This window comes from Pleurodeles waltl, chromosome 2_2 (genome assembly GCF_031143425.1).
Source record: "Pleurodeles waltl isolate 20211129_DDA chromosome 2_2, aPleWal1.hap1.20221129, whole genome shotgun sequence".
Lineage (NCBI taxonomy): Eukaryota > Metazoa > Chordata > Amphibia > Caudata > Salamandridae > Pleurodeles > Pleurodeles waltl.
Window position 1 is genome coordinate 673,535,781 of NC_090439.1, and position 72,089 is coordinate 673,607,869.

Below are 72,089 nucleotides of genomic sequence, written 5' to 3' on the forward strand. Positions count from 1 at the left end.
ACCCACTGGAGAGACTTGAGAGACTGTGTCTTTGCACTCCCCAGGATAAAGCAGTGGGCATGGAGCCCCATCGTGGAGCAGTGGCGTCGTCTGTTCATCCGGCTGAGGTGCCCCCTCTGCACTCTCCCTGAGGTGCTTGTTTATTTTCGATCTGATGCCCCAGCAGTGTTCTCTCTATTTCGAGTCAGGTATCATGTGTTGGCTTCGCCCATGCATTTTGGGACCACTGGACCACTGGTCCACGAACAATGGTTGCATTACTATCCGGACTTGTGTAGTTGGTATACATATTTGTATATACTGATGATTAAAATGTTGGCCTCTCTGATTTTTCGATAATTACACTTGTTACAATCATTTCATTTTGACCTTGCATTCTTCCCGAGGGTGATGGGGTGTAAATGTCAAGTTGCTGCATGTGTTTGTGTGTATGTTGTTGTGGATGAGGGTGGGGGTGGGGGTGTTGCGTGTTGCGTGTGTGTTTCACTCTCTTTTTCCTCCCCCCTCCCTGTGTGCTAGGTGCAGTACTCACGTGGTCATCGCGGGCGTCTCTGCTGCTCCTTGTAGAAGAGGAGGTAAACCAACATGGGCAGGACCTGTAACTCGGGCTTCATGGCGTCCTGGTTCCTCGTTGGATGTCGAGAGGTGAGTGGTTTCCGTTCCAAAGACTGTTTCCACCGTGCTTTTGATGGCGTTGGTACCGCCGCGGAAAAGGTGGCGGATTGGTGCTTTGCAATACAGTGGGCGGTACATTGTCTTCCGCCTGTCTGTTGGTAGTTACCGCCACGATGTTTGTTTCTTCCGCCGTGGCGGTCGGAGTGTTAAAGTGGCTGTCTATGTTGGCAGTTACCACCATGGTTGTGATTCCATTTTTTGACAGCTTGCCTGTTGGCGGTCTTACCGCCGCTTTAACACCGACCACCAGGGTTGTAATGAGGGACATAGTGAAAGAAAAAGTTAAGGAGAAGAGTAAGAAGTAGGCAAACTATTTCACCTAACTTTTTAGAGGAAGAGAATACCTTTTCAGAACTCTGTAAAACTTTTAGGAAGTTTGAAGGAACTTTTTGAAAGTGATAAATGACTGCTAGATAAAATTGTATATAGCTCTAAGTATTGGAGTACACTTTTCTTGTGAAAAAAAAGTGGTAAAGTAAGTACTTATCACACTTCTACACCACCAATGTAGGAGGCTGGCCTGGTTTGTAATGGGTACCTAAGTTACTTACACCTTATACCAGGTCCAGCTATCCCTTATTAGTGAAATGTAGGCAGTGTTCTAGCAATATCACATCTACTGGTCCATGCATTTGCTATCCAGTGTACCCACCATTCACAATGTCTATGTATACTTTGTCTTGGACAGGTAAGTCTGGTACTTCAGCTGTCATTGGTGAGGTCCTGTAGTTACAATTTTGGGAACTGTGACACATTGGATAACAGGCACAATTGGAACTATATCCTGTAACACTGATAGGTGGCCATCATTGCGCACAAATGAGTTGTTCTGGGAGTCCCAGCTGGCTATATTGCCATTGACTTGGTTCTCAGCCATACCTGCGTGTATAAAAATTAAATGATATATGTATACATTTTTGTTTTTATACTCAGTAAATTGTTTGTATCAGACAACACCATCATACATCCTTCTCATGTTGGGATCCTTGTGTATAGCTTAGTGTACCACAGTCCTGTACTCATGTACAGTTATTCTTTAATCATTGACATGGATTCACACAATTCAATCTTTTAGCTGAGAAGATGGATGACAGAAAACGTAGACATGCTAAATGTGTACAAGGTGCTTCTATACAGGTGGAAGTGTGAATGTGAATTATTTACAATGTCCATGTCTGAGACACCATTAGTGAAATCTCATCACAATCAGAGACCAGGGTTGAGGGACATGTCATGAGATATGCTTAGGAGTAGTGTCCATTAGTGAGGAGGAACAAATTGGTATGTCAGAGACAATAGCAGTAATAGCAGACAAGTCAATAGTGGGTGGGTGAAGAGAGCACATTTTCTACTGTCACAACACTGGCATGATCCTAAGGCCAGAACTGAGGAGAATTGTCTATGTGGCACAGATTGGTGGTACCGGGTACTCTTCCTACTGAAAGTTATTTCTTCCACACCTTCATCCTCTGATGTTTTTAGTGCCTCTTGTGCTATTGGTGGTGCTGTTGTAGAGGTACAGGGGGCCACACAAACTAACGGGATAAAGATGTGGAGTAAAAGTGTTGTGTAGCCATTTTAGTTATAGCTCCATGCACGTCATTTTAATACACTAGGCCTGCCACTGTGCACTTTAACCTAGATATATTTTATTCAGATTTGTTTATTATTTTAACAATAGCCATATTTGCGGTCTTGTTTTATTTCTCTCTATCTAGCTGTTCTTTACCTAGGCCAGCACTTGTTCTTAAACAAAACATTTCTTTCACTCTGTGCTTCCTAACGTTTGGTTAGGCTCTAATTTTCGGGTCCTCCTGAGTATCTCTGTCTCCCTACATACAAAGACACCTCAGTACTATATACGGAGACGTCCGTGGTATTGAGGATTTCTTCCTCAGCTAGGGAGTGCGTAACTAATGCTGTAGGTTGTTCACACTTGAACTCTAAAAGGATGATTTCCATTTGGTGTGCTTATCTCTGAACAAACTTACCATTCATTATGGCAAATCCACAACACGTAGCAATTGCAGTCAATATGAGAACACCCCTTACTGCACATTTATTTGCACATGGCGTAACGGCCTAGGGGGTTCCAGTCACATTTGTTGTTGAGGCTCATGCAGCCTATAGAACAGAACTTTTTTATTCTTTGGTCACATTTCCAGCAGTTGATGGGAACACAAATACATTTAATCATTATACACCTGCAAACATATCTGCACAATACAGAGCATATGCATATTTAGAAATACTTCTATCTTATCAAGAACATAATAATTGGCTTGATGGCGCCCTACCCCAAACAATTTTACACATTAGGTTAGGTCCTCTAAGTTATGATGGTCCTACCAGGCCTTTATTGTCCACTTATACACCTCACCCTGCTGCACCAAACTTAACTGCAGCTGAAGTCCGTCGCTTATCTGCTGATATGCTGATCTGACGGCAATATACAGATGATTAGTGCAGTTTGTAATGCAAACATTAAACATAAACCCAGTAAGCACTGCACCAGCGCTACCACATGCAGTAACGTGAGGCATTAGCCCTGCAACTGTACATTCAATTATGGGTAAAGTACCCGCCAAAGGAGAAGAAATTCTGATTTGGCTAGCTCAAAAAATAAACGCACTGGAAGAGTATTTCCCCATACAGGATCTCAGGACAAACATAGAATATTAACTATGTGCTTGCCATTTGGGATGGTTCCCACAGTAGATAACTGTAATACATGGGGCATGGGGCATGCAACTGTAATACATAGGACAGCCCCTTTTTCAATCCTATTAATATTCTGCAGTTTCCATGTAGCACTCTTAGAGGGCAGCACATGAACACAAATCCACAGAGAGGCTTTAAAAGTGCTTGCTGAACTACCTCTTGTTGTTTTTTTGTGAACCTATAGATTGGAGGACTGGAATGACTGAGGGAATGAGTATTGAGAAATGATTGGCCCGTTTTATTGATAAAAGGGGGGCCGCGCTCTATACTACTGCACACGGTACTCCAACACTTGCCAATTTACCTAAAGTGTAGAAACAAAATTCAAGATGAATACGGGGCTGCCCTGGCTCTGGACTTGGGGATGCAACTAATGGGCAATTTTGCCACAGTGTCCTCAATTACATTAAGTAACCTTAAAGGGGAAGCGGTCGCACTATCAGAGAGCATGCGGCTCCGGGATGTTCCGCCACAGGTTCAAGAACGCAAACTGCCAAAGATTATCACGAGACCTACTTTAGCACTGGTCAAGATAGTCTGGGGGCCAGAACCAACAAAACCACAATTTCAAGGTAAATCTAAAAAAGATTCTGCCAAGTAAGCTCCTGAGGGTTCGAAGAAACGCTGGGATAAAAAACAACAAACACCTAAGAAAGAAAGGAGAGAATCTCCGCAAATGGAGACCCCACAGAATAGATGCAATCTGAGAAATAGAGCTAATATAAAAACGCAATACAGATATCAATATACTGATACATGCCAATCTCGTTCTTTTCAGGACTCATCAGAAGAAGGCAGTGAGAGAGGTGGGCAGTCAGAGTGGAGAACTGAGTACGTGAAACCGAGATAGGAATCACAACGCTCAACAGAAGTTTCTGTTAACAAGGAAGAGAAACTTCTCCAACAAAAACCTCAATTCCAAAAGAAACCGTGGCAGCGGTTGCAGTTCGACATGCTACTCAAGAAGAGGGCTCTCTTGAAGAACAAGAAGTGGGCACTAGCGGTATCAGACAGCGCAGCAGAGGTCACAATAGTTCACTGGAATATTCTAGAGCATCTGAAGGTTAAAGCAACTCATGACTTCCTACAAGTAGAAACTGCAGACAAGCATGTCTCCACTCCTGATAGGGTGTACAAAGTAACGTTACAGTTAGAAGGAAACATTGAGTGCACAATAGATGCAATGTTTTGGGATTGCGTCGTCAACATATATGATATTTTGCTGGCCGAACAGGATTGGCCATCTGATTTTGTCCGTACTTGCCCATCTCAGAAAATGTAATTAAACCTTCTTTCTCATCCCTTGTTCCCGAGGAGTTCACAGAATCCTACGCCATTGATTGGGCATTGGCACAGACACCCGCGTTATATCGCAACTACGTAGGAGGGTACAAAGATTCCCCCAACCATGTAATCCTATTAAAAATCAACCCCAACCTCAACCCCAGTATCCAATAAAACATGATGCTAAAGCACCTGTGAGGGAAATCCTCACACAATTGGAGTACCAGGGCATAATAGAACCATGTGTCTCACCTATGAATAATCCCTTATTCCCAGTAGCTAAACTGGACCATTCTTACAGAATAGTCATATAGTCTTAGAAACAGTCATACACGCACATATGCTATGCAAAACTCACATAGCACAGAACTCATGAATAACATAGAGCGCAAAACAAAAAAACAACACTGGACATTTCCAATGGTTTCCTCTGCCAAAATATAGCACCTGCGAGTAAAGACTTAACAAGTTTCAGCGCACTAGGCTCCCAGAAAAATGTCTGTAGTTTACCCCACGGGTATAAGAACAGTCCAGGACTGTTCGCGGCTCGTGTGACTTCAATATTGCACAACATTGACCCTGAAGCATTGTCCTATGTAGATTATATCTGTCTCACGGATGATGAATACTGCAACATTTAAGACGGGTAGCCCGCATTGTTGTAGGATTTGCCGAGTTCGGCTACAAATTCAATTAAACAAAATAGAAAATATCCTTCCTTAGCGTCCTGTTTCTGGGATATGAGCTATCAAGTGAAGGAAAAAGACTAGCACCACAATTCTTGGAAAAATGCGCACAGTTACAACCTCCAAATACCATAAAAAAAACTCCAATCTCTATTGGTTTTCCTAAATTTTGGAAGAACTTGCATTCCTGATTATGCATCACACATAAAACCTTTATATGATTTAATATGTCCTGACTTTTCAAGTAAATTTTGGACAGTCAAACACACATGCATACTCAGAGCTTTGCCAACAGACATGCTTGCAGCACAACACTTACACACGAGGGACAACAAAACACATCTGGTCATCAGAGTAATTGCTGGTGCCATTGGTTTCACCTATGTAAGTTTCAATGAGGGTGAGACTGTCCCGATAGCATACAAATCACATTTGTACTCAGCAGCAGAACAACACTTTGGGCCAGATGTATGAAAAAAGCCTTTTGCGATTCGGAAATAGCAATTTTTACGAAATCTCTATTTCTGAGTCACAAAATGCTATGTATCATATTTGCGATTTGGTAATAGCGATTTCTTAAAAATCGCAAATGCTATTACCGAATCGCAAATTGCAATACAGCCCCCATGCGCACCTATGGGCCTGTCGACCCATAGGTGCAAATTTTTGCATTTCTCAAATTGCGAATTCCTAACTGGAATTCGCTATTTGGGAAATGCACACTCCAGGGTGCTGGGTGCCTAAGGCCCCCTCTGCTGCACCCCAAAACAATTTTGGAAGACATGTAATGTGCACACATGCCAAAAGGGCATGTGTGCATTACATATCAATTTTTAAAATGCATTTGTAATGCATTTTTACAATTTGCACATGGTTACCACCAAGGTCAACTTGGTGGTAATAGCAATTCCTTAATGCCCGATTCGTATTAAGGAATTGCTTTATACATTTGGTTAAGGAATCGCAAATAAGGATTCCTTATTTGCGATACCGCATTTAGAGAATCGCAAATTGCGATTCCCTAAATGGGGTCACAATTTTAAGGAATCACTATTTTAGCGATTCCTTTAAATTGCGTTCAGAATGCCTTTCATACATTCTGAAAGGCCTTTTTGCATTCGCAAACAGGCATTCGCACCGTCTGCGACTGCAAAAAAGCTTCATACATCTGGCCCTTTGTTCCCACTGAGAACATTATCACTACTGTTCAGATGGCAGCCATTAAATAAAGACCTCTAGCCCAGGGCAAACGCATTATTGTTGTTTCTCCAATTCCAGTTCTTGAGGCTGTTACCAAAGCCAGCTTTCCAAAATGCTAAAGCATTACATCCACTTTGGATTCAATGGGCAACGTCTTTGACAGCCACAGATGTAGACTATATTTTTGACACAAAATTACAAATTCAAGAGTTTTCGCAATATGAACTAGAATACCCAGTTCAAACAAACGCACTGCCTATTGATCAATATCAAAGAGTCATGTACACCGATGGCTCAGCACAACCTGTAGTAAGCACAAAACATCAATACTCCGCTGCTTGTGCAGTCGTAAGTGGCTACATGGAGGATAATACATTTTGTCCCCAGCATACATTCATGCAAACCCTAGGGGATTGCACAGCACAATTAGAAGAGCTAAAGGCTCTGGTGATGGCACAGGAACATACGGACATGGCACAGCTAACACTGATTGTCTGTGATTCGTACTACAGTGTCTAGTCCTTCAATGAATACCTGCACTACTGGTGCCAGAATGGGTTCAGAGAATCTAAAGGCAACACCATTAAACACAGACTTGGGTGGGGGAAAGTAGCGGATCTGAAGGAAACCCTTCCAAACGTCCATGTTGTACATACACTTGGACTCCGGCGCAATGGAATACACTTTGCTGGAAATACACTGGCTGATGAAGCCGCAAAATCAGCAGTAGCTACGGCCACTGTTGCTGCAGTAACCCACTCAGGAGCCAAACCACACAATGACATATGGGCTGCTGTGAAAGCTACAGCTGAAGGTACGCCCTATCCAAAAGCATTTCCTGCTAAATATTTCTCCCAAATGGGAGGCTGCCTAGACTCTGAAGTAAAAATACCCGGTGTAGGGGTTTGAGTGATTCCCAACAAAGACATAAGATCAGAGTTAATTAAAGCAGCGCATGAGGAGGTAGCACCTGCCCATGCTGGTGTGGCGGCTACAATATCATTGTTGCAAGCATGTTCTTGATGGCCAGGTCTATAAAAACAGGCCAAACAGTATGTCCTTTGTTGTGACATCTGCCAACAAATTAAGGTTCCACTGCTAAACGCCCACCGCAGACACCCCTCCTAATTTCCAACAAACCATTACAATGTGTGTACTTGGACCATTGTGGTCTCTTAACACCGGATAGTGCATACAAATACATTATAGTCACTGTTAACTCTTGCTCCAGATTTCTATGGGTGTGACCACAATGCTCGGCTGACGCTCGGACTGTTATTAAAGATTTGCGAGTCTTTATCAGTGCTTTCCACTCAGACCAGGGCCCTGCTTTTGCCTCAAGGGCTTTCAGGGATGCCATGGCTTTGTTATGGGTCCAACTCCATTACTCGTCTCCATTTTATTGCGAGGGAAATAGTGTCATGGACCAACTAAACCATGATTTAAAGCAGTCCTTAGCAGCCAGAGTCTTGGGTACGGGTTGTAGTTGGCTTAACCACCTGTATGGAGTCCAGACAGCACTTAACAATCTGCCTAGAAGATCCCTGGAGGGTCGCACTTCAGATGAGTGCCTGTTCAGAACTCAAATCTATGTTCCAGATCTTGATGGTCCTGGCGTGGAGGCGGCAGAAACACCCTTTGACATAAATTAATGTGTCACTATCTTACAGGAATTACAACAGTTCAGTGACGACAACACTTCTGCCAGTGCTGCCTCCACAGGAATTAGGGATGTACCAGTAACACCTACTGGCTGGATTCCTAAAGTTGGGGATCAAGTATGTGAAAAGGTCGCTGTGAAAAAGGAGTTCGGTCCTTCTTACCGTGCACCGGTCCCAGTCTTGGGAATACACAGTACCAGAATTGTCATTCTACCACCGTTGTCTGATGCTAAAGAAAATCGCTTTGTATCTATCGACAATGTCAAGTTAAACCATGTGGCGATCCTGCACAGCAGGCCAAGAGGAACAGCCAGTAGTCCTCGAATCCCTTTCACTACTGGTCAAGAAGTCCCTCTACTAGTTGTGAGTAGCAACACTGACACCTCCCCGAGCTTGGGGAGGGTGGAAAATGATCTTGCATTAGTTCCACTAACATCTGTTTCAACAAACAATACAGAAATACCTGATCGATTTGACACAACTTCAACACAGATGGATGGCGTCATTTATTCTGAACCACCACGGGAAACACCCATTGGTTCACCACCTACAGACATTGCTCCAGCTTTTGCCCAAACTGCTTCTGGATACTTTACCGACGTCAACGACACCTTTTCAGACTCATTCGCCTCTTCTACATGTGAACTGTCAAGACCACATAATCTGAGAAACTAGCTTAAAACAAATTACTTCACAAATGGCACAAACATTCAAATTCAACTGAAGATCAGCTCGATGAATGGGTCCAGAATGGCACAGTTAATGCTTTACTGTCACGCCCTGGCGGGTGGTTATTGTGGCCAATAGATACCAATGGGTGTCACAAACATTTTATAAACTCCATTGGGGTTTTAGAACTAGTAGGCTGGACCCACGCTATGTATCATCCGAACATGCAGGTATAATAACAACATACAGTGTAGGGAAACTATGCCAGCAATGGTTGAAGAGTTCCTTACTAGATGCAGGTAAGAAACACCTCAGTCTCCCGTCTAATAACACTGATTTACAGGACTTCCTGTTAGGCCCCAGAAAACAACGCAGCAAGTGCTTCTTATCTGAGGTATAAAAGGAAATTCAGAAGCTTTCCCAACAAGAAGCTGCTGCCCGGTTAAGGCAAATAGATCAGGAAAACTTACAGAAGGCATTAGCTGTTGTAGACAATGGGATTAATACCCTGTCCGGCTGAACATACACCTCAAATGACATTGGCACTCATTACAACATTGGCGGTAAAAGCCGCTTACCGCCGTGCAGAAGACCGCCAACACACCGCTGCGGCAGCGGAATTCCGCCACAGCTATTATGACCCACATCTCGGAATCCGCCAAAATTCAGACACCCACACAAGTCCGCCACACCAAAGGTCAGTGATAAACTGGCGAAAACAAAACCTCCACCGTCACGCCAACAGAAATACGCCCACACTATCACGACACACGAATCCACGCGGCGGTCTTTCAACCGCGGTATTCCATTGGCGGTACACACCACCGTGCTCACAATACACACACTTTTACAAAACACAGCCACATTGGACAATTCAAAATACACACAACTGAGACACATACACACACCACTCCCACACACCCATTACAATATAAAACACACACCCACATCACCCACAAACCCCTACGACTAAAAATACAGAAAGAAGGCCAGAGAGAGACACCACCAGCAAGTACAACAGCATCCACAGGCACATAACACCATCACCCACACAACTTGCACACACCTCACGCAACACACCACTACATATCACCACACTTATCACCACACACTCCACCCCACACATCACCTACACCACCCCATGTCACCGCAAAGACACCCCGGGTTCTCAGAGGAGGTGCTCAGGGTCATAGTGGAGGAAATCGTTCGGGTAGAGCGACAGCTATTCGGATCACAGGTGCAGCACACCTGAATTGCAAGGAAGATGGAGCTATGGCGAAGAATAGTCAACAGGGTCAACACAGTGGGACAGCACCCAAGAAATCATGAGGACATCAGGAAAAGGTGGAATGACCTACGGAGGAAGGTGCGTTCTGTGGTCTCAAGACACCACCTGGCGGTTCAGCGGACTGGCGGCGGACCCCCATCTCCTCCCCCACAACTAACAACATGGGAGGAGCAGGTCTTGCAATTCTGCATCCTGAGGGCCTCGCAGGAGTAGGTGGAGGAATGGACTCTGGTAAGTCAAAGCTTTACTAATATATCCCCAACCCTACCTGCATGCTATCACATACCCACACCCTCACCCCATCACACCAACTCCTCACAAATGTCCCAATATCACAACCCACCCATCCCAACTCCAAGCCCTGCATGCAACTACAAAGCATGGACACCCATCACTAAAGCATGCACACTGCACATAGCCATACACCCCCCTAAACCATCATCACACAAGCTCCCACACAGGAATGCCAGCACTGGGGTACACGGTCACCCACCCATTGCACACCATGCCACACACAGATGCAATAATCATGCTTTCCACCCCTGCAGGACCCCTACCCAACGTCACCAGACAGGAGGGTCCAGACATGTCCACTCCACCCCCAGAAGAGGCCCACAGTGATGACAGCAGCTCTGTCCAACTGGATCTAGATGACCAGCCCGGACCATCGGGGACCTCTGGACAGTCGGTTCCCCTCACACAGGCACAGGTCACCACAGACCTTCCCCCCTCTGGAAACACCAGCACAGCACCCACCCAGCGGGCCCATACCTCCGTCCCCAGGACACATCAATCAGCTGTGTGTCCACCACGACAGGGAACCCAGGATAACCCTCCACCCCAACAACAACAGGGACCTGGGAGCAGTGGCAGTGGGCACACGGTCCAGGGGACGGAGGCCCAGGAACACAGGGGAACTGGGAAGGCTGCCGTGCGACAAGGGGCGGACAGACCAAGGGAACCCACTCTCCACGATGCCCTCTCCTCCATCATGGGAGCATACCACCACTCCCAGGAGATGATGGCAACGGTACTGGCCACGTTTCAGGAGACCCAGCGCATGCAGGAGGAACAGTATTTGGGCTTCAGGGAGGAACTCAGAACCATCAGCTCCACCCTGGGCACCATCGTAGGGGTGCTGAAGGAAGTACTCAACACCAGGAGGGACACTGTGGCACAACAAGGGGCCCCTGACACTAGCATGGATGATGAACTGCCCACCACCTCCACCGGCGCTAGTGGACAGGACGCCCCACCACAGGACCACCACACCAGCACCCCACCCCCTGCAGAGGGAGAACCACCCCGCAAATGGTCCCTGAGATCCAGGAACAAGACAGAGAACAATGCCCCACCAAGAAATGAGACCACCCTGATTGTCATCCTACTGTCCCACTTTGTCACCCTGTCCATAATTAAACTGACCCAGCTCCACTTCCTATGCCCATATGGGCAATGCACCTGTGAGACTAATAGACTGGACTCTGCCATGGACACTCCTCTGCCATCACCCTTCACCAATGAACTTCCCCCTCCAATATTTTGCATTGAAATAAACACACCTAAAGCACAAAATGATCTGGAGTCTGTCTGTGATTTCGAAATAGTGTATTAGCAATTACAGTGACAAAATGTGTTTGAAATAGTAATGTCAACATACCTATGTCACACAGCTCTAGTCCATGAGGAATGTAAGCAGATGACACACAGTGGGATCCACATCTCTGAAACCGTAAGGGAAAGTGACAACTCAGTGACCCTACACTGGGTGAAAACGACAGATAGGATAGAGGTAGTAGTGTAAAAGTACAGGTAGTAGGCAGGATTGTATTCTCACCTGTGTGTCACTGGAAATATTGCTGGATCACTGAGTCCCTGTTCTGCAGGTCTCTTCCTCTGCTTCATCCTCATTACTGTCCACAGGCTCCACAGCTGCCACAACACCGCCATCTGGACCATTCTCCTGCAGAAAAGGCACCTATCGTCGCAAAGACAAGTTGTGAAGCATACAGCAGGCCACAATGATCTGGCACACCTTCTTTGGTGAGTCGAATAGGGATCCACCTGTCATGTGGAGGCACCTGAACCTGGCCTTCAGGAGGCCGAAGGTCCGCTCGATCACCCTCCTAGTTCGCCCATGGGCCTCATTGTAGCATTCCTCTGCCCTGGTCCTGGGATTCCACACTGGGGTCAGTAGCCATGACAGGGTGGGGTACCCAGAGTCACCTGCAAATGGCGTGGGACAACTGCTAGACACACACTAACCTGTAGGGATAACCCCAGACAACCGTTCCCACTGTCTTGCTTCCAGGGGCTCACATAATAGCCACACACGGTGCCTCTGGAGTTGACCCATCACATAAGGGATGCTGCTATTCCGCAGGATGTAGGCGTCATGCACTGAGCCAGGGAACATGGCATTCACATGGGAGATGTACTGGTCGGCCAAACATACCATCTGTACATTCATGGAATGATAACTCTTCCGGTTTCTGTACACCTGTTCACTCCTGTGGGGGGGGACCAAAGCCACATGGGTCCCATCAATGGCACCTATGATGCTGGGGATATGTCCCAGGGCATAGAAATCACCTTTCACTGTAGGCAAATCCTCCACCTGAGGGAAAACGATGTAGCTCCGCATTCGTTTCAGAAGGGCAGACAACACTCTGGACAACACCTTGGAAAACATAGGCTGGGACATCCCTGATGCCATGGCCACTGTTGTTTGAAATGACCCACTTGCAAAGAAATGAAGCACTGACAGCACCTGAACTTGAGGGGGGATTCCTGTGGGATGCCGGATTGCTGACATAAGGTCTGGCTCCAACTGGGTACACAGTTCCTGGATTGTGGCACGGTCAAACCTGGAGGTGATTATCAAATGTCGCTCCTCCATTGTCGACAGGTCCACCAACGGTTGGTACACTGGAGGATGCCGCCATCTCCTCACATGTCCCAGGGGACGGTGCCTATGAAGGACAACAGCGAGCACAGAGTCAACCAACTCAGAGGTACGTACCCACAGTTTACCGAGAACACCAATCATACACAAAAGGTGGCCTGTATGTGTGTTGAGGCCTAGGTATGTGTGGCACAGTTGAAAATGAGGCCATGTGGGCCCCTGAAATGGCGGCTGCCTGACCTCTAAAGTGGGACAATGGGATGTGAGGTAACTGCGCTGGCGTTGTACACCGTCGCAGTAGGCGGTCGGAGACCACGGAGCAATGCTGCATTGGTTAACATTGGACCCTATGGGTCCCAGGAGCCAATGACGATGTATGCCGGCGGTGATGGTACGCACCGCCGCGGACGTGACCACTGCGGACGTGACGGCCATTTTCTATCACTTCAATCACTCCATACCTGATCTTCGACATGAGAGGACCTACACTGCAAGTGCTGCTGTGACCTCAGTCTGGAAGAGACAATGGCTCGTGCGTCTGGGGAAAGGGCCCCTGTCTTCACATCGGAGGAGTTGGAGAAGCTCGTTGATGGGGTCCTCCCCCAGTACACGCTACTCTACGGTCCTCCAGACCAACAGGTAAGTACACAGGGAGCACGTTGTATGGGCTATGCCTGGGTGGGGAGGGCTGGTTGTAAGAGGGAAGGGGGCAGAGTGCAGGGAACATGAAGGACTGTGAATGCATGTGCCACATGGCAAGGGTAGGGATGGGGGCCACTCACTTTGACGGTGCAGTTGGTAATGACTTCTCTTCTTCCCCTGTACATTTCATGTAGGTCAGCGCCCACCAGAAGAAAGATATTTGGCGTGCCATCGCCAAGGACGTCCGGACCCTGGGGGTCTACCACAGACGGAGCACCCACTGCCGGAAAAGATGGGAGTACATTCGCTGCTGGAGCAAGAAGACGGCGGAGGCTCAGCTGGGAATGGCCTCCCAACGTGGGAGGGATGCCCGTCGTACCATGACCCCCCTGATGTTCAGGATCCTGGGGGTGGCGTACCCGGAATTGGATGGGCGCTTGAGGGCATCACAGCAGACACAAGGGGGTGAGTACACTCTCATTCAGCTGACTTTGCGCGCAGTGGAGTTGTCTAGGTGGGGGAGGAGGGCTGTGGGTTTCCCTAGGCCAGGGCGAGTACCGTCGGCTAGGCCCCTCCGTAAGGCATGGCCCTGTGGCCCCCCACCCCACACCTGTAGAGTGCCAAGTACAGCTATTCATGCCCCTGTGTCATCTATGTGTGCAGATGTCGTCCATAGCCTTGTAGGCCATTTCCCAGGAATTGCACTGTGGAGCCCAAGAGCGCGGCGTAGTGCAGGGGGCCTCTGTGTCTGTCTTGTCCGCCAATGGTAGCGGTAATCCATGCACTCAACATGTCTTTCTTCTGTCTCCCCCCCCCTTTTTGTGGTCTTCCTGTTCTTGTGTGCATTAGCATCATCAGGTGGAGGAGCAGTGGCACCGGAGCACGAGGGAGCTGCATCCCACATGGCCATGGAGGGCGACACTACGGAGTCTGAATTCACCAGTGGGACGGAGGGCGAGGGGAGCTCCATGGCGGGGACAGGAGCTGATTCCAGCGACACGGACTCGTCCTCTGATGGGAGCTCCCTTGTGGTGGCGGCAAAATCTGTGCCTCCCACTTCTACAGGTACAGCTGCCACCCCCCCTACCAGCACCACCCTCCTAGCAGCCCCTCAGCCTTTGCCCCGTGCCCGCTCACCCAGGAGGGTGGGCATCACCTTCGTCCCAGGCACCTCAGCCCCTGCCCCTGTCACCTCTGCTGCCCTCATTGAGGAGGAGTTCCCACAGGCACTCACGCAAGCATCACACACATACAGACAAACCAACATCCACTGCCTCCACTGTCTCCCCCTCCTCGTCGTCTCCCTCCTCCCTCCCAGTCTCGTCTACACTCACACCTGCATGCACTACCACTACAGCCACTACATCCCGCACCAGCACACCCACCACCACACCCCGCTCACGTGCACTCACCACCCCCACTCCCATTTACACATCCCCTGTGTCCTCTCCCAGTGTGTCTGTGACACACCCTCCAAAGATACACAAACGCAGGCACACACCCACCCAAAAGCCATCCACCTCACGACAGCCTCCAGCCCATGCACCTGCACCCAAATCCACAAAACTTACACCTCCTACAACCACCACCACTTCCTCCACTCCCAAACCCCCTCCATCTACCTGTCCCAGTGTCTCCCAAAAACTTTTCCTGGCCCCCCTTAACCTGTTTCCCACCACCCCCCCGTCCAACTCATAGGTCCCGCACTAGCACCTCAGCCAAAAAATCTCGGGGACCAGTGGTGCCTGTTGTTATAGGTATGTGGAGTGCACCGGCCACCAGGACAGCCAGTGTGGCACGGAGCCACAGCACAGTCAGCCCCCCCCTGTGAAGCACCAGAAGTTGGACAGTGCCCCGCGGGAGAGGGGGAAGACTCCAGCCAGCAAAGTCGCTCACAAGGGTCCCGGGGGAGTGTCCACTCAGCTGTGACTCCTCCCAAGGTGGGGAAGGGGCAGAAGAAATCTCCAAAGTCTGGGAGGAGCAGCACGGCGGAGAGGACTGCCATCATCCCCGCTGCCCAGGAGGTCACCGCCAGCCCCATCGTCACTGGCCAGGAGGCCACTGCCACAGTCACTGCCCAGGAGGCCAGCCCCCTCGTCACTGGCCAGGAGGCCACTGCCAGCCCCAGAGTCACTGGCCAGGAGGCCACCGCCAGCCCCAGAGTCACTGGCCAGGAGCCTACTGCCAGCCACAGCCCAGCTGGCCAGGAGGGCCACGCAAGCCACAGCCCAGCTGACCCATGAAGGATCGCCAGCCACAGCCCTGCTGGGCAATGAAGGACCGCCTTGGCAAGAACCGCTGAACAGGCCAGGGACCGCTGAACAGGGCAAAGACCGCCATGGAATGCACTGCTGAACAGGTCTGACACTGGCAACGCAAGCACCGCTGAACAGGCCAGGGACCGCTGAACAGGGCAAAGACCGCCATGGAATGCACCGCTAGCCCATTTGCGGCAGGGGCAGTGACGCAACTGGGACCATCACGGGGTGTGAGCTGCACTCTGGGCACCAGTCCCCCTCCAGAACCAGTGGAGACTGTTATCCACTTGAGAGACTGTGGCTTTGCACTCCCCAGGATGGTACAGTGGGCAACCCACCCACTGCAGAGACTTGAGAGACTGTGGCTTTGCACTCCCCAGGATGGTACAGTGGGCAACCCACCCACTGCAGAGACTTGAGAGACTGTGGCTTTGCACTCCCCAGGATACATCAGTTGGCATGGAGCCCCCTCGTGGATCTGGCATGGTGCACTCATCCGGCTGAGGTGCCCCCCCTTCCCTTCCCCCTGAGGTGCCTGTTGTATTTCTATCTGATGCCCCTGCAGTGTTCTCTCTGTTTTGATCAGGTATCTTGTGTGGGCCTCGCCCATGCATTTTGGGCCCAGTGGTCCACGGACAATGAATGGTGCATTACCTTCACTAATAATCGTGGTGTATATTTTGTTTAATGTGTATATATATATATATATATATATATATATATATATGTATATATTTGCTTCCTGTATTTTGATCTATTACAATGGTTCAACTCATTTCCTTTTGTCTTTGCATTCTTCCAAGGGGGTTGAGCGGTATTACTGTAATGTATAGATATTTATTGGTGTGTGTGTTGTAGTGGGTGAGGGTCGGGGTGGGGGTTGGGATGTTGGTTGTGTGTGTCCCTGTGTTTTTGCCTCCCCCCCACTAAGTCGTAGGTGCAGTACTCACCGTGGTCTCCGCCGCCGGCGTTGATGATCCTCGTATAGGAGCAGGAAGACTATCGCTCGTTCATAATATGGAGTTCCGGCTCCATGGTGTTGTTCCTCGTGGAGTGTGTAGAAGTGAGCACATTCCCTTTGAAATGGCTGTTTTTGCCGTGTTTTTATCTGCGGTGAATCTGCCCCAGAAAAGGTGGCGGATTGGTAGGTTGTGATACTGTGGGCGGTACATTGTCCTCCGCCTGTCTGTTGGTGGTGACCGCTGCACTGTTTGTCTGTACCGCCGTGGCGGTCGGAGTGTTAAAGTGGCTGCCTTTGTTGGCGGTTTCTGCCACGGTCATAATTCAATTTTTTTTTACTGCCGGCCTGTTGGCAGTTTTACCGCCGCTTTAACACCGTCCGCCAGGGTTGTAATGACCACCATAATGCCTTTATTTGTCCTTGTATATGTGAGACCAATGTAACTGAGAGAAACGAATGAGATCTGTGTGACCACGATTTCCCTGAGGAATCAATTGTGTAATGCGCTCGGCTGCCCAGTCTTCCCTGCTCTTGGGTAGAGATGAGGCACTGCTAGTTAGCTGGAGCAAAACCCGGATTGGGGTGACAGGTGTCACCTGTAATGGATTAGACTCGGCCTCTCACCCCGCAGACGATTCTGCCGCTCAAATCCAGTAGTCTCATTAGAATAATGAGGGCCTACGCGACACAAGTTCCCAGCAGCCGCTATTTGAGGTAAGACATAAGACATCACTGCAGCAAGGAGGAACTGCTGATTTGTCGATATAGCTGCAACATCGCAGTGGTAGCCATGTCTTCCCTGAGCGAGGCCCTTTCCAGCCTGTTGTCTGCTGACAGTTTGGGAGGGTAATTGTTGGGGACCCTCCCTCAGGGCAGCAGCTATGTCCGTCAGGGACTGTTGGAGTCCATGCAGTCAGGAGTGTGTGCCTCAGATGGCAGCTGTGTTTTCATTAGGTGTTATGAGGCACTTCGCACTCCCTCTACGCTGCCTGCCATGGTCTCCATCCCCACCCGCACCTGCTTGGTCAGCTCCCGCTGGACCCCTACCACTGTCCTCTGGAAGCTGGACTCTGGATCTTTGGAGTCCAGGGATGTGTCAGTACGGGCAGGTGGTATATTTTTGATGTTGGGTCCTTCATGTAATAACCTGCAACACTGTGGGCCTCATTCCGTCTCTGGCGATCATGGACCGCCAGGGCCGGGGACGGAGGAAGCACCGCCAACAGGCTGGCAGTGCTTCTGGGGCAATTCTGACCGCTGCGGTAAAGCCGCGGTCAGAAAAGGGGAACCGGCGGTTTCCCGCCGGTTTTCCCCTGCCCCAGGGAATCCTCCACGGCAGCGCCGCCATGGGGATTCCGACCCCCTTCCTGCCAGCCTGTTCCTGGCGGTTTACACCGCCAGGAAGAGGCTGGCAGGAACGGGTGTTGTGGGGCCCCTGGGGGCCCCTGCAGTGCCCATGCCACTGGCATGGGCACTGCAGGGGCCCCCTAACAGGGCCCCATCAAGATTTTCAGTGTCTGCAAAGCAGACACTGAAAATCGCGACGGGTGCAACTGCACCCGTCGCACCCCAGCAAATCCGGCGGCTCCATTCGGAGCCGGCTTCATCTTTGCTGGGTGCTTTCCCGCTGGGCCGGCGGGCGATCTTTTGAAGATTGCCCGCCGGCCCAGCGGGAAAGCTAGAATGCTCCCCGCTGTCATTTGACCGCGGGCGGTGTTTGGGCGGTTTCCGCCTGGTGGGCGGCGCCCGCCGCCCGCCGGGGTCGGAATGACCCCCTGTGTGTCCTTGCAACTGAAGGTGCTGTCTGGAGGGTTCCTAGGACATTCTGGAGAATCGGTTCATTGATGGCTATCAGCTGATCAAACAGGTCAACATTGAAACCCTGGACAGGCAGGTTGGCAGGAGGAAATCCATCATCCTCTGCAATGAGATAGTGTAAAATTAGTCTTAGATTTTTGTTGCAGATGACATGGCACATCATTTATTTGGTAGTGGAGGCTCAGTGACTAGGGTCAACGTTGTTATTGTACATTATGTGGCATATTTTTTAGTCCCTAGTGCCATTAGAGTGTCACCAAAAGTGATGTTCCGGCAGTGCTATGGGCTGCGTTGTATTTAGTAGTTGGCATTAAGCTACTTGTTGTGGCTTGACGCCACCTTGTAAATACTGCCCCTTCCATGAAAGCACTTTGCGTGGAAGAGGCGTGCAATGGCTGTTGCTGTAGGCGGGCCACACCAACACCCATTGCATTTTGATGCTGCCCCAGATTTATGTGTTTTTGTAGATCTTAGGCAGCGCCAATATCTATCACCACCCCAGTAGTTGCTTTAGCAGGGCGCAATGTTGATGCATAGTTTATGTCCTCCTCATGTTTTCCTTTGTCTATGTGTGCTGTATTCCACAGCATACAATGACCAAGCAGACTGCCATATCAGTTTCTTGTTGTGCAGGAAGGTGCTCCTTCCTGCACAACAATATTCTCTCCCTCAATGCAGCTATCCTTGCACTATGTTGCAAGGGATGCGGCGTTGGGGCTGGACAGCTAATTTACCACTGGCACAGGGATGGACACAGTGATGGCCCGTATGCTTATGATTTTTAGTCAAGACTGCGTTTTCTAAATGTCAGTGCGTGATTAAGCCTAATTTGGTACAGAGGCACCCACCTTCATTTCCAGTTTGATCAGGGTCTCTATCTTGTTTGATGGTGAGATTGCACCTACTTGTACTACTGCACACATGTGCCCTCATAACGAGTCTGGCGGTCCTATGACCGCCAGACTTTCAGTTGTGCTCAGACCACCGCCAACAGCAGCAGTCAACTGGCACATTTGGACAATGGTGAAAGCGTTGCGGTCCGATGGCCTGGCACTGCCAGGTTGCCACCAGCCTATGGGCTGGCGGGCCGCTGGTTTTAATCCTCCAGGCCAGCACTACAATCAGCGCTATCCTCCAGATTATGATCCCACTTTTCCACCAGGCTGACTACCATGCAGAGGCTGGTGGTAGTGGGGTGTAGGGAGCACCTGCACTGTCCATGCACTTGGCATTGTCAGTGTGGGGGGCCCCATGGGCAGCCCCTTTGTGCTTTCCACTGCCCAATTTATGGACAGTGATAAGTGCACCCCAACATTAGCGCTGCCTATATTACAAGCCAACATCAATGGTGTGGTGAGTTTCCCACAGAGCTGGCAGGCCGCAACACAGTTTCCACCCACCATTCCAGCGGGTATTTCGTAATGCCTACCACGGAGGGAAGACCGCACTGGTGGTCTTTCTAACACAGGTCTTTGGCGGACGGCCTCTGCCCGCCGCCAATGTCATAATGGGCACCATAATGTTCACAGACATGCACCATGTGCTGTATTTGTTTGCCCATTCCAATGTGGGTAATATGGTTGTGTCTGAGTTGTTGTGGGTTTACACTGTGTGTGATGTGTTCCACAGGTTGCAAGCTTTGGTGCAGATTTTTCTCCTGTGGCACGGTTCAGCTCAGCACCAATATGTGTTGTTCATCACTGCACCGGGTTAGTTACGTAGGGAAGCACCATGTTTACTGGGATACGGGACAGCCCTGCAATTACCCCGGCGGAAGCACTGATTTGTTCTGCCTACACCGAGACAGGCATTGTTGGAGCATGATGAAGGAGTGGCTGCCTGGATGGGTTTATGTGCAGGGTGGTGTTCCTTCCTGCACATGTATATGTCATGTTAGCTAAGGTGGCTTTTCAATGTGTGCTGCAAGATGAAGCACACATGTGTAATGGCAATGCAACAAGGAGGTAGGGGAGCATTTTTACGAGGTACACCACCCTAAGCTCACTCAATGGTACTGACTTCAGTCCTAGTTTCAGATGTCTAAGCTGTGTGGGTACAGGAGCTTTGACAATATGTTAGAGGATGTTGGGATGGCACAGTTTGACATTATATTTATCTTTCATGCCTAATGTCCTTCTTGTGGTCTTTGGCTATCTCTTACTGGCCAGGTGGTGCCACCTTCCTCCTTAATACCACATCTTGTTTCAGGTGTAACACAAAGTGACACACATACAATGAAGGAGGATGGTGCTTCTGTTTCAAGATCCTTGGTTCTTTTCTATGTTTTCAGCTTTAACATTAGAGTACTGTCCTTCCTGGACCATTGCCAAGCTCATAACATACTGTTGAGGAGGATGGGGAGCATAACCCCCACCATAGGGACTTTTTGTACAAGCACAGCTTGATTTCAAAAAGATGGTTGAGGACCAAAGGTTTGAGTATCGTCTAATTATTTTTGCCTTTTTTTGGAGTGAGTAAAAGTTTGTCCCTGCATATATAAAGATACGAGGACAGTTGCCAAATTCTATTAAAAGGCTTAGGGGCAGATTTATCAATGTGTTGCATCACCCTTAGGCCACGCAAGGCAGCTCAAGGGGGATGCAACTACTAAGTCAAATTTATCAAACCACATATAGTCACCTTGTGTGACCCTGAATGGCTTGATAAATCTAGAGTAACGCAGTGCAAATGACTGTGTTGCACTACTCTGCCCCAGGGAGGCATTCCATAGGTAGAATGCGGGGTTCCCATGCTTTCAGCCATGGATTTTGGTGCATTCCCAGATTTAACATTACTGATAGACTTGAGAATGTGTCAAAATGCTAAGCTTCCCCAGGTGAGGTGTAATGAGGAGAAATATCTTCCTTTCTCCTTGTTTTTCCTCTTCCTATACGTTCTACATTCTGCACTAAAACTATCCTGTCTGGAATGCAGTCCACCATGCAGCATGAAGCAAAGGTGCCTGCATTGCACGCACTAAATAGCACATTGTGTGCCAGTGCAAGGAAAGGAATTGAAAATACCACATAAAAATGGCACATTCCTGCAATTTCCTTTCATGCAGTCAGCAAAGAGGGTTGCTACACTTTGCTGCATGAGAGTTTGCTAAATATGCCCCTTAAATCGATCTTTTGCCATACACTCTGTATTGAACCGAATAGGGAACTCTTTTTACTGTAGATACCATTAGAGAGATGTGTTAAGCTCTCTGTATTGTTCACATTTTGTCTCTACCATCCACAGTCCTTGGGGCCTGTAGAACACCCAAAATAGATACTGAAAAAAAACTTGAGAAGACATGGGCATTGCCCTCATAAGCATAAGTATGACTTAAAATATGGAAAGCAGGTCCGAGCCCACATGGGATACTGATGGCAAATCCTATGTCCAGCAACCCAACTATTCTTAAAGTACTTTTTATGAAGTGATTTTGAACTATTATAGATCATTGATCATCAAAATTAGTAAAGCTTCATGTTAACATGTGTTTTTCATCATGTTTTGACCTATTTCAACTACCAAAGGAGACTTGCCGCAACTTGCATTGAGGAGACTAGGTCCACAAGAAACTGTACAAGCATAAGTCAGCTCTATAACCCCTTTATAAAGGACCTCTTGAAGTACTGTTGGTGACCAATATTGGAGTCAAGTTCCAAATATGTCACACTAGGGTCAATGCCTCTCAGTGTAAGGAAACCACTGAACCTGGAGAAAGGGAGAACGAGTGTTTGAATAGCAGGGTGTAAGTATCTGAAACCTCCCCTTTGCAGAACACTAGTTGGAGTCTCTTAGGATGTTGGAAAGTGGATCATTGGTAAGGGCAGATAAGTACCTACACTTAGAAATAGGTCACTAACCCTGACTAGGTTTAGTTAGGTGTCAATAAATGAACCCTAACTCAACCCTTCGTAGCTTGGCAACGATCAACAAGGCCTAACTTAGGAGACAAAGGCCCTCATTATGACCCTGGAGGTGAGTGATAAAGTGGCAGTAATACCGCCAGCAGGCTGGTGGTAAGTAACGCCAAATTATGAGGATGGAGATGATAACTCCCATAGACAGCCAATGTACCACACCAGCCTCCAGGGCGAAAACAACACTCACAACAGCCAGGCAGAAGACAAACTACTACCCACCATATTAAGACACATCACTCCCCCACCTTTTCCAGAGCGGTACCAACGCCATCAAAAGCCTGGAAGAAACGCATCACTGAAGAGAAAGGACACACCTTCGGAGACACAAAGAAGAACTACGCCGCCATGGAACCCGAACTGCAAGTCTTTCCGATGATCTTCTATGTAATGCTCCACCTGGAAAACCAACGCAGACGAAGACAATGACAGTGAGTACAGCACTTAGCACAGAAGGGAGGGTGGAGGAAAATGAGAGTGACACACACACGCATGACACACACCCAACACACACAGACACACCATGAACACAACCAGCTGCACATGAAAAACTATTTGTCCCGGAAAAACAGCAGAATAATGCAAGGACAACAGGAATGGACTAAAGTGATTGTAATCAGATCAAATTCAAAATTGCTAATTCAATTTGTCAACGAAACAGATATGTACACATGTACACAAAGGGACAATTCCCAGTCCAATGTTCAAAGGGCCCATATGGCCAAAGGGCACAGTCTAAGGCCCAACTCGAATCCTGACCACATCCAGATAGTACACTGCAGGGGCATCAGTTTGTAAATAGGCAGGTACCTCAGGGGGAGGGGTGGGCACCTGAGCCGGATACAGCAACAAGCCCACTGGTTCTGGAGGGGGCTCCATGCCCATTGCTCTATCGTGGGGAGTGCAAGGCCACAGACAATGGAGTGGGTGACTTTCCCACTGGTTCTGGAGGGGGCTACATGCCCATTGCTCTGTCCTGGGGAGTGCAAGGCCACAGTCTCTCAGGTGGGTGACTTGCCCACTGGTTCTGGAGGGGGCAACATTCCCATTGCTCTGTCCTGGGGAGTGCAAGGCCACAGTCTCTGGAGTGGGTGACTTTCCCACTGGTTCTAGAGGGGGCAACATGCCCATTGCTCTGTCCTGGGGAGTGCAAGGCCACAGTCTCTCAGGTGGGTGACTTGCCCACTGGTTCTGGAGGGGGCAACTCGCACAGCAGCCCTTTGAGTGTGGCATACATGGCATCCACTGGCGGTGATGGCTGTAGTGTGGTGGTGGATGGAGGAGCCTCCTGGACTTGCCTCTGCACTTTCTTATGGCTGCAGTGTGGTGGTGGATGGAGGAGCCTCCTGGGCAACCTCTGCACTTTCTGATGGCTGCAATTCATCACCTGGCAGTGGGGGCCCCTTGACAACTGGTGGTGGTGGAGGTGTCACCCTGACAGCCTCCGCTGGAGTAGATGGCTTAGACTCTTCCAGTACATGGGGCGTGGATCCATTACCCTTCCTGGCAGGGGAGGATGGGTTCTTTCTCTTCCTGCCTGGAGGTGCAGGCTCCTTCCTCTTCTTGCCTGGTGGTGCAGGCTCCTTCCCCTTCTTGCCTGGTGGTGTTGGTTCCTTCCTCTTCTTTGATGGATGTGTTTTATCCTTACCCCCCCAAGTAGGTGGTGCTACCACTGTCCCCGTGGGCTGTTTGGCTGAGGTGCTGGGCCGTGTCCTTGGTACCCTGCTCATACGGGCAGGATGGGGAGGGGTAGGAAAGAGGTCAAGTTGGGAAAGGAGAAGCTTTTTAGGGACGTTGAGGCAGGAGGATGGAGGAGTAATGGAAGTGGTTGTTGGAAGTTTATGTCTGCTGGACTTGTGTGCAGGTGCATGGGCTATATGCTGATGTGAGGTGGATGGCCGGTGGGTGTCTGAGTGCTTGTGTATTTGTCCTTTCTGAGAGGGGGACAGACAGGGTGGGAGAGGACAGAGGGGACGCGTGCATGGCTGTTGTGGAGGTGTCTGCCAGTGAGGTGTGTGTCCTGCTTGGTGTGGTGATGCTGGTAATGGATGTTGATGTAGTGCATGAAGGTGTGAGTGTGGACGTGACTGGGGGGAGGTGGTGGAGGAGGGGGAGACAGTGGAGGCAGTGGAAGTTGTCATGTCTGCTACTGTATGGTGTTTGAGTGAGTGCTTGTGGGATGAAGTGTGGTGCCTGTGTTTGCCTGTGACACTCTCGGGGGTTGTCTTGTGTGCATGCTCGTGTGAATGTGTGCCTGAGATGGGTTGGGGTTGAGGAGAATGGGACTGGGAAGTGGGAGTTTGAAGGGGGACGGTAAAAACAGGGACAATGGCTGCCATCAGAGAGGAGGCCAGAGCCTCAATCGATCTATGTTGGGCCGCCAGTCCATTGTGGATGCCCTCCAGGAATGCACTGCACTGCTGCATCTGGAATGCCAGACCCTGGATGGCATTCACAATGGTTGACTACCCTACAAAGATGGATCTCAGGAGGTCAATAGCCTCCTCACTCAGGGCAGCAGGGATCACTGAGGCAGGGCCTCAGGTGCCTGGGGCGAAGGAGATGCCATGCCCTCCCTCCTGGGTGAGGGGGCACAGGAAACTCACTGAGGGGCTGCTGGGAGGGAGGGGCTGGTATGGCGGGGTGGCGGCTGTACCTACAGCTGGGGTGGTCACAGACGTGTTCGCCACCACCAGGGAGCTCCCATCGGAGGAGGTATTTGAGTCTGTGTTGTCTTCTCCAGTCTCTGCAGTGGTGCTCCCCTTGCCCTCTGTCCTACTGGTTCCCTAGGCGTTGGTAGATTCTGCTCCCTAGGTCATGTGGGATGCAGCATATTTGGCATACACATCACCGTCACACACAGGGAACAGGCTTAAGCACTATGCAATGCACTACCAGGGATATGGCTACTCACTAAGGCAAGATGAGAACAATAGACCGCCAACAGCAGCACTCCTGGGACCCACAATGCCCTGCCCGAAATGGACTGCTAACAAGCTAGGTCACCTGTAATTGCCATACACCCATTACCCTTCAGATGAGCCATGCTGAAAAGAATTAGGCCCTCATTATGACATTGGCGGTAAGTGCCGCTTACCACCATGCTGACTGCCGCCAACATACTGCGACCGCGGCGGTATACCACTACGGGTATTATGACCCACACATACAAATCCGCCACTATACAGACACACACACAAGTCCACCAGCCCAAAGGTCAGTGTTAAACTGGCAGTACCAAAACCGACACCGTTACGCCAACAGAAATATGTCCACAACATCATGACCCACAAATCACCGCGGCGGACATTCAACCGCAGTAAACCATTGGCGGTACAGACTGCCACGCTCAAAATATACACACACTAACAAAACTACACCACATTGAACAATTCAAACTACACACACCTGACATACATACACAAACCACACCCACATACCCACACCAATATAAAATACACACACACACTACCCACAACCCATTGCGACCGAAAGAATTTGACAACTGAGAGAGAGACAAGCCAGGAGCACCCACTGAATCAGAGCCACAAAGCAACATCACCCATACACCATCCACGCACCTCACAGCACTCACCCCACACATCACATCTAACATCACCTCACACATCACTCACACCACATCATGGCACCTCAAAGACACCCCAGGTTTTCTGAGGAGGAGCTCAGGGTCATGGTGGAGGAAATCATCCGGGTAGAGCCACAGCTATTCGGATCACAGGTGCAGCAGACGTTCATTGCTAGGAAGATGGAGCTATGGCGGAGAGTCGTGGACAGGGTCAACGCCGTGGGAGAGCACCCCAGAACAAGGGATGACATCAGGAAGAGGTGGAACAACCTACGGGGGAAGGTACGTTCTATGGTGGCAAGACACCAGGTAGCTGTACAGAGGACTGGCGGTGGACCCCTACCTCCTCCTCCACAACTAACAACATGGGAGGAGCAAGTCTTGCTGATCATGCATCCTGAGGGCCAGGCAGGAGTAGCAGGAGGACTGGACTCTGGTAATTCAAATCTTTACTACTTCCACCCCCCCTACCTGCATGCCATCACAAACTCCTACCCTCACCCCCATCACTCCACCACCTCACATATACCCCACCATCACAACCCACGCGTCTCAATACCAAGCCCTGCATGCAGCACAATGCATGGACTCCCATCACAGACCTGCATGGACCCCCATCACCACAGCATGCACACTAGTGACAATCACCTATCCAACCAAATCACAACTCACAGAAGCCAAAGCTGCCTTGGTAAGAACAACCATAGAGGGAAGCATACCCATGCGCAAGATGTCACATGCAGAAACAATAACAACGTCACTGGAGAGGAGGTGTCAGCAATATCCAGTCCCCCCCAAAAGAGCCCCACAGTGATGACATCAGCTCTGCACGCCTGGATTAGGATGACCAACCTGGCCCATCAGGGACCTCTGGACAGTTGGTGACCCAGCCACATTCCCAAACCACCACAGAACCACGCCCCTCAGGAATCACCAGCACAGCACCCACCCAGCGAGCCCATCCCTCTGTCCCCAGGACATGTCAATCAGCAGTGTGTCCACCACTACAGTGACCCCAGGCAACCCCACAAACAGGGGACGATCAGGGACCTGGGGTCAGTGGGCACACAATTCAGGGGACAGAGGCACAGGACATCAGGGAAGCTGGGGGGACTGCTGTGGGACAGGGGGAGGACAGGCCCAGGGAACCCACTCTTCACGAGGCACTCACCAACATCCTGGGAGCATACCACCATTCCCAGGAGACCATGGGCCAGATACTGGCCAAGCTGCAGGAGACCCAGTGGCTGCAGGAGACCCAGTGGCTGCAGGAGGGACAGTACCTGGGAATCAGGGAGTACCTGAGAGACATCCACACCACCCTAGTCACCATTGCAGGGGTGCTGGCAGACATGGCCAACAACATGAGGGTAGGCAGTGGCACACCAACAGGCCCCTGACACTAGCCACACCGAAGAACAGCCCTCCACCTCCGCCGACGCTAGTGAACAGGAGGCCCCGGCACAGGAGAAACAGGCCACCAGCACCCCACCCCCTGCAGAAGGAGAACCACCACACAAAAGGTCCCTGTGATCCAGGCAGAAGCCAGAGAACATTGCCAAGACCCCCGCCAGGAAATAAGACTCTCCTGATTGTCACCCGTGTGTCTCACTCTGTCTACCTTGAACTGACATTGCTCCACTTCCTATGCCCCTTTGGACAATGCATCTGTGATACCAATAGACTGGGCTCTATCCTGGAAATTTCTTCACCATCAACCCAGCCCATTGCAATACCCCCTACACTTATAATCACAGAAATAAACACCCTTGGACCTAATACAAGTATGGAGTCTGTCAATTGATTGAAATATGTTTTAGTGTAACAAGCTGTAAACATTCCAGTAAACACAACAGGAGCCAGAGTGGGGCACAGATATCTGAAAATAGAGATGCCAAATTGTACAGTAAGTGGCCGTAGAAATAGGGAAATCAGGCTGCCATGTACAATGTCCAACACAAAACTGCAATGGAAGGTGAAGTTACAGTGTCTTACCTGTGCGTCACTGGAAGTACTGTTGAATTATAGTATTTTTGTTGTCCACATCCTCTTCCTCTGCCTCCTCTTCGTCACTGTCCACAGGGTCCACCGCTGCTACACGACCATCTCCAGGCTCATCCTCCTGCAGAAAAGGCACCTGGCGTCTCAAGGCCAGGTTGTGCAACATGCAACATGCAACGATGATCTTGCACCCCTTCTTGGGTGAATAGTACAAGGATCCACCTGTCAGATGGAGGCACCGGAATCTGGCCTTCAGGAGGCCAAAGGTGCACTCAATGATCCTCCTATTTCGCCTATGTGCCTCATTTTAACGTTCCTCTGCCCTTGTCCTGGCATTCCTCACTGGGGGCAGTGTCCATGAGAGTTTGGGGTAACCAGAGTCACCTGTAAATATCGAGGGATACCTGATAGCAACACACTCACCCTTAGGGCCAACCCCACACCTATATATCTACATCAACTGGGTGGGGTCCATGGGTTCACCTATTAGCCACACCCTGTGCCTCTGGAGTTGAGACATCACATATGGGATGCTGCTATTCTTCAAGATAAAGGCATCATGTACAGAGCCAGGATACTTTGCATTGACATGGGAGATGTACTGGTCTGCCAAACACACCATCTGCACATTCAGAGAGTGAAAACTCTTTTGATTTCTGAACACCTGTTCATTTCTCCGGGGTGGGACAAAGGCAATATGTGTACCATCAATGGCACCAATGATGTTAGGGATAGGTCCCATTGCATAGAAGTCAGCCTTCACTGTGGCCAAATCCTCCACCTGGGGGGAAAACGATTTAGCTGCGCATGTGTTTCATCAGGGCAGACAATACTCTGGTAAGCACGTTTGAGAAAATAGGCTGTGACATCCCTGATGCCATGACCACTGTCGCTTGGAAGGAACTACTTGCCAAGAAATGGAGCACTGACAGGACCTGCACTAGAGGGGGGATACCTGTGGGATGGCAGAGAGTGAAATCAGGTCTGGCTCCAATGAGGCACACAGCTCTTGGATTATAGCTCTATCAAGTCTGTAGGTTAGGATAATATGCCTGTCCTCCATTGTCGCCAGGTCCACCAGGGGTCTGTACACGGGGGTATGCCTCCATCTCCTATTCATCCTCAGCGGTTGAACTCTAGGGTGAAAAACGGTGATCAGAAGATCGTATTCATACATATACTCAGATTAATATGCTATTTTTTGTTTTACAGAAACTGTATGAGAACTTGTAAGTCAGTTGTTGTGCCTATGTCTGGTGTGACGCAGTTAGGTGCCATGCCCTGTGCCCCCCTGAAATGGCAGCTGCCTGACCTGTGGGGGGGACGAGTGGAAATGAGGTAATTCCGCTGGCGTTGTGCGCTGCTTTGGGCGGCAGTCGACGACTGCGTGCAACACCGCATTGGTTATCATTAGGGCCTATGGGTTCCAGGAGCCAATGGCGATGTACGCCAGCGGTGACGATACGCACCTCCGCGGAAGTGATCACCATTTTCTATCTGTTCACTCACTTGATACCTGACCTTCAACAGGAGAGGACCTACACTGCAAGTGCTGCTGTGACCAGTGTCTGGAACCGACTATGGCTCGAATGTCCGGCGAAAGGGCCCCTGCCTTCACTTCGGAGGAGTTGGCGAGACTTGTGGATGGGGTCCTACCCCAGTACCGTTTACTTTGTGGTCCTCCAGACTAACAGGTGAGTACACTGTGAGCATGATGCGTGGGGTATGAATATATGGAGTGCTGTGTGTCTAAGCCTCATTGGGGGGTACTGAGGGGTCCTGGGCAGAGTGCTGCATGTATGGTGGTCAATGTGTGTGCGTAAGGGGATGGAAGGGATATGGTGGGCCATGAGTATGAAAGTCCGGACGATATGAATAATACCTTTTCTGCTATATTTTTTTCTGCAGGTCAGCCCCTATCAGAAAACGGGTATTTGGCGTGTCATAACCAAGGAGGTGCGGACCCTGGAGGTTTTTGACAGGCGGAGCACCCACTGCAGCAAACAGTGGGAGGACCTGCGCAGCTGGGCAAGGAAGACAGCAGAGGGGTGCCCGTCGTACCCTGATCCACCCTGATGTTCTACATCCTAGTGGTGGCCTATCTGGAGTTGGATGGGCACTTGAAGGCATCACAGCAGCCACAAAGGGGTGAGTACAGATTCCGATTCATGACTTTGCACTTGTTAAGGTGTTACCTGGGTGGGGGATGTGGGCTGTGGGTCCCCCTAGGCCAGTGTGAACATGGCAGGGTAGGTTAAATGATGCGCAAGCTCAGATGCATTCCAACCCCAATAATGTTAGTGGGCATCTGCTACTGGGCAGGGTCCTGTGGGTTTCAGATGTGCAGCTAATGCATTAGGCATTGTAACCCATGGCCTGGTGACTAGCATTATAACTGGTAGTGCATGGCATAGTGCATAGGGCTGTTCTCTGTGAGTTGTGTATGCCAACGGTAGTGTTGTTGCTGGCATTGACCAAGTGTATCCTCTGTCTCTTTCCCCCCTTTTTGTTTTGTCACCCTGTCCTTGTGTGCATCAGCATCATCTGGCGGAGGAGAAGATGCACCGGCGATGGAGGGAGCTACATCCCACATGGGCCTGGAGGCCGAATCCACCGACGGTGAGGGCACCAGTGGGACGGAGGGTGAAGGGAGCACCACAATGGAGACAGGAGGTGACAGTACCGACAGCGACTCCTTCTCTGATGGAAGCTCCCTGGCGGTGGCGGACACCTCTGTGCCCACCACAACTACAGGTACAGCCGCCACCCCGTACCAGCTCTGCCCTCCAAGCAGCCCCTCAACGTGCTTCCTGTGCCCACTCACCCAGGAGGATGGGCATCTCCTTCCCCCCAGGCACCTCAGGCCCTGACCCAGTCAGCCCTGCTGCCCTCAGTGTGAAGGCTCTGTTGAGAAGTCAACCATACTGAATGCCATCCAGGGTCTAGCAGGGCATTTGCAACAAACAAATGCATCCCTGGAAGGCATTCACTCTGGCGTGGCGGCCCAACAGAGAGCATTCCAGGCTCTGGCCAACTCACTGATGGCAACCATTGTCCCTGTCTCCAGCCTCCCCCCTCCAACTTCCTCTACCCAGTCTCAATCCCCTCAACCCCAACCTATCCCAAGCACACCTTCAGACCTGCATTCACCCAAATCAACACTCAGAAGTGTCTCGCAAACACAAGCACCACACTTCATCCCACTGGCACTCACACAAGCACCATCCAGATGCAGACACACCAACATCCTCTGCCTCCACTGTGTCCCTCTCTTCCTCGTAGTCCACCTCCCTCCCAGGGGAGGGTACATCATTTGAGAGATGGCACACAGGTGTATTTGGGCAAGTGCAGAATGGCCTGCTGGTTTGAGTTGCAGAAACAGGGCCTGCTGGTACTTGTAGGCATTTCACTTGCTGACTCCTAACTCTACACAAATGCTAAACTCTTAGGTGCATGAACATCAGTTGTGAGATGGCAAACAGGTGTATCTGAGAGCACAAAGGCCTGTTGGATTGAGTCACAGAAACAGGGCCTCCTGCTAATTGTAGTCATGTCACTCTCTCCACTTTCCAACACTTGACAAATATTTAGTCTCACATCTCTGTTGCCACACTACAGTTAGGATGGCCCATACATTTACGCATACCATGGGTCCTGAGATGATCTTTTGATATTGAAACACTTACAGACCCCATTCCAACATAAGCATTTAATGGGGATTGACACATGTGATGTTATGTAGAACAATACACATTGAAAAGCTTACATCTCTGCTAATCTGTTTATTGCATGTTGGGAAAGTAGATGAACAACATAGTGGCAAAAGGTGAGATATGAGCATGCAGGACAATGAAGATTTGTGACAGTTTTTTTGTTCAAACTTACCAGGCTCCACTCCTCCACGTAGTCCTGTCAGGCCCTCTGGATCCAGAATAGCCAAGACCTTTTCTCCCAGGAAAAGAGTTGTAACGGGGCACTGGGAGAACCACCACCAGTCTTATTGTCCTCCATGTGTTGCCTGGAGGCAGTAAATGCACCTTCCCCCTCAGGTCATTCAACCTCTTCCTAACGTCCTCCTTTGTACACAGGGTGGTGCCTACAACATTCACTTTGTTGACTATCCTTTACCACATTTCTATTTTCCTACTGAGTGGGGTAAGCTGGACTTGGGCTCCAAACAATTATGGCTCTACTCTTATGATTTCATCCACCATGACTCTCAACACATCTTCAATAAAATGGGGATTTGCGGGCTGTGACATGGTTATAAATTAAAGTGGGTGGCAGGGACTTACTTAAGAAGAAAAGTGATATAGAGAGCAATTGGACAAAAGTGTGTGAAAGGTGTTAAATAGGATGCTGACAGAAAGGGGTGCCTTATCTATCAATAAAAAGCAATGGTGGTCTCTGGTCTCTTTCCTGCAGTGCTGTAGTGGAGAGGGAAAGGATCAGTGTCTGGGAAGGGCTGTGTTTTATATTGTGGTTTCCAGTTGTGTCCATTGGGCCAATGTATGTCAGCTGTGTTTTTTTTAATCCTTCTAATGGGCACTTGTCTGTTGCTTTGCTGAATGCGTACGGTGGCAGGCGACTGTCGTCAGCTAACTGCTGCAAGGAGACTGCCACGTCAACTGTGTTTTTGTAATGAGCTTGGCAGTTCCCCATGGCCATGATGGTGACAGAGTGTGTACCGCCAAGATTGAAAGCAGCTGTTCAGCTGGCGCACCACCATTTGTCTTTATGGGCAGCGGTTCAGCCTGCATATATCTTAATATTGTGGTCTCAAGACCGCCGCCACAGGGGTCATTCTGGGTGTGCCGCCTCAGCGGTCTAGCGGTCCTGCAGCCAAACTCAAAATAAGCCCCTTACATTTTTATAGTAAGTGCAGCACCACACCTGGATTACCACTGGTACTGCCTCACCCTCACACAGAACATAATGGAGGTAGCGATCTAGAAAACCCCACAGCAAATACTGTTAAGTTAAAATACACTATTTAAAATAGTTAAACCTATAAATAAATACAATTTATTGTTAGTAAGCACATAAAATGTAAATATTTATTACTAAAGAAACATGTGGTTATTAAATGTCATAATTGAAATTAATTTAACTTAATTAAATTATTATGTAATTATAAAATATTTGGGGTTATTAAATATTTTATAATTAAATGACAAATATACCAGTTTATACATTTTTAAACATAAATTCTCCACCCTGAATGTAGAATCTCCACACTGATAGGTATAGACTGTGCTAGTAAATGTGGGAGGGACACAAGGTAGTGAGAGGGGAAAAGTGGCAGACTTACTAATAAAAGAGATGGGATAAGAATGGAGAAAAAAATGAGTTGAGCGAGGGCCAGGGAGGGACTTAAGGAGTGATTGCACTTTCCATCAGTGATAGATTCCCAGAGAAGGTCAACCAGGCATTCAATAAAAAAGTAGTTGAGAGATTTTGCCTAAAATTGGAGAAAGCTAGGAAAATGGTATCCTAAGTTGATTCTTGAGTGAAACATTAGTTGACCTTCTTTAAATCCTAACATGACCTATAGGACTATACGTCTTATCACTCATTCTCAATGATCAATCCAGATTCTGTAATATTTAGTAAGTTTGTGGTAGAGAAACTGAGAAGAGTAATTATGTCCTAACAAATATGGCAAGAGGTGGGACGCAGGAGTAAATTACTGTATTGCTACTTGATGTGGAAAAATCTTTTAAAGTCATAAATACAAAATGTATGTTCTGGACAATGAATGGCATGTATTGTGCATGGGAAAAGCACGAAATCACACTGAATGTGCTCTCCTTTCTCTGTGATTTAATAATAGAACTCTTGACTGAGTAACAGGATCCCTAAAGTCCTGTGCTGCCCTAATGATTTATTGATTTATTTGAACTTGACTGACTCAGTATCATGTTTCATACAGAAATTACCAATTTTGGTATAAAATCTGTGCTTAATATAAATTATGATAAGCCAATGCACTTCCCATTTGGTGTTAGAGTAGGGAAACCTGGGATGGAAATCCCTGCCATAGAAGCAGGGGATCCTTCAAGGACCTGGGACTTCATATATGATAGAAACTAGGGAATAATATTCATAAGGATGTGCTCAAAGTCCTGGGCTGACATATGCTGGTGTTTGAGTTCTGGGGAAAGATAACTCTGTCACTAATGATTTGAGTGGCCCTGGCCAAGATGGTGACGGCTCCTTGGTGAATATATCCTATATATATATATATATATATATATATATATCTATATTGTTTTTGTTTTTTTGAAGGGTGATATGCATGCTGATGAAACATATACTGAAAAAGCTGGAGTGTTTGCTCATCAGAAATTATTATGGGGTAACACCTATAGTATACTCAGTAGGGAGGTCATAAAACTACCCTTTGAATTTGAATCTGGGGGTTTCAGTTTACAGTATTTCAAATGGTATAATCTGGTTTTCCAAATCCATTATGCTGTAAAGTCCTTAGATGCAGAAGAGAACGCAGAAAAGAGGATGGTGTCTGGAGGTAGGAGAGTGGGAATCCTGGGGCAAGGTCATTTCAAGGGGGCAACAATGACTCAAATCATGCTCTATTGAATAGGCTTGGCTTTTGAGTTTTGAAGATGGATGGAAAACCACATTTTGATGGAAGCGATATTTTTAATGGAGGCTCCTATACTAGGGTTGCTGAATTTTACGAGGGTGAAAACAGAAACAGAATCCAAAATGAGATGTTCAAAGTAAACCCTTATTTCAATGTAAAATGTTCAGGGGCATTGCTTTGGGGTGAGGTGCAGGGGTGCTTGGCATGTGACACCTCCCCCAAATAAATTAATTATTGGCTTGGTAGTTGGGTCTGGAAGCCCTGAGTTGGGTCAGGCATATCTGTGTCAGTTTTTCTGGTCCAAAAATGAAAAACAAAACAGTGACTTTTGATGTAAACAGGAGAGAGAGAGAGAGAGAGAGAGACTGTGATATCCATCTGGTGACTGAATTTCAAAGAGTGAAACCAGATAACCTGGAATCAATACTGGTTTCTCTGCTTGTCTAAACTGTGTGATCCTAGGCACATTTTATTTCACAGAGACTCTGTTGCTCATTTCGAGTTCGGCGGTCATTACCCGAAGACCACCAGGCAAACAGCAGCCGATACTCCACCAGCGATGGCGGAGTGAAGACCGTCGCATTACAAGTGACTCACACAGCACCGCCAGAAATAGACCAAAAAAACAACACCGTCGGCCCAAGCAATGGTATGAAGGAGGCGGCTGCACCACCACCACTGCCATGCCAAGAAAGTACCACCCGCAAAATTCCGAGTCACAAATCAGCATCGCGGAACCCAACACGGCAGTAATCCATTGGCAAACCAAACTGCCACAGGAAAAAAATAGCCACCACCGCATTAACACTGCACCAGATGGGATAACACCAATAGCAACATCTGAAATACATAAACACACCTGTCCACAGCACTACAAAACATATTCCCACACACTCAGAACCCTTTGCAACTAGAAACCCTGACAGAGCGAGAGAAGAGTACACTGAAAGGAGGCACTGCGCCTAGATAGCAAAGGCACCATCATACTAAGCACGCATCACACAACACATCCCTGCACACAAACACCACAGAGCACACACACATAACATTACACATATTCACAACTACAAACAGCACACCCAGAATCCATGCACACCATACAACCCCACGTACAACACAACCACCATGGGACCACAAAAAAAAACAGATTCACAGAAAAGGAGCTCAGGGTAATGGTCGAAGAAATAGTCAAAGTTGAGCCGCGACTGTTTGGAGCACTGGGCCAATAGACATCCATAGCCCAGAAGAATGACTTATGGCAGAGGATAGTCAACAGGGTGAATGCAGTGGGGAACCATCCATGAACAAGGGAGAACATTAGGAAGAGGTGGAATGACTTTAGGGGGAAGGTACGGGCCATAGCTTCCAGATACCAAGTAGCCGTCATGAGGACTAGTAGAGGCCCCCCACCACCTCCCATAGAAATGGCACAGTGGGAGGAGATGGTCCTGGCCATACTACATCCGGAAGGGCTGATGGGATTTGCTACTGGACTGGACACTAGTAAGTCTGCTGTACTCACTGGCCACCACGTCCCTGTGCACAGCATGTACCCCCACCACCTGCTCACCCCCTCAAATCACCCAAACATGCACAAACCCACTATTGGGCCTATACCCACCCTTGCATGCCACAGCTCCCACAGACACCATTCCCTCACAGCCCCCCCGTGCATATATGCCTCACACAGCAGTAAGTACCACAACTACCACAATGCAACACTCCCTACCCTTGCCTGACTGCTACGTCCATATCACATCTCTGCAATTGTACGTTAAACCATGTCACTCCCCAACACCAATATGTGGTAGGAATGTACATCAGTACATGGAAATGACAGTAGCAAGACAAAAGTAAACTGTACTCCAAAATAGGGGCATTGCAACCTTCCACTGATGGGAACACAAGCAGTGGAGTGGAAACTGTCAATGCGATGACTGCCCTGCAAATACAGTAAATGATGGCACACAACAGTTTGTGTCACCGCTACAATACCATCATCTGACACAATACCTCTCATCCCACAGGTCTCCCAAGTACTGACACACAGCAGACACATGCAAGTCTGGATTCGGACAACGAACCTGGCCCATCAGGCACGAGTGGTCAGTCCACCACCACCAGCCTCACCGTGCCCACAACTCTAACCACCTCCCCTGTGGCAGCCAGTGCAAAGCAGAGCCCACCTTCCTATACCTGTGTCACAAGGTCACATCAATCATCATTGTTCCCCACAGGACTGGGGAAGGAGTCAATGGTGCAAAACCAAGACAATGACGGTCCTGGTGTCAGTCGGAGGGTGCACACTGGCAAGGGCCAGTGGGAGGACAATCGTGGGACAAGGGACGAGGCAGGTACAGGACACAACTTGCCAGGATGCCGTCTCCAGAGTCCTCGGAGCCTACCAGCAAACCCAGTACCAGTTGGGCCAGATACTCACTACCTTGCAGGACAGACAAAGGCTGTAGGAGGAATACCACCAGGAGACCAGGCAGCAGTGGCAGGCACACAATGCCACCATGACCTCCATATTAGGGGAGTTCAAGGAACTCAACTGCTTCCTGCAGACATTCTCCATCCAACAGCAGGCCCCATCCAGTAGTCAGTCAACACCCCTGCCCTCAACATCAGCACCTGCTAATGGAATGCAGGCACAGCAGGAGGACCCACAGGCCACCAGCACCCCTACCCCTTTAGCTGAGGAGTGGACACCCCCATAAAAGAGGTCACCCATTCAGACATCCTGCAGGACCTCAGGCCAAGACCCATCCCCCCACGAGGAAGTGATCCCTCTTCTGAAATGTTACCCTTGTGTGACACTGTCACACCCAGTTGGGTGTCCAATACCAAGGTCTCATCATTCCGAGGCAAATGGACATAGGACCTATGAACCTAACAGCTTGACCACCCACTCTGATCAACACCTCGAGCACTACCCCACTCCTCTGGACTAAATAAACACCTATTATCACAAGTCATGGTGCATGTCTCTTTATTGTTTGTATTGCCAAATTTGTTACAGAACAACAAAAGTATACACATGTCTACACAACAATAATGTCAAAGTAATTGAAGTAGAGGGATACACCAGCAGGTGTGTAAGTACATCCATATTGTTATAACATCCACTGTCAACTATGCCAACAGCCAAATCAGCAAGCAGACTGCAAACTGAGATGTCACATGAAGAGGGATAAATAAATGGAATGAGGTACAATGTTGTAAGGAATGTAATCCACAGTCATACATCAATAGCAGTTGAACACAGGATGAGTGTCCCAGCAGCTATGGTACACCATATGTAAGGGTCTGCATTGGCATTCACACACATGTGGGACAGGAAAGATGAAACATAGGTAACATCCTTAATTGCACAACTCCCTGAGTAGTCAGGAACAGGTACTTGCCACACATGCCTATGCAGCAGAAGAAGACTGATAAGTCCCCCTAACATATCCCCAAACAAGCAGCCTGAGGACCCTAAATCTTTAGTACAACTAGAAGGCTCTACTGCAATGGCACCAGCATTCAACAAATGGACTTAGCAGCTGTGCATTTCCACTACTTCTCATGGTGAGTCAGATGTGTTGGTATCTCCAGCCCCCCGTGGTGCTCCCCAATATGTAAGGCTCTAGTCCCCACACATACCTTGATGCATCAAATACTGGCTACAGATTGGCTTCAGCAATACATCTTCCATGCGCAGATGATATGTAATGCAGACATACCTGTACATCAAGGAAAGTTGTGACAAATCATGTTAGTCCTGTTGTCATGTACCTCATCCTCGTCAGCATTCCCCTCAGCATCAGCGTCACTGGCCACAAACACTACCCAGCATTAATGTCCCTCTCCTCCAACAGTGGGATGTGCCTTCTGAGGGCCAGATTATGGAGCATGCAGCATGCAACAATGATCTTGCAGACTTTCCCTGGATTGTACTTTAGGCCACCACGAGACACATGAAGACAATGAAATCTAACTTTCAAGAGACCGAAAGTCTATTCAATCGTGCGTCTCGTCCGGCCTCATTATACCTGTTCTCCCCTAATGTAGTTGGATGTCTCACTGGTGTCAAGAGCCAGGGGAGGTTGGGGTATCCGGAGTCACCTGTGTGGAAAAGGAAACATGGCCATAGGTAACTGTAGGAGGCTGGCCTGGCAAATAGTGGGTACCTGATGGTACTTACACCTGGTGCCAGGTCCAGTTATCCCTTATTAGTAGATTAGTAGTGTTCTAGCAGCTTAGGCTGATAGAGGTAGCCATAGCAGAGCAGCATAGGCTGAACTAGGAGACATGCAAAGCTCCTACTATACCACTTATATCATATAGCACTATATCACAAGAAACACAAAACTCAGATGTTACTAAAAATAAAGGTACTTTATTTTAATTACAATGGTGGTCATTCCAACCTCAGCGGTAAAAGGCGCTTACAGCCGTTCAGAAGACCGCCATAACACCGCCGCGGCCGCGTTAAACCGCCACGGTCATTCTGACCCACAACAGGCAAACCGCCAAAATACAGACATCCACAAAAGTCTGCCACACCAAAGGGCAGCGAGAAACTGGCGATGACCAAACCTCCACCGTCACGCCAACAGAAATATGCCCACACTATCACGACACACGAATCCACGCGGCAGTCTTTCAACCGCGGTATTCCATTGGCGGTACACACCGCCGCGCTCAAAATACACACACACTTACAAAATACAACCACATTGGACAATTCAAAATACACACACCTGAGACACATACACACACCACTCCCACACACCCAATTAAATATAAAACACACACCCACATCACCCACAAACCTCCACTCCTAGAGATTCGTGAACACGCACTGAGAAAAGACATCCGAGCACCCAGACGCCCAATTCACTGTCACCCAGCAATATTTGCACGCACTTCACACAACACAACAATGCACATCACCACACTTAGCACCACACAATCCACCCTACACATCACCCACACCACCCCATGGCACCGCAAAGACACCCCAGGTTCTCTGATGATGAACTCAGGGTCATGGTGGAGGAAATTGTACGAGTAGAGCCACAGCTGTTTGGGGCACAGGTGCAGCACACCACCATTGCCAGGAAGATGGAGCTATGGAGCAGAATAGTGGACAGGGTCAACGCTGTGGGACAGCACCCAAGAAATCGGGACGACATCAGGAAGAGATGGAATGACCTACGGGGGAAGGTGCGTTCCATGATATCCAGGCACAACATCGCGGTGCAGAAGACTGGCGGCGGACCCCCACCTCCTCCCCCAGAATTTACAACATGGAAGGAGCAAGTCTTGAACATCCTGCATCCTGAGGGCCTCGCAGGAGAAGGCGGAGGAATGGACTCTGGTAAGGCAAATCTTAACTACTTCTCCCCCCCACCCCACCTGCATGCCAACTCATACCCCCACCCTCACCCTCACCCCCATCACATCTTACTCCTTGCAACTGTCTCACCATCACAACCCACCCATCCCAACACCTAGCCCTGCATGCGTCCACAAAGCATGGACACCCATCACCTAAGCATGCCCACTGCACATACACATACAACCCCCCCCAACCACCGTCACAACAGCCCCCACAAAGGAATGCCAGCACTGGGGTACACGGGCACCCACCCATTGCACGCTATGACACACACAGAAGCAATAACCATACTTTTAGACCCCTGCAGGACCCGAACGCCACGTCACCGCGCAGGAGGGTCCACAAATGTCCCCTCCACCCCCAGAAGAGACCCACAGTGAGGACAGCAGCTCTGTCTCCCTGGATCTAGATGACCAGCCCGGTCCATCGGGGACCTCGAGACAGTCGGTTCCCCTCACACAGCCACAGGCCACAGTAGACCTTCCCCCCTATGGGAACACCAGCACAGCACCCACCCAGCGGGCCCATACCTCTGTCCCCAGGACACGTCAATCAGCGGTGTGTCCACCACTACAGGGAACCCAGGCTAACCCAACACCCCAACAACAACAGGGACCTGGGGGCAGTGGTAGTGGGCACACGGTCCAGGGGACAGAGGCCCAGGGAAACAAGGGAACTGGGAGGGCTGCTGTGCGACAGGGGGGGGACAGGCCCAGGGAACCAACTCTCCACGAGGCCCTCTCCTCCATCATGGGAGCATATCATCGCTCCCAGGAGACGATGGCGACGGTCCTGGCCAGGTTTCAGGAGATCCAGCTTCTGCAGGAGGAACAGTATATGGGGTTCAGGGAGGAACTAAGAAACATCAGTTCCGCCATGGGTACCATCGTAGTGGCCCTGAATGAGGTAGTCACGACATTGCGGGACACTGTGGCACCTCAAAGGGCCCCTGACACTAGAATGCACCAAGAACTGCCTACCACCTCCGCCGGCGCTAGTGGACAGGAGGCCCCGACACAAGACCAACAGGCCACCAGAACCCCACCCCCCTGCAGAAGGAGAACCACCCCGCAAGCGGGCCCTGAGATCCAGGAAGAAGACAGAGTAAGATGTCAAGACCCCCGCCAGCAAAGGATACTGCCCTGATTGTCAACCCACTGTCCCACATTGTCACCCTGTCCAACCTTAAACTGCCCCTGCTCCACTTCCCACAGGCATTTGGACAATGCACCTGTGAAACTGATAGTCTGGACTCTGCCATGGACAATCCTCCACCATCACCCCTCACCGATTTGCAACCACCCATCCAATTTAGAGCACTTGAATAAAAACACTTATTGCACAAAACAATCTGGAGTCTGGCTGTGATTTAGAACAAATGTATTAGACATGACTGTGCCAAAATGTTCATTCACATTGTGATGCCAACAAACCGCTGTCACACAGCTGTAGTCCATGGGGAAACAAAGCAGATGTCACGCAGTGGGGCCCACAGCTCTGAAAACGGAAGGGAAAGTCACAACACAGTTAGCATACACTGGGGGAAAAAGTCAGACAGTAGAGAGGTAGGAGTCTTTAAGTAAATGTAATATGCCGGTGTCTACTCTTACCTGTGTGTTACTGAAAATACTGCTGTATTACTGTGTTCCTGTTCTCTATGTCGTCCTCTTCGACTTCCTCCTCTTCACTCTCCACAGGCTCCACAGCTGCTACAACACCACCATCTGGACCATCCTCCTGCAGAAAAGGCACCTGGCGGCGCAAAGCCAGGTTGTGAAGCATACAGCAGGCCACGATGATCTGGCACACCTTCTTTGGTGAGTACATTAGGGATCCACCTGTCATATGGAGGCACCTGAACCTGGCCTTCAGGAGGCCAAAGGTTCGCTCGATCACCCTTCTAGTCCGCCCATGGGCCTCATTGTACCGTTCCTCTGCCCTTGTCCTGGGATTCCTCTCTGGGGTCAGTAGCCAGGACAGATTGGGGTAACCAGAGTCCCCTAATAGCCACACCCGGTGCCTCTGGAGTTGACCCATCACATACGGGATGCTGCTATTCCGCAGGATGTAGGCGTCATGCACTGACCCAGTTAACTTGGCATTAACATGGGAGATGTACTGGTCAGCCAAGCACACCATCTGTACATTCATGGAATGATAACTCTTCCGGTTCCTGTACACCTGTTCACTCCTGCTGGGGGGGACCAAAGCAACATGTGTCCCATCAATGGCACCTATGATGTTGGGGATATGTCCAAGGGCATAGAAATCACCCTTCATTGTAGGCAAATCCCCCACCTCAGGGAAAATGATGTAGCTCCGCATGTGTTTCAGCAGGGCAGACAACACTCTGGACAACACCTTGGAAAACATAGGCTGGGACATCCCTGATGATATGGCCACTGTTGTTTGAAATGACCCACTCGCTAAGAAATGGAGTACTGACAGCACCTGCACTAGAGGGGGGATCCCTGTGGGTTGGCGGATGGGTGACATCAGGTCTGGCTCCAGCTGGGCACACAGTTCATGGATAGTGGCTCGGTCAAGCCTGTATGTCAGTATGACATGTCGTTCCTCCATTGTCGACAGGTCCACCAGCGGTCTGTACACGGGAAGATTCCTCCATCTCCTCGCATGTCCCAGCGGACGGTGCCTATGAAGGACAACAGCGAGCACAGAGTCAAGCAACCCACAGGTACGTAACCACAGCTTGCACATAGCACGATTCCCAATGCATTGAATGGCTTGTATGAGTGTTGGTGCATGGCCTAGGTATGTGTGACGCAGTTGGTAATTAGGCCATGTGGGCCCTTGAAATGGCAGCTGCCTGACCTGTGAAGTGCGACAGTGGGATGTGAGGTCAATGCGCTGGCGTGGCACACCGCGGCGGTAGGCGGAACGCACCGCCGCGGGCATGACCGCCATTTTCTATCTGCTTAATCACTCGATACCTGATCTTCGACAGGAGAGGACCTACACTGCAAGTGCTGCTGTGACCTCGGTCTGGAAGAGACAATGGCTCATGCGACTGGGGAAAGAGCCCCTGCTTTCACTGCGGAGGAGTTGGAGAAACTTGTGGATGGGGTCCCCCAGTATGCGCTACTCTACGGTCCTCCAGACCAACAGGTAAGTACACTGGGACCATGCTTAGTGGGCAATGCCTGGGCTGAGTCAGGTGGATGAAAGATGGTGGGGAGGGGAGCGATTGAGGCATGCATCAAACGACAGATGAGAGCATGTGCCACATGGCAAGGGTGGGCATGGGGGGCCACTCACATGGAGCATGGAGAAGGTGATGACAATTTTTCTCTCCCTGTACATGTCACATAGGTCAGCGCCCACCAGAAAGTCGCGATTTGGCGTGCCATCGCCAAGGACGTCCGGACCCTGGGGGTCCACAACAGACGGGGCACCCACTGCCGGAAGAGGTGGGAGGACATCCGACACAGGAGCAGGAAGACGCCGGAGGCTCAGCTGGGGATGGCCTCCCAACGTAGGAGGGGTGCCAGTCGTCAATTGACCCCCCTGATGTCCCGGATCCTGGCGGTGGCCTACCCCGATTTGGATGGGCGCGTGAGGACATCACAGCAGACACAAGGGGGTGAGTACAAATACATTCTGCTGACTTTGCGCGCAGTGGAGGTGTCTGGGTGGGGGAGGAGGGCTGTGGGTATCCCTAGGCCAGGGCGATTTCTGTAGGCTAGGCCCCTCCGTGAGGCATGGCCCTGTGCCCCCGCCCCCCACCTCTGTAGGGTGCCAAGTACAGGTATCCATGGCCCTGTGTCATCTATGTGTGCAGTTGTCGTCCATAGGCTTGTAGGCCATGTCCCACGGATTGCGTAGTGGACCCCAGGTGCGCGGCGTAGTGCAGGGGGCTTCTGTGTCTGTCTTGTCCGCCAACGGTAGCGGTAATCCATGCACTCAACATGTCTTTATTTCTCCTTCCCCCCTTTTTTGTGGTCTTCCTGTTCATGTGTGCATTAGCATCATCAGGCGGAGGAGAAGTGGCATCGGAGCACGAGGGAGCTGCATCTCACATGGCCATGGCGGGCCATGCAACTGACTCGGATTTCACCAGTGAGACGGAGGGCGAGGGGAGCTCCACAGCGGGGACTCGTGCTGATGTCAGTGACAGCGACTCGTCCTCTGAAGGGAGCTCCCTTGTGGTGGCGGCAACATCCGTGCCCCCCGCAACAACAGGTACAGCCGCCACCCAGCGCACCAGCACCGCCCTCCCAGCAGCCCCTCAGTGTTTGCCCCGTGCCCGCTCACCCAGGAATGTGGGCATCTCCTTCGGCCCAGGCACCTCAGGCCCTGCCCCTGTCACCCCTGCTGCTCTCAGTGAGGAGGTCATTGACCTCCTAAGGACCATCATTGTTGGGCAGTCTACCCTTTTGAATGCCATCCAGGGTGTACAAAGAGAGGTGCACCAGAGTAATGCATAACTGGAGGGCATTCATTCGGGTCAGGCTGCCCATCAGCGATCGTTCAACGCTCTGGCCTCAGCACTGATGGCAGCAATTGTCCCTGTCTCTAGCCTCCCCCCTCCAACTTCCTCCACCCAGACCCAATCCCCTGTACCTCTGCCTATCCCAGACACACCTACAGACCAGCCTGCACACACCTCAACACCCAAGGGAAGCTCATCCAGACATAAGCACCACACATCACACAAGCATTCACACAAGCAACATCCACATGCAGACATACCAACACCCACTGCCTCCACTGTGTCCCCCTCCTCCTCGTCTCCCTCCTCCCTCCCTGTGACGTCTCCACTCACACTTGCATGCACAACATCTTCAGCCACTACGTCCATCACCAGCACACCCACCAGAACACTCCGCACACGTGCAGTCACCACCCCCAATACCATTTACACGTCCCCTGCGTCCTCTCCAAGTGTGTCTGTCACCCCCTCCTCCAAACTACACAAATGCAGGCAGCCACCCACCCAACAGCCATCCACCTCACGACAGCCTCCAGCCCAAGCACCTGCACCCAAAGACACCAGACTTCACACTCCTACAACCACATCCTCTTCCTCCACTCCCATACCCACTACACCTACCCGTCCCTCTCTTTCCAAATTGCTTTTCCTTGCCAATCTTAACCTCTTTCCAACAACTCCCCCACCCCCTCCATCTCATAAGACTCCAATCAGCACCTCAGCCACCACAAAACCGGGACCTGTGAAGACTGTTGTCTATGGACTGTGGAGTCCCCCACCCTCAAGGGCATCCAGTTCAGCTAGGAGCCAAGGCACGGCCAGCCCACCACCGGAAAAGCATCCGAAGATTGCCAGTGCCCGGCGCGAGCGACCAAAGACCCCAGGGACCAAAATCCCTACATTGGCTCCGTCAGGAAGTGGGGTGCCACCTGGCACACCGCCAAAGGTGGGAAAGGGCCACAAGCGTGCAGGGAAGGGTGGGAAGGGCAGCACGCCCGACAAGTCCGTCAGCAGGCCAGCTGGCCAGGAGGGCCCCACCAGCCCCATCCCAGGTGTGCAGGAGGACACACACAGGCCCGGTACTGCAGCCCAGGAGGGCCCCGCAAACCACGTCCCAGGTGGGCAGGAGGACACCCACAGGCCGAGAACTGCAGCCCAGGAGGGCCCCGCAAGCCACCAGACAGATGGGCAGGAATGCCCCGCCAGCCACATGTCAGGTGGCGAGTGACATCCATGCCTGGGCCGGATCCACTGACCAGGACACTCATCTCAAGCACCGCTCCGCTGGGCACCGCCGTCTCAAGAACCGCTGAACTGGGCCCTTCATCTCAAGCACCGCTCCGCTGGGCACCACCGTCTCAAGAACCGCTGAACTGGGCCCTTCATCTCAAGCACCGCTCCGCTGGGCACCGCCGTCTCAAGCACCGCTGAACTGGGCCCTTCATCTCAAGCATCGCTGAACTGGGCCATTCATCTCAAGCACCGCTCCGCTGGGGACCGCGGTCTCAAGAACCGCTGAACTGGGCCCTTCATCTCAAGCACCGCTCCGCTGGGCACCGCCGTCTCAAGAACCGCTGAACTGGGCCCTTCATCTCAAGCACCGCTGAACTGGGCCCTTCATCTCAAGCATCGCTGAACTGGGCCCTTCATCTCAAGCACCGATGAACTGGGCCCTTCATCTCAAGCACCGCTCCGCTGGGCACCGCCGTCTCAAGCACCGCTGAACTGGGCTCTTCATCTCAAGCACCGCTCCGCTGGGCACCGCCGTCTCAAGAACCGCTGAACTGGGCCCTTCATCTCAAGCACCGCTCCGCTGGGCACCGCCGTCTCAAGAACCGCTGAAATGGGCCCTTCATCTCAAGCACCGCTCCACTGGGCACCGCCGTCTCAAGAACCGCTGAACTGGGCCCTTCATCTCAAGCACCGCTCTGCTGGGCACCACCGTCTCAAGCACCGCTGAACTGGGCCCTTCATCTCAAGCACTGCTCTGCTGGGCACCGCCGTCTCAAGAACCGCTGAACTGGGCCCTTCATCTCAAGCACCGCTCCGCTGGGCACCGCCGTCTCAAGAACCGCTGAACTGGGCCCTTCATCTCAAGTACCGCTCCGCTGGGCACCGCCGTCTCAAGAACCGCTGAACTGGGCCCTTCATCTAAAGCACCGCTCCACTGGGCACCGCCGTCTCAAGCACCGCTGAACTGGGCCCTTCATCTCAAGCACCGCTGGCCCATTGGCGGAAGGGGCAGGCCCGCATCTGTGTCGGGCAGGGCTGCACGAAGCACTCTGGGCACTAGTCCCCCTCCAGTACCAGTGGAGATTGTTATCCACTTCAGAGACTGTGGCTTTGCACTCCCCAGGATGGCACAATGGGCAACCCACTCACTGTAGAGACTTGAGAGACTGTGGCTTTGCACTCCCCAGGATATGGCAGTGGGCAACCCACCCACTGTAGAGACTTGAGAGACTGTGGCTTTGCACTCCCCAGGATGGTACAGTGGAAAACCCACCCACTGTAGAGACTTGAGAGACTGTGGCTTTGCACTCCCCAGGATGGCACAGTGGGCAACCCACCCACTGTAGAGACTTGTGAGACTGTGGCTTTGCACTCCCCAGGATGGCACAGTGGCCATGGAGGCCCCTCGTGGATCTGGCGTTGTGGACTCATCTGGCTGAGGTGCCCCCCCTTCCCTTCCCCCTGAGGTGCCTGTAGTTTTCCTATCTGATGCCCCTGCAGTGTTCTCTCCGTTGGAGGCAGGTATCCTGTGTGGGCTTTGCCCATGTGTTTTGGCCAAGTGGCCCACGAACAATGGCTGATAGACATATCGGACTGGACAATTTATGTATATAAAGTTATAGATGTCTGATATATTTTATACTCAGTCTTACAATATAATTCTATATTTATAATCATTTCCTTTTGCCTTTGCATTCTTCTGGGGGGTTTGGGGATGTAACTGTGATGTGTTGCTATGCATTGATGTGTGTGTTGTAGTGGTTGAGGGTGAGGGTGGGTGTGTCGCATATGTGTGTCCCCGTAATTTTTTGCCTCCCCCTCCCCTGTGTCGTAGGTGCAGTACTCACCGTTGTCTTCTGCGCCGGCGTTCGTGCTCCTGGTAGAGGAGCAGGAAGACAATGGCTGGTAGGATGTGTAGTTCGGGTTCCATGCTGTCCAGATTCCTCGTGGGGTGTATGGAGGTGAGCGTTTTCCGTTTGAAATGTCTGTTTCCGCCGTGTTTTTATCGGAGGGGCTACCGCCCCGGAAAAGGTGGCGGATTGGTGGGTTGTGATAGGGTGGGCGGTACATTGTCTTCCGCCTGTCTGTTGGCGGTGACCGCTGCGCTGTTTGTTTGTCCCGCCGTGGCGGGCGGTGTGTTAAAGTGGCGGTCTCTGTTGGCGGTTTCCGCCAGGGTCGGAATTGCATTTTTTTTACCGCCAGCCTGTTGGCGGTTTGACCGCCGCTTTAACACCGACCGCCAGGGTTGGAATGAGGGCCAATGTGCCAAAAGTATCTCAGAGGATATACTCCCTTAGGAGGTAAGTAAAATACACAAAATATACACACAAACCAAAATCAGGTAAGTAAAACACTTAGAAAAGTAGTGCAAACACTGTAGAACACAATAGAATGCAATAGGAGACAATGGGCCTAGGGGCAACACAAACCATATACTCCAAAAGTGGAATGCGAACCACGAATGGACCCCAGGCCTAGTGTAGTGTGAGGAGGGTCACTGGGTGCGTAATAAACACTAAGGGTGTCCAAGATACCCCACCCCAAGACCCTGAAAAGTAGGAGTAAAGTTACCCTACTACCCCAGAAAGAGAGTAAAGTCGAGATTGGGATTTCTGAAAAGACAACAACTGACTGCAAAGCATTGAAGATGGATTCCTGGACCAGAGGAATTGCAAAGGAAGAGGACCAAGTCCAAGAGTCACGCAAGTGTCCAGGGGGGACAGGAGTCCACTAAACCCCGGATGAAGGTGCAAAAGGGCTGCCTCCGGGTAGAGGAAGCCAAAGATTCTGCAACAACGGAAGGTGCCAGGAACTTCTCCTTTGGATAGACAATATCCCACGGCATGCTGCAGGATGCAGAGTTGTTTCCATGCAGAAAGACCACAAACAAGCCTTGCTAGTTGCAAGAGTCGTGGATGAAGACCAGGAGGTCGCCCCTTGGAGAAGGAGACAGAAGGGGCGCTCAGCAACACAGAGAGCCCACACAGTAGCAGGCAGCACCTGCAGAAGCACTTGAACAGGCATTCAAGAAATATGAGCACGGCGGTTGTCTCAACACAACAAAAGTGGGTCCCACAAAGCCGGAGGTCAAGTCAGCAATTTGGGCAATGCAGGATGGATTGCTGGGGACCTGGGCTGTGCTGTGCACAAAGGAAGTCTTTCAAAAGTGCACAGAAGCCCTAGCAGCTGCAGATCATGCAGTACACAGGATTACTGTCTGGCGTGGAGAGGCAAGGATTTACCTCCACCAAATTTGAACAGAAGGACCACTGGACTGTCGGGGTCACTTGGATCCAGCTCCTGTGTTCCAGGGACCATGCTCGTTAAGAGGAGAGGGGACCCATGGGACCGGTGATGTAGAAGTTTGGTGCCTGCGTTAGTGGGGGAAGATTCCGTCGACCCACGGGAGATTTCTTCATGGCTTCCAGTGCAGGGTGAAGGCAGACAGCCCTCAGAGCATGCACCACCAGGAAACAGTTGAGAAAGCCAGCAGGATTAGGTGCTACAATGTTGCTACTTTGTTGCGGTTTTGCAGGCATCCTGGAGCAGTCAGCGGTCGATCCTTGGCAGAAGTTGAAGAGAGAAGTGCAGAGGAACTCTGGTGAGCTCTTGCATTCGTTATCTGACGAGAAACCCACAGGAGAGACCCTAAATAGCCCTCAGAGGAGGATTATCCCCCTAACCAGGTAAAAGCCTATCAGGAGGAGTCTCTGACATCACCTACTGGCACTGGCCACTCAGATGTCTCCATTGTGCCCTCACACCTCTGCATTCAAGAAGGCAGAGGTCTGGGACACACTGGCGGAGCTCTGGGCACCACCCATGGGTGGTGAAGGACAGGGGAGTGGTCACTCCCCTTTCCTTTGTCCAGTTTCGTGCCAGAGCAGGGGCTGGGAGCTCCCTGAACTGGTGTAAACTGGCCTATGGAAGGAGGGCACCAACTGTGCCCCTCAAAGCATTTCCAGAGGCTGGGAGAGGCTACTCCTCCCCAGCCCTTAACACCTATTTCCAAAGGTAGAGGGTGTAACACCCTCTCTCAGAGGGAATCTTTTGTTCTGCCTTCCTGGGACTGGGCTGCCCAGACGTCAGGAGGGCAGAAACCTGTCTGAGGGTTGGCAGCATTGGTAGCTGCAGGGAAAACCCCAGAGAGCTAGTTTGGCCATACACGGGGTCCATGCTGGAGCCCCGGGGATGCATAGGATTGGCACCCCAATACCAGATTTGGCTTGGGGGTCAATTCCATGATCTTAGACATGTTACATGGCCATGTTCAGAGTTACCATTGTGAAGCTACACATAGGTATTGACCTATGTGCAGTTCACACGTGTAATGGTGTCCCCGCACTCACAAAGTCTGGGGAAATTGCCCTGTGCCCTCACACTTAGTAAGTTTGCACCTAACCTTCACTAAGTGAGGGTTAGACATATAGGTGGCTTATAAGTTACTTAAGTGCAGTGTAAAATGGCTGTGAAATAATGTGGACGTTATTTCACTCAGGCTGCAGTGGCAGTCCTGTGTAAGAATTATCTGAGCTCCCTATGGGTGGCAAAAGAAATGCTGCAGCCCATAGGGATCTCCTGGAACCCCAATACCCTGGGTACCTAGGTACCATATACTAGGGAATTATAAGGGTGTTCCAGTGTGCCAATAAGAATTTAAGAAAATAGTCACTAGCCTGCAGTGACAATTTTAAAAGCAGAGAGAGTATAAACACTGAGGTTCTGGTTAGCAGAGCCTCAATGATACAGTTAGGCACCACACAGGGAACACATACAGGCCACAATTATGAGCACCGGGGTCCTGGCTAGCAGGATCCCAATGACACAGGCAAAAACAAACTGACATATAAATAAAAATGGGGCAACATGCCAGGCAAGATGGTACTTTTCTACAGTAACATTGCTAGGCGGAGTGCTGACTGTGTTATGAGGGGTATAAACGTCTGACATGGAGAGCAGTACACATACCTATGAGCCAGGCCCTTTCTCCCTGTAGCTGTGACAACATTGCAGGGACACTGCTGTTCCTCAGGATGTGGGAATCATGTACTGATCCAGGGAATGTAGAATTCATATGTGTAATGCATTGGTCTGCAAGACACACCACTTGTACATTGAGTGAATAGGTACTTTTCCCGTTTCTGTAGACCCGTTCATTTATCCTCTGAGGTACCAGGGCAATGTGTGACCCATCAATGGCCCCAATTACATGTGGGATATTTGAGATGTTGTAGAAGGGTGCTTTTACAGTAGGAAAATCTGGAGGTAGTGGGAACCTAATGTACCTGTGCACATGCTTGAGTAGGGCATCCAGCACATCTTGCAACACCTTACAGAACTTCGGCTGCGAAAACCCTGCAGCCAGTCCCACTGTGCTCTGAAAAGAGCCACTCGCCAGGATATGCAAGACTGACAACACCTGGACTGTTGGAGGATGGCATGGGGATTCCTCAAACCCAGCAGGAGGTCTGGCTTCAACTGGGCGACCTATTTCTTGATGCACAAACGATCATGATGATGTGGCATTCTTCCATAGTTTCAAGAAGTATGAGTGGCCGGTAAATTGGTGCATTCCTCATCACTCCATTGTGGCCAAATCTGTGCGGGGACACAAACAGCAATCTGGGAATCTCTCACAATGTAGGCTATTCAGTATGACACACGACAATCATTAGGTAATAGTCATACAAGTTGCCTGTCATGTTGTGGGAATACACATTACTTCACCCTCCGTACCTAACCAGACGATGGCACATAATTCCTGTGGGAATGGACTTATACAGGACATGTACACCTACACCTTCCATGTGTTCCACTATACTGATCATTTATGCTGACAATTGTTGTGACAAGTGTGGAAATGTCACTAGACACGCACTACATGTGTCTATATTCATCATGTCAGACCTGAAGTATGTATTTGTGACGACATGCAGGTAGTAACGATGTGTAAACTCAGGACAGTAATGTCACAGACCAAAATGAAATCCATGTGTCCAGCATACATTGGACTGCTGGAAGTGACCTTGTTCCGCCGGAGGAAGTCGTCATGACAGAGTGCGGTATGAACCGCCGTGCAACTCCTCTTTGGTTAACATTGATGTCAATGTGAGACTGGGACCAATGACGATCCCCGCCCACGGTGACAGTCATGACCGCTGCGGTCGTAACCTCCATTTTGTGTGGGCCAGCTCACTTAACTCCTGGCATTCGGGATAGACAGACCTCCATTTTGTGTGCTGCTGTGTCCTGTCTCTTGGAAAAATGATGGCACGCACTGCAGGGGAAAGAGCCCCAGCCTTCTCAACAGAGGAGCTGGAGAAACTTGGCAGTTGTACGGAGCTCCAGGACAACAGGTCAGTACAATGTCCTTTGTCCCACATGTTGGGTGGTGTTTGACGATGTATGTGTGCGCACATTGACATGTCAAGACTGATCAGGTGTGTAGCATGCACATGATATGTGTGGGATATTGCCAGTGTGCATGAGCAATGTTTGTTGTGTGTCACCAAAGCTTGCTGCAGGATTGGTATTATTTACATCATGTCTCCCCTTTTCTCACTGTTTCCCATTCAGGTCAGTGCCCACCATAAGAAAGGGTTGTGGTAAACCATCGCCAAGGAAGTGCGGACCCTGGGGGTCCATTGCCAGCGGAGCACCCACTGCAGGAAGCGGTGGGAGGACCTGAGACGCTGAGCCCGGAAGACCGCAGAGGCCCAGCTGGGGATGGCCTCCCCACGTGGGAGGGGTGCATGTCGAACCGTGACCCCCCTAATGGTCCGCATACTGGTGTTGGCGTACCCTGAGTTGGATGGGCACTTGAAAGCAGCACAGCAGCCAGAAGGGGGTAAGTGTTGACTGTCAGGTGACTACTGCATGGATGTGCTCTGTCACCCTCCTTGGACTTGGAATGAATGTAGTCAGATATGATTTGGGAATGTACAGTACCGATTGCCACACCCATCAAGTAGGAGTGTGTGACGGTCGCTATGTTGAGCCATGTAAGATAAGAAGTTGTGGTACTGTGACACATGTTTAGCTGTAGGTATGGGTCTCTCAAGTGTGCTATCACGTCAATGGCTGCATCCTCCATCTCTGCGTGTCCTGTAGTAGTACGAAGTGATAATGATGGCACTGTATATGGGTAGTGACAGGCATGTTACTTGAAGGTTGCAGTTGCATCACTTCCTACATCAATGGATCCTCTGTACCACATCTACTCCTCACATTCCTGTCAGTTAGTTAGTGTCCTGTGTCCCTCTCTGCTTAGATTAGTATCAGCCTGTAATGGATGACATGTGGTTGGGTATAGTCCTGGGCTTGATTCTAGGAGTAGTCATTTTGGCATTAATGGGAATGTAGTTGTTTTCATGCAGAAATTTGTTCTGGAGGGTTGAGATGGGTTTGGACATAGCTTGCATGACTCTATTTGGGAATAATTGCTAATTGGTCTATTGTTTCGCTGGCAGGGACTGTTATCTGCATTGTTTGTATGTGAAGTGGATATGTGGGTTTTAATATTTTCTTTCCTTTCTGTTTCTGCCACCCTCCTTTTCTCTCTCCTCCTTTGTCTATGTGTGCATTAGCATCATCTTGTAAAGGAGGAAGGGCACCGGCGAGTGGGGATGCAGCAGCCCCCAGGACCCAGGAGGCAGCCAGCAGTGAAGCTGAGGGGACCAGATCGACGGAGTGTGAGGGAAGCACCACGGGGGAGACTGGAGCTACCAATACATCTGATTCAGATACCTCCTCCGATGGAGGCTCCCTGGCAGTGGGGGACCCTTCTGGTACTACACCAACACCATTGATGTCCACTACCTACCTTACCAGCACCGCCCTCCCTGTTGCACTCCAACCAGTTTCCCGTGCCCGCTCACCCAGGAGCGTGGAGGTCTCCTTCACTGAAGACACCTCTGCCCCTGCCCCAGTCAGCCGTGCTGCCCTCATTGAGGAGGCTATTGACCTCCTGAGGTCCCTCTCTGTGGGGCAGACAACAATTGTAAATGCCATCCAGGGACTGTCATCCCAGCTGCAGCAGACAAATGCATTCCTGGAAGGCATTCATGGTGCCTTGTCTGGCCTACAGAGATCGCTTCAGGCTCTGGCCTTCTCGTTGATGGCAGCCAGTGTCCCTTCATCTTTCGTCCCCCCCTCCAGCTACCTGTTCCCAATCCACAAGCCCTCTCCCTACACCCGTCCAGGGCAAACCTATTTACACACATACACCAACTACAACAGACAAGGTGCGCAAAGACAGACATGGGCATCACAAACGTTCACACAGGCATGCACACACACAACACACATCTGTAGACACAACAACAGACACTTCTCCCACCTCCTCCTCCCTTACAGTCACATCTCCACTCAGACTTGCCAGCACTGCATCATCACTCACTGTTCCTGCTGTCATTCCTGTCATCCCCTCAATCACCACTACATCAGACTGACAGTCGCACACCCCACATACCACATCCACACTCACCACGACTACCATCTCTACCAGCTGCAGCACATCCACCTCACTTGCACACACCACCACAACATTCACTCACCCATCACCCATTCCCTCTCCCTGCATCTCTGCCCCCTCCCAAAAAATGCATATGTACCAACTCACCCACCAACATTCAGCCACCACACACTAACAGACACTGCACACACCAGCTTCCACGTACAGCACATAGACACGTCAGATGAGCACTCCCACTACCTCCACTCCCAACCCTCAATCATGTGACCACTCCATGTGCCTAAGAGTGTTTTCCTTGCCGCCCTTGACCTCTTCCCTACTCCTCTCCCACCCCTATCTTCCCCGTAAACAGCGTGTCCCTCTGCCCCTCTCAGGCCCTTCTACCTCCCATTCCTTGAATACCCCCTCTGGTGTTTCCCCTGCTCCTCCACTCAGCAAAAAATCCAACCCTCCCAGTGCCAAGGTCACCCCTCCCAAGCCGAAACGTGCCCCTTCCACATCCAAGCCTCTGCCACCACACCCACACCCCTGAGGTGCCTTCCTGTCCCATTGCTGCCCCTATAAAGTGGAGGTCTATTTTTAATCAGGAGTCAAGTTGGGCCCATATTAAGGGACAATGTGTCCTGCTGAAGTGGACATTGGACTTGCCATTGGCACATTTTGTAAACAGTTTATTGTTTTAATACAACTGCCCACATTGCTGTGGTTGGCAAGATAAGATGCTTGTCCTGGTTTCCTTCTACATGGTAGTGTGACATCTGTGTGCAAAGGTGTGTGAGGTCTGTGTGTGGATTGTGTCTGTGTTGTTGCATGCGCTTAGTAGATGGTTTGGGCCATGAGGATGTTGTGATGTGTGTGTCTGCTTGCTTGTGTGTTTGTATGGGGTGTTGTGTGCGTCCGTGTGTCTAGTGCTGCATGTGTATATTTCCTTGATTGTTGGTTGTACGTGTTGTGTCACCTGTATGATTGTTTGGATGTGTGTTCACAGCAATTGATTGTGTGTCATTGCTATACGAGTTCATGGTGTGTGTGTATGTGTGGTGTCGTATAACGTGGCTGTCTGTGCCAGTGTTGAGGTATTTGTGGGGTAGTTGTCATTGTGTCGTTATGGGGTGTGTTGGTGTTGTTGTTGTGTGTTGTGCTGAATGTTTGGCATGTATCTGCATGGCTTTGTGTGTGTATTGGTTATTTGGCATTGACGTATTTTTTGTGTGTGGAGCCTTTACTGTCTGTGTGGGGTATGTGTGTTCTGTGTGGGAGTGTATCACTGCCATTTCACTCCCCTCTGTGCTAGGTATACTTACGGTTGTCATCTTCATTGTCATCGGTGGTCCTGAAGGTGTATGGCGAGATAGAACGCTGGGAAGACTAGCAGTTCATTTGCAATGGCGGCCGCGGCAACGTCTCTGTGCTTGGAGATGGGTGTTTCCTTTTGTACTTTCTGTTTCTGCCAGGATTTTCATGGTGGTAAGGCCCCACTGGATATCCTGGCGGAGAGGTTACTTGGAGTATGGAGAGCAGGACGTTGGCTGCCGCCTGCCTGAAGTTGCTTTCCGCCGGAGGATGCTGCTTGCTGGCGGTGGCGGTGCTGGTGGTGAGTTGTCTGTATTGCGTTGGGTTCACCACCTTACTCGTTATTTGGCAGTCTGCACCACCACGCTGTCGGCAGTCACAAGACCTCCATCGGCGTGGCAGTTCGGTTACCACCAAACTCAGAATGAGCACATCTGTTTACTTCATTATCATATATGAGTACACTTTTAATTATTTGAGTTCATGTTGTGCGCTGTACAAGCACCTCTTTTTCTTGATTTAATGGACTGTGATGTTGCTCCAGCCTTCGGCCACGTTTAGAGTTTACTTGAGTACTGACTTGCCTCTAGTTCAGTAATGGGATTGTCAAGGAGGTGAGCCATAAATGTTTCTAAAAGCTATGAGTTTTAAATAAATGTTTGCCTATTCAATTACACAATCTGTCATAGTGAGGTGAAATGCTTCTGCATGTTAAAGAGTACACGTTTTTAATTTTAAAGAGACTGTACCATATTTTACGTTATGCTTGTTGCAAGAAATACATGCCAAATTAGTTTATGGCTAGGCTTCTGCGTAGACACCCACAGCCAATAAAGGCCCATTGTTTGGCTATGGCTTGCCCTATTAATTTGCCTGCACTCTCAGCTTAGGCAGATAGAGGTAGCTATAGCAGAGCAGCTCAGGCTGAACTTGGAGACATGCAAAGCTCCTGCAATACCACTTATAGTTACACAGTACTTATACACAAGTAAAGACAATACTCAGGGGCTTATTACAACTTTGGAGGAGGTGTTAATCTGTCCCAAAAGTGACGGTAAAGTGACGGATATACCATCAGCCGTATTACGAGTTCCATAGGATATAATGGACTCGTAATACGTCTGGTGGTATATCCGTCACTTTACCGTCACTTTTGGGACGGATTAACACCTCCTCCAAAGTTGTAATAACCCCCTCAGTGTTACCAAAAATAAAGGTATTTATTTGGGTGACACAGTACCAAAAATATCTTAGAGACAATACTCCTTCTGGAGGTAAGTATTATACACAATATATACACTTGGCACCAAAATTAGATAAGTAAATAGTCATAGAACAATGCAAACAGTAGGAAATCCTATAGAATGCAATGGGAGAAAATAGGTCTGGGGGCAACACAAACCATATACTAAAAAAGTGGAATGTGAATTACAAATTCCCCCCTAGACAAGTCGTTTTGGTGATTTTGCAGCAGCCAACCAAGTCTGCAAAGAACAACTGCTGTATTATTGGACCTGAAGGAAGGGGACCAAGTCCAGAAGTCGAAAGAAGTTCCAGGAAGGACAAGAGCCCCTGCCAAACCAGAAGAGGGTGCAAAAGAAGAGTCCCCGGTTAGTAGAAGACTGCAGAAATGCACCCTAGGAAAATGCCAGCGGGTTCTTGCATGACTCAAAAGATGTCCCACGGCGTGAAGATCATTGCAGATGAGATTTCTTGTTGGAAGGTGCCAACAAGCCTTTGCTATGACAAAAGTACATTTTTCATTAAAATGGCACTGGATAGACCCAGGAGGGACCTGGGGCCTCAACTCTGTGTGAGGAGGAAGAGGGGGCTCTCAGCACTTCAGAGAGCCCTCAGGATGCCAGCCAGAACCCCTAGAAGCCGCAGGATCTGGGTTCAAAGGGGGTGCAAAATGCAGTTGATGCAGCACAACAAAAGAAGGTCCGATGGTGCCGGAGAACAACTCAGCATGTTGAGTGTCACAGGGTGGAGTGCTGAGGACCTGGGCCAGGCTGTGCATGAAGGAATGTTGCAAAGAGTGCACAGAGGCCTCAGGAGGCGAAGAAGACACAATGCACAGGGGTACCATAGATCTCGGGGAAGGCAAGGTCTTACCTCCTCCAAATTGCGTCAGCAGGACCTCAGGACAGTCTATCCTGATGATTTCCACACTCTGTGTCCTTATGAGCATGCTCGTTGCTGTCAGAGGAGTCCCAGGTTACCAGTCGTCGCCTTGGAAGGTGCCTGCTTGGAGCAGGGGAGTGACTTTGTCACTCCACTGGAGATTTCTTCAGTCCTTCTGGTGCAGGATGAAGACAGGGAGTCCCCAGAGCATGTACACGTGGAAACTGTTACAGTTGCTGTCTTGGAGCTGAGGTTGCTAAAGAAATGTGTCTCTTGTAGACACTTTGTTGCAGTTACAGCGTTTCTTGGAGCAGGTTGCAGTTGATCTGAGGGCAGAAGAGTCTGAAGTTGTTGCAGAGGATTCCTGAAGGAAACTTGCAAGCATAATCTGAAGAGAACCCACAGGAGAGACCCTAAATAGCCCTGAGAGGGGGATTGGCTACCTCATCAGGTATGGACCTATCAGGAGGGGTCTCTCACGTCACATGCTGGCACTGGCCACTCAGAGCCCTCCAGAGTGTCCCCACACCTTGCAACGTAAGATGGCTGAAGTCTGGGACACACTGGAGGAGCTCTCTGCACCACCCCTGGGGTGGTGATGGACAAAGGAGTGGTCACTCCCTTTTCCTTTGTCCAGTCTCCCGCCAGAGCAGGGGAAAGGGATCCCTGAACCGGTGTAGACTGGTTTATGCAAGGAGGGCACCATCTCCCCAGCCTGTAACACCTATTTCCAAAGGGAGATGGTGTAACACCCTACACTCAAAGGAAATGCTTTGTTCTGCCTTCCTGGAGCTGGGCTTCCCAGACCCCAGAAGGGCAGAACCCTGTCTGTGAGGTGGCAGCAGCTGTAGCTGCAGTGCAAGCCTCAGAGAGCTGGTTTGGCAGTACTGGGGGTTCATGGTGGAGCCCCAGGATGATTGGAATTGGCTCCCCAATACCAGATTTGGAATGGGGGACAATTCCATGATCTTAGACATGTTACATGGCCATATTTGGAGTTACCATTGTGAAGCTACATATAGGTATTGACCTATATGTAGTGCACGTGTGTAATGTTGTCCCTGCACTCACAAAGTCCGGGAAAATGGCCCTGAACTATGTGGGGGCACCTTTGCTAGTGAAAGGGTGCCCTCACACTTAGTAACTTTCCACCTAACCTTCAGCAAGTGAAGGTTAGACATACAGGTGACTTATAAGTTACTTAAGTGCAGTGAAAATGGCTGTGAAATAGTGTGTGCACTATTTTCCGCAGGCTGCAATGGCAGGCCTGTGTAAGAGTTTGTCTGAGCTCCCTATGGGTGGCAAAAGAAATGCTGCAGCCCATATGGATCTCCTGGAACCCCACTGCCCTGGGTACCTAGGTACCATATACTAGGGACTTATAAGGGGGGGTCCAGTGTGCCAATTGAAATTGGTAAATTAAATCACTGGCCTACAGTGACAAATTTAAAAGCATAGAGAGCATAAGCACTGAGGTTCTGATTAGCAGAGCCTCAGTGACACAGTTAGGCACTACACATGCATATACATTAGGCCAAGAACTATAAGCACTGGCGTCCCGGCTAGCAGAATCCCAGTGAGACAGGCAAAACATACTGACATATAGGTTTTAATCTATGAGCACTGGGGTCCTGGCTAGCAGGATCCCAGTGACACATTAAAAACGCACTGACACACACTCACAAGCAGACCAAAAGTGGGGGTAACCATGCTAGAAAGAGGCTACTTTCTCACAAGAATAATTTAAAAAAGATAAGGACTAGAAACTTTAAAGCCTTGCCCACAGCCAATGATTTAACAAGTCTACAATTAAAGCTTATTGAAGTACAAACAAAGAAAAGTGCATGCAGTGAAAATGCATTTAAAATAAGTAATCCTATGATTAAGACTCCAGGGCATTGTGTTGGATGAAGACTGAAGTCACAAGTCACAAGTTGACTGGGATCTTAAATATATATTTTAACCAGTATACCAAAAAGGTAGTGGATCAGTATCCACGGAATTACTCCTTGAGTGGGTGCAAATTGTGCTACTTCTTGGAATTCAAAAACATTGGCAATAGTAGGCTTGAAAAGCTACATCCATTTCAAGCTGTGAGGTATTCTACTTGCAATCAAACACCTGAAAAGGGATGGAATTAATGCTTGAGAATAGTCTAACCAGTGGCAATTACTATGAGTAGCATTCCAACCCATCTTTTTCGCTAACTCTGTCACCAAATTCAAATCAGTACTGACCCTGTTCCTCCTGAAAAAAGTACATCCTGAACCTTCCTCATCTCGCCTCTCTACCCTGAAGCCCACCTCTTTTTTAGTTAGGAAATTTGAGATTCTCACAGCCCATATCTCACTGTCTAAACTATGCTCCTGAAATATGTGACAATTGCAGAGGCCCAGGAGATTTTTACTTACTGTATGGCATTTTCCATGCTATGAAAGGCTACCTGAGGATGGGGGATGCAATGGAGGAGGGGCTCCCAGAGATGCCAAGTGAGCAGCAGAATGTAGGGACACAACGGGGCATATCTATACTTTTTTGGACCGCATTTATGTCTTTTTTTTTAACAAAAATTTGGCGCAAACCTAACCCCATATTTACAGTTTGACGTTAGACATGTTTAACGTCAAAATATAGGAGTTTGCACCATTTTTTTGGATGAATGAACCTACCTTGCGTCAATAAGATGCAAGGTAGGCGTTACCATCCAAAAAATGGTGCTATCCCCATAGCCCCATATTTATCTCCTCGTGCTAAAATGATGCACGATTGGGAGAAGGGGCTAAATAATATTAGCACCATTATTTAACACCTGGGTCAGACCAGGCGTTAGGGGACCTGTGGACCCATTTCCATGGTTAAACACCATGGAATGGGTCCACAGGTGCCCTCCCCAAACCCCATGAGCACCCCAACCAGAGGGACACCGGAGGATGAGGATGAGGTAAGTATTTTTTTCTAGATTTTTTTTGCGATCTGGGTCCCTAACTTGGGGCCCCTTGCATGGCACAGAGTGCTACGGCCATGCCCAGGGGACACTTGTCCATTGTGCTGGACATTAAGGTGGTGGGCATGACTCCTGTCTTTCCTAAGACAGGAATCTTGTTTTTGGTGGTTGTGCGCCAGGAAATGGCGCTAGTTGGTTAGAGACATTTCTTTGTGCCTCAAACCAGGCTATCATAATTTTCTGATGCACAACCCCCTCCTTCCCTGCTTCCACCACCACCCAGCTAGTGTCTTTTTTTAAGACACTAGCCCAAGTTTAGCACCAACCTTCTTCATTCAATAAATACGGCACTGGCCGACCCTAAACTTTTTTGCCGTAAAATAACTGTGTTAGCACATTTTTGCGATAAAACTTATAAATATGGGCCCAAAGGTGCTAACTGAGAAGGCAAATCCGTTACCTTTCTGTACAAAACCTTAAGATGTGCGTGTTATCTATTTACGATAGGGAGAAATGGAACATGGACTGCTCCGAGTAAACTGTCAATAGTGCATGTTTGCAGTTGTAAAATGTGTCGCGCAATGCTAGCTTTAAGTTTATTCAACTCATCTTCCTTTGCCGCACGTTAGTAACAACATTTCTCTTTTCATAAAATGATCCCCGATTTGACTGACGGAGACCGAAAATGTGCCTATCCATGAGTGCTGTTTTCCATATTACATCATAACCTCGATCTATCCAGGGTTTCTGGTTTTAAGAGCAAAACAGTCTATCGCATGCTTCAGGTAAGGCCGAATTCCCCCAAACCAAACAAGGGCACAACAATTTTAATGCTTCCTCTATTTGTGGCCGAGGTACAAATTATGATGTCCTGGATGTCGCTGAGGGCTCGCTACACTGAATCTTGGCCGACCGACATCCAAAGTTTAGCAGAGGGCTGAGCAACAGACATAGGTATTGTTAGAAAGTCTAACGAATTAGCTAAGGATTTGGTGGGCTTACAATAGGGCCCTGATTTTCCGTTCAGGTGTCAAACTGCCCTGAGCAGTGCAAGCAGTAGCTGTAAAAATGCCATGCAAGGTGTTAGATAAAATGTCTGCTTCTTTATTATTTCTTTCCAGTTCGATGCACTACAGGAATAGTATTCTTTGTTGTCATACACATCATGTACCTTTGGTAAACGATTGCTGCTCACAATAAGGGAAAGCAGCATTTTTTTATTGAACTGTATAAGATCTAAGAAAGTCAATAAAAATATAATAAAACCAGTGTGGGCCTTACTAACAATAATGAAACTAATATTAGCCTGAAAACGGCAGGAATCCTAGGTAGAGGTGCCTGGAGCATTCCATATGTCCGCACTAGAGGATAATTCTGGGGATAATGCCTCCATCTATCCACGCAGCAGAACAGTAACCCACATAGGAAGCCACACTAATTGAGTAGATGATACAGCCAATTTGCAGGCAGCTTGGTAAGGAAGAGGCCAGAGTGGCTTAAAACGAATCTGAGACTGCTGGGCCCTGTAATGCCGTTTGCAGTCTAGGAATCCATATTACGCGCACCTATATGCCCGGTTATGTAGACTGTATGACGTGTAAATGCCATGAATGAGAAGAAATGTTACCACATACTCCTAGCTCGCGTTCTTTGTGACAAGCCAAGAGAAATCATTATACATGAGCATCCTCTTGGCATCTGCAAAAAATACTTTTCTGATTTCTCAGCATTTTTGGGAAATATTAGTAAGTCCTCTTTGATATTCCCCTGGCCCACTCTGAGTTCACAGCAGCGAGTTTCTGATTCTGGAAATTGTTATTTGCTTTTCTCCGACGACTCCAAACATGTTGATCTATTGTGGTATTAGTTAGTTATATACTCTCCTGGATATGTGTTTTGATTATGTACAGTTCATTTGTTAATGCATTTAAATATGGGAACTTTTTTTAACGCGGATTCGGCCTGTTCAATGGACGCAGTAGGTAATTGTACGCCAACAACTGTTGCCAAGATATTTAAACAAACAAAGGCACTTTGATGATGCTTTCTGTGGCCGTAATAAAAGTGCACATCCTGATCTAGTCATGGCCTTTTCACAGTGAGACACTTCAGCCAAATTACATGCATATGTAATTGCACCGCAGAGTGAATAGCAAATCTTAAGCTGTTCACTAACATTCTGAGCCAGAGCTTTCGTATTCAAAAGATTCTCAGAACTGATTGCAATCAAAGAGCGCTGGAGCAAAATTGAACATTTCAACGTCATCTCGGAAATTTGCCTTTCACATTTATGCATTATTCAGCAAAACAAAAAGCTGTATAGCATACCTGGTATAGGCAGACTTGTTCTTGGGGACATTGTACATTTTCTTTAATCTTATAATGCATTATGCTATAACTTATAGTCGAGGACCTGCTCAGTCACTATGATAAGTACAATTCGTTATCGAACAGGTATACTATCTGTTTCTACCTGGCAACACTCTCACAGCTAACGCAGGTTATGGAGAGCGTCACACAGCCTGAGCTTGCACTCAACCCACCAGTTACTCACTAGGCATTTACACAGGTTAGTATGGAAGGTTGCAAGACCCGCACCCCCGCAACCCCACCCGATGGAAAACTGCAACAAGAGGATCCCACGTGCTCCACATCCCGACCTTAATACCAGGTACTTCAAAACAAATATCCCAGTGTAGAGCCTTCCCAGGATGAACTGCAACAGCAGAGCATTGCCTACCCAAAGACACTCAATTGCCAAACACCGCACTGTAGAAATACCTACTAGGGTATTAAAACTTAATAAGTCATTGTAAACTAGAGATCATTCATAAACTGCATTTAGTAGTATGCAAATCAGTACCACAGTAGTACTACTCTCACACAAATAAAATGCAATTCACAAACCTACAGCCTGAGACATCCACCTTACTTTCTCCTATCCTTTCTGTGTAGAAATATCTGCCACAGTGGCTGAGATCTCTGCTCACATAAGATTACTGATTTGTCGTAAATGTGGGACCAAGGAGAGTGGGTATACCCCCAGGACACTGTTTCCCTGCCCACAAGAGCACAGGCAGGGAAGATCTGTATGCCGCCTCCTAGCAGGAGCTGCAGAAATGCTCCTGCTGGTGTAGTGTGGTCAGTTTTATGTATCCTTTGCGGGTTAGCTTCAGGCGTTAGGCCTTTGTGCACTTTGCCCTGGATGTATTTTATTCCTTTCCTCGCAGCATAGAGCCTCTGTGCACTTTGCTCTAAATGCTTTTCATTCAGCCTCATACTGTTATTTTTCAAATAGCCAGTTCTAGGGTCTTGTTTTATTTTTTATATCACACTGTTTAGCCTACTTCAGCACTGGAGTTTTCAATAACACATTCTTGTTCACTCTGTGCTTCAGTCAAGGATACAGTCTGGTACATTGCCGATAGACGTGGTAGGAGTTTGGTCTTTGGCATTTTTGCGTAGGGACATTTTGTGATCACACTGACATGTTAGTTATAAAAACACTTCCTTGTCCTAATACACGCAAGAGGGAGATTCCGACCAGGGAACCACAACTAGACGCTGACTGCCTCGTTGCAGATGCTGAACCAGATCACAGGCCTTTGCTCAGGTATGAGGGTTGATGGCTTCCCAGGGAATCTAAAAGGCAAGTTAGAAGCTTAACATGCTGTGCTCGAAATAGAACTAACTGACAGAGAGTAGAATTTATTAACACCATGATAGCGTTATTCTTATGTTTCACTCTCCTCGTGACTATTTCAATCCTACTGTGTTGTATGGTTCTGGTTATTGCGGCTCACGCCTTAATATCTAAAATGCAGTCATTTTATTAAAACAATCTATACAACTCAAACTGCCTTTGTCATTTGTATATGAGATCATACAGTAAATGAGAGACCTGGTTTGGATCTGAGTGACCACGACTTCCCTGAGAAGTTCCAAAGATGTCATGCGCTCTGCTGCCCAATCATCTCTTCCCCTTGGGAGAAATGAGGCACTGCTAGTTAGCCGGAGCAAAACCGGATTTGGGGTGACAGTGGTCCTTCCAAGTGGGTAAGACTTAGTCCCCCACACCAGGAACAACCCTGCTACCTAGAAATCCAGTAGTCTCATTTAGGATAATGAGAGCCCACGCGACATGGCGCCGCCAACGATTGGTCTGGCTCTAATTTTCGGGTCCGGCTGACTCTCTCGGTCTCATATATATATTGACTCATCGGTTCCGTTAACGGAGACGTCCGTGGCGCTGAGGATTTCCGCCACCACAATATAGGTACGTCCTATTGTTTTGTGGTTGGTTGTTCAAGCTTGAACTCTGAAAGGAAAACCCCGATATTGGTGTGCCTTCTCTGACCTAGTGCTGTTTTCATATTGGCGAATCCCTAAGTAGTGAACATCGCGCTTAATATGCGACAACCGCTTACAGAACATCTGATAGCAGATGGTCTAACGAACCAGGGAGGTCCTGTCATGTTTGTGTTGGAAGCCCATGCAGCCTATAGAACAGAGCTTTTTTATTCTTGGGTCGTATTTCCAGCAGTTGATGGGGGAACACACACTTTTCATGATTGCACTATTGCGAATGTCCCTGGACAATACAGGGCATATGCATACTTAGAGATACCTTTATCTTATCAAGAACACCATAATTGGCTTGATGGCGCCCTCCCACACACAGTAGCACAAGTTAGGTTAGGTCCACTGAGTAATGATGGTCCTACCTGGCCTTTATTGGCTACATACACACCATATCCTGCGGTTGCTAACTTGACAGTGGCTGAAGTTCGTCGTTTATATATAGACTTAGCGACTACATATAGAAGATTAGTTCAGTTTGTAATGCAGACACTAAATACAAAGGCAGCGCGTGCTGCTCCGGCGCAACCACATGCAGTGGTTCCGGGTATCAATCCAGCCACTGTACACTCAGTTATGGGTAAAGTACCAGCAAAACAAGAGGAAACTCCATTTTGCCTGGCGCAAAAAATTAATACGCTGGAAGCAGTATTTCCCCATACGGGACCTCAGGATAAACATAGAATATTGACGATGTGTTTGCCGTATGGAATGGTTCCTACTGTGGACCATTGTAATACCTGGGGCACGGAGTTTGCAGCGCTCTACACTACAGCACACGGTACACCAACATTGGCTAATCTACCGGAAGTGCTAAAACAAATTCAAGATGAATATGGGGCTGCCCCAGCCTTAGATTTAGGGATGCAGCTGATGGGCAATTTTGCCGCAGTTTCTTCTATAATATTGAGTAATCTCAAGGGGGAGGCAGCGGCACTAGCAGTGCGTATGCGTCTTCGAGACGTCCTGCAGCTTAATCAAGAGCGGGAGCTGCCGAGAATAATAGCGGAAACATATTCGAGTATCAGTCGTGATAGCCTAGGGGCTAAACCGCAAAAACCACAGTTACAGGGTAAGGGTAGTAAGGATACTACTAAAAAACAGCAACCTGAGGGTACTAAAAAGCGCTGGGAGAAAAAACAAAAAACACCTAAAAAAGACAGGGGACAATCTCCGCAACCGGAGACTCCACAGAATAGGTATAATCTCAGGAATAGGGATAATTTGAAGACGCCTGATAGATATCAATATACTGATACACGCCAATCTCGTTCCTTTCAGGACTCATCGGAAAAGAGAAATGAGAGAGGTGGGCGGTCAGAGCGGAGAACAGAGTACGTGAAACTGAGACAGGAATCACAACGCTCAACAGAGGTTTCTGTCAAGAAAGAAGAGAAACTGATCCAACAAAAACAGCAATTTAAAAAGAAGAAGGTGGCGGCAGTCTCAGTTAGACATGCCGCACAAGACGATAGTTTTCTCGAAGAACAAGACGTGGGCGTTAGCACTGTTAGACAGCGCGGCAGAGGTCACAATAGTTCGCCGGAATCTTCTAGAGCATCTGGAGGTGAAAGCAACTGATGACTTCATACAAGTCGAAACAGCAGATATGCGTGTCTCTGATCCCGATAGAGTTTATACTGTAACTTTACAATAAGAAGGGGACATTGAGCGCACTATAAACACCATCTTTTGGGACCGTGTGGTCAAATTGTATGACATTTTGCTGGCCGAACAGGATTGGCCCCCTGACTTTGTTCGCGACTGTCCAGTTGGGGAGGAGGTTATTACACCTTCATTCTCACCACTTGTTCCGGGAGAACTAGCAGAGTCCTATAGTAATACATGGGCTCTGGCACAGGCACCCGCCTTATATAGAAATCATGTGGGGGGGGGATAGGGATTCACCTTATCATGTAATTCTGATAAAGGGCGAACCTCAGCCGCAACCGCAATATCCTATAAAATCTGAGGCAAGGGCATCAGTAAGGAAAATACTTACTCAATTGGAGTACCAGGGAGTTATTGAACCCTGTGTCTCGCCGATGAATAATCCCTTATTTCCTGTAGCTAAACCGGACCATTCTTATAGGATAGTGGTGGATTACAGACATTTAAATGGCCATACACGCACATATGTAATACAAAATTCACACAGCGCAGCGCTCATGAATAATATTGTGCGTAAGAAGTACAAGACAACTTTAGATATCTCAAATGGATTCTTCGGCCAGAATATAGTGCCCGAAAGTAGGGACTATATGAGCTTTAGTGCGTTTGGCTCTCAGAAAAAGCTTTGTAGTTTTCCTCAAGGGTATAAGAATAGCCCAGGACTATTTTCCGCTCGTGTGACTGAAATTCTGCACGAGTTGGACCCTGAAGCTTTGTCATATGTTGATGATATATATCTGACAGATGATGAGTTACTACAACATTTAAGGCTGGTAGCGCGCATTGTTGTGGGATTTGCCGAAATTGGCTACAAATTTAATTTAAAAAAAATCAAAAATTGCCTTCCTCAGCGTCATTTTCCTGGGATATGAGTTGTCGAATGAGGGCAAGAGCTTAGCGCCACACTTTTTGGAAAAATGTGCACAGTTGCAACCTCCTAATACGATTCGAAAACTCCTGTCGTTATTGGGGTTTCTAAATTTTGGCAGAACTTACATTCCTGATTACTCTACACGTATAAAACCATTATACGAGTTGATTTGCCCGAATTTCTCAAGTAGATTTTGGATGAATGAACATACACATATTCTTCGCGATTTGCAAACTGATCTCTTAGCAGTAAAGCATTTACACACTCGGGACAATAAAACGCATCTGGTCATCAGGGTTATACCTGCGGCTGTTGGGTTTACGTATGTCACCTTTAATGAGGGTGAGACGGTCCAGATAGCATACAAGTCCCACTTGTACTCTGCTGCAGAACAACGTTTTGCACAGACTGAGAAAATTCTCACTGCTGTACAGATGGCTGTGATTAAAGAACGACCTCTTGCCCAGGGCCAACACATCGTTGTCGTTTCCCCGGTTCCAGCCTTAGAGGCTGTTACAAAAGCGAGTGTTCCTAATTTGAAAGCTCTACACCCGCAATGGATACAATGGGCAACGTCTTTGACAGCCACTGATGTAGATTACATAGTTGACCCTAAACTGCAGACTCAAGAAATTTCTTCAATATGAAATGGAGTACCCAGTTCCCGCTGGCACATTGCCTATTGATCAATATCAGGTGGTCATGTACACCGATGGCTCTGCGCAACCAGCGGTTAGGACTAAACAACAGTATTCTGCTGCATGTGCGGTGGTGAGCGGCTATATGGAAGGGTAAAAGTTCTGCCCCCAACATACTTATACACAGACATTGGGAGGCTGTACGGCACAGTTGGCTGAGCTGAAAGCTCTGTTGTTAGCCTTGGAACATGCGGATCCGGCAATAGTTACACTGCTGGTTTGTGATTCCTATTACTGTGTTCAGTCTTTCAATGAATATTTACATTACTGGAGGTTGAATGGGTTCAGAGATTCCAAGGGTAACACCATTAAACACAAATTGCTGTGGGGGAAGGTTGCGGATCTGAAGGAAACGCTTCCTAAAGTCCATGTTGTGCATACACTTGGACACCAGCACATTGGAATACACGTTGCTGGGAATACTTTGGCTGATGAAGCCGCGAAATCGGCAGTGGCAGTTGCCACTGTGGCCGCAGTAACTCGTTCGAGTTCCAAACCAGACACAGAGATTTTGGCTACCATAAAAGCTACTGCTGATGGCACGCCATTTCCTAAAGGATTCCCTTCTAAATATAGTTACTGCATGGGTGGTATGCTGAACGCTGTAGTTAAAATCCCAGGCGTTGGTGTACGTGAAATGCCCAACAAAATTGAGCGACCTCGATTAATAACTGCAGCACATGAGGCTTCTGCACATGCAGGCGTGGCTGCCACTATTTCACTCTTACAGGCTCGTTATTGGTGGCCTGGTCTCTATAAGGAGACAAAGCAGTATGTCCTTTGTTGTGATATCTGCCAACAAATTAAAGTTTCCACAGCTAGACGCCCGCAGCAGACGCCCCTTCTCATATCAAATAAACCTTTACAGTGTGTGTACTTGGATCATTGTGGTCCGCTGACACCAGATAGTGCATCCAAATATGTATTGGTTGCTGTAGATTCGTGCTCCAGATTTGTGTGGGTCTGGCAACAGCGCTCGGCTGACGCTCAAACTGTTATTAAAGATTGCGCATCTTTGTCGATACATATGCAGTTGCGGCTTTTCATTCGGACCAGGGCCCTGCTTTTGCCTCTTAGGCATTCAGGGACACCATGGCTTCATTGGGGGTCCAGCTCCAGTTCTTGTCTCCATTTCATCCAGAGGGAAATTCTGTCGTGGAGCGTTTAAATCGCGATTTAAAGCAATCCTTAACGGCCAGAGTTATCGGTACGGGTCGTAGTTGGCTAGCCCACCTGTATGGAGTACAGAGAGCACTTAATAACTTGCCTAGAAGGTCCCTGGGGGGTCGTACTTCATATGAGTGCCTGTTTGGAACACAAATGTATGTTCCTGATCTAGATGGTCCTGGTGTGGAGACGGCAGATACGCCCTTTGACATAAATGATCGTGTCACTGTTTTACAGGATTTACAACAATTCCGAGAAGATAACTCTTCTGCCAGTACTGTCTCCACGGGAATTAAGGATGAACCAGTAACGCCTACTAGTTGGATTCCCAGAATTGGGGATCTTGTTCTAGAAAAGGTCGCAGTGAAAAAATAATTTGGCCCTTCATATCGAGTGCCAGTCCCTGTGCTAGGGATCCACGGCACAAGAACTGCGATTTTGCCACTGCTGCAAGGGGCCAAAGGAAATCGCTTTGTTTCCATTGATAATGTCAAGTTACAACATGTGCCGATTCTGCACAGCAGACCAAGAGGGATGCCCAGTAGTTCCAGAATCCCTCTCACTACTGGGGACGAAGTTCCGCTGCAGGTGATTTGCACCGACGATATTTCCTCTCCGAGCTTGGGGAGGGTGGAAGCTGATCTTGTGATTGTTCCACTAACGGCGAGTAATTTGGAAACTTTTGATCAAGTTGCTGTGAGTACTACTGATGTTACTGAAAGTATAGTCTACAGCGTACCAAGGCAGGAGCCACAATCTGCTCCTATGTTTACGGTTGCACCTTTTGCAAAAACTGCCTCCGGCTGCTTCAACACCACTGATGATACCATGTCGGACTCTTCGTCCTCTTCAACACCAGCCCTGGGTCCACGTAAGCTGCTCTGTTGGCTCAAACACACATATTTTGTTGTTCCGTGGAACTATGTATGGCTTTTCATGACTGTGATGACTTTTTTCCTATGCCTGGGGTTTGTTGTTACCTTTTTTCTGGTGATGCATGGTCATTTTCGTCCTGAACGATCTGAAATTGAGCACGTGGAGAGGGTGTTGAAACCGCATTTTTCATCACATATGGTTCGAAGAGGCTTGTCCTTTGTGAACATTTCTGCTGTACCAATTCCGGATGGGATTGTGTGGGATAGAGTAATGTTTGATATATATGGTCCCACTGAAATAATTCAAATACTGTATGTTCTCAAATTGTCAATGAATGATATCGTTATACCAGGCATTGTATCTGATGATTGGGATGTAAAGACAGTAGATTCTATGTTGACAGAATTGCAATATTATACTGTCTATGAAATGAAGATGCTTACCAATTTAGAGATAATTATGGTGACATGTTTTGCTACAATTATTATGGACACCACTTTATTCATAAAGCTAGTAGCCCTAAATCAATATTTGAATATATGCAATGGGAACATTGCCTGACTCCTCCACAGGGGAGTTCTAAAACTTATTCTGATAAATTTGCATATTTTTCTCGGCATAATCAACAGTGCTAAGTCTTACTATTTTAATGTTACTCCACATACTAATAAGCAAATGTTATTGACTGATACTAAATTACTGTATTCAAATTTGTTTGTATCCAAACTTTCAGTTGAGGGGTATGAATACTGGTCCAAAACTGTTGATTTGAAAAGTGTCTGGGGAACGAAAAATTGGCAAATGCGGGGTAGGGGCACATTGTTTAGGGCATGTATTATTCCTGTCCAACTGATTTTCCTAAATGACACTGTACAACAGACTAGCTGTTTGGGCTTAGCCACAATTAGAGACTTGAATTTGCATAGCATACCCGTCCCTTCCAAATTGAAAAATTGGCAGCAATATGTTAATGCCACATTTAGTGAGCTTACAGACTGGGTCCAGAATGGTACGCTTATCACTTCATTGATACGTCTGGGCGGGTGGTTATTGTGGCCCATAGACACTAATGGGTGTCATCAACGTTTTGTCACCTCTTCGGGGGTTTCAGGACTAGTAGGGCAGACCCTTGCTACATATCACCAGAACATGCTAATATCATTACTACATATAGGGGGGTCATTCCAACCCTGGCGGTCGGTGTTAAAGCGGCGGCCAACCCGCCAACAGGCAGGCGGTCAAAAAAATTGAATTCTGACCCTGGCGGGAACCGCCAACACGGCCCGCCACTTTAACACTCCGATCGCCACGGCGGGGCAAACAAACAGCGCGGCGGTCATCGCCAACAGACAGGCGGCAGACAATGTACCGCCCACCCTATCACGACCCACCAATCCGCCACCTTTTCCGGGGCGGGAGCCCCGCCGATAAAAACACGGCGGAAACAGATCACGAACGGGAAAACGCTCACCTCTATACACTCCACGAGGAATCTGGACAGCATGGAACCCGAATTAAACATCCTACCAGCAATTGTCTACTTGCTCCTCTACCAGGAGCACGAACGCCGCCGCAGGAGACAACGGTGAGTACTGCACCTACGACACAGGGGAGGGGGGAGGAGAAAAGATTACGGGCACACACATACGCGACACCCCCCCCCCC